Source organism: Lycium barbarum, chromosome 3, assembly GCF_019175385.1.
Source record: "Lycium barbarum isolate Lr01 chromosome 3, ASM1917538v2, whole genome shotgun sequence".
Classification (NCBI taxonomy): Eukaryota; Viridiplantae; Streptophyta; class Magnoliopsida; order Solanales; family Solanaceae; genus Lycium; species Lycium barbarum.
The window spans coordinates 49,571,020-49,643,108 of NC_083339.1; the positions used below are offsets into that span (position 1 = coordinate 49,571,020).

Genomic DNA, 72,089 nt, shown 5'->3' on the forward strand with positions numbered 1-72,089 from the left:
TTAATCTGGCTATACGTTGGAGGGGTTTTATTTTCCCTTCTACAAATTCTAGACCACTAAAAATGCAAATGGAAAGACAAAAGTATTCAAATATTTTTATTGACTTACAATACTAAATGCAGACCATTCTTGCGTATATTCTACGTAACTCAAACAAAATGATCAATTTATAATTCATCTAATAAAACAATACTTAGTTATCAAGTATGGATAACGAGACCGAGAGAGTCCATCATATCCGACGGCAATTTAATCTTGAACTCGAACATTTACAAATTTCAACTTCGGTATTAATATTACATTAAACTATTAAACATCATAAAATTTAAACCCCTCTAAAAGGATTCTTCAATAAAACATTGATTCATATAGAATATGGAATAGAAAAGTATTAACTAGAACGAACCTCCAGATTCAATTCGGTTAATAACGTAAAGTTACGCACAATCTACAGATTTCCAAAGCTACCAAAGCTAGTTTTCAGGTCCACGAACTCAAAACCACGAACAAGAAACCCGAACTCCAACTTAACTTTCAAACCAAACCTTTTCGAATCTGGTATTTTTTCTCTCAGTACTTTTGCTCACTGTTTTTTTTTTCTTCTGTTCATTTGTGTATATGTGTTTTCATGTTGTGTTATATGTAATATATGTGGGTGTGTTGCATGAAATATGGAGACGTGAGGGAGTGGGGAATTTAATGGATAATGGTGGCATAGTGTTTCAAGGGAGAAGGGGATTGATTTTGGGATTAGGATAAGGAGAGGGGACGTGAGTTTCATGGAGTTTTAAGGGTAGTTAGAAAAAAGTGGGGACTTTAGGTAGCTGGTTAGTATTTTAGGTTAGTATCTTCTTTCATCTTTTTAGTTGTTTTTTCCCTTAATAGATAAAAAGAGATTATGATGAAAAGAAAGTATTACTAGCTATGTTTAGATCAATAAAAATATAGAAAAGCTAAATGTTAGTCCAAAATAAAATGTAATTAATAAGAATACTAAAATCACTAGCTTATTTATTAAAAACCTAAAAGAAAACATAGTTTTAAAAAAGAAAATTATTTTGAAAAAAATGAAAACAAGACATCCTAAAATGTGACTCTATTTTTTGTAGTTTTTTAAAAAAGAAATACTAAAAATGACATAAAAAGTAAAATATTTAACTAAACCTAAAAGAATTATTTAAGTACTAAAAATGATTCGGTCAAAAATTAAGCGTTCACAGTCAAGGATTATATTAGGATGTCCCTATTGATATAATTTGAAAGTCCTAAATAGGTCTTAGAAAATAACTAGTTGCTATTAACTTTATAAGTGCCGAGCTGTCTGGGCAGCTGCATTTTTCTTCTATGAACTATTACAATAACTTTAATTTCACTGAAAGGGAAAGCTGAAAATAAGATTTGAGTTATTGTTAGTGGGGTTCATCTTGTCTTTATTATCTAATTTCTTTATTCCTCTCTTGAAGAGGCTTATTAACTTTCACTTTTCAGAAAGATTAACCTAGCTTTTCTCTTTATTGTTGGGGTAACTTGCATGTGAGGAGGCGATGTCTAACAATTCCATAATTTGTCCTTATTTTGCATTATTGTCTTAAGTCTTCTCTTTAACTCTTCTTTAGAAATTCGGGGTTCCTGTCTTAATGAAGACGTTGAGGATGGTGTTGCCTTATCTTCTTGGAGTTTTGGCATCCAACCTTTGATTCATATAGTCTTACTTGAGTAATTGATTCTTTTAAATTCATGAATGTTGAAAGACTAAATAATAATATACGAAATTCTTTCGGTATTAAGAATTTACACCATTTAATATTATCTAGTAGAGTAGAGATACTTTGTTCTAGCTGGAACCTTTTAAATTGAGTCCGAAAATGTTTGGACAATACATGTTTATTTCCACCGAACTGGATCCACCATTCGCAATACCTGCTTATTTCTCTAGAATTCCCTGAACAATTAGTGAAATTCACTTCATGAATCTGGAACAATGCTCAAAAGAATTACAGTACCATTAAAAAGAAATTTTTTTCTATAGTCCTATGTATTACCAAATTTCAAGATGATTTAATAAATAATTTATTTTATTAAGAATCGGCTGCAGAACGGCTAAAGATGTTTTACAAAAAGATGTTAAAAACTTTGTTTCTAAACAAATATTTGCGAGATGGCAAGTCTTGATGTTCAAATAGCTTCTTTTTTTTTAAAGGGAGAAATCAATTCCCTACCCGACTTTTTGACAAGAGAATTTCTGCAGGAAAATAATGACACCCAGAACACCGAAGATAAGAATCTTGAGACCTCCGATGGATGGACCCTTCAAAGATAAGGGAAAAACAAAAAAAGAATACAGATGCTCAGTTTCGGCAGAACTCTACCGAAAGCCACTATTCCCTCATCATTAAAAGCAACCATAACTAGTCAGACCAAGCTATAGTCTTTTAAACCAATTTTCAAGGTAGAGTCTTCCTTATCAAGTAATTGATTTGTTTATATCCAAAAAAAGGATACTTGTGAAATGAAGCCACCCTCTCATAAGTCATATTCGCAGGCGGTCCAGCCAATTATCCCGAAAAAGCCAGTAGAAAAATATTATCCAAATAAACAACAATTTGAGATGACACTGTTACAGGTATTGCCAATCATGGCACTTGATAAAAAGTATGAAGGTTTCAGAGTACAAGACTTGTGAAAACCTTGTTATACCAATTAGAACTAATGTGGAGGACAGATGATCCCTCGAGGGTATTACAAGTTGATAGTAACAGACACCAATTCAATGGAACTTGAGCCTATCTTAGAAAATAAAAATAATCTTAATAGTATTCATTTTTTAAAATTCACAATTAAAATGATTTTGAGCTCTTATCATTGGATTGCAGATCATCTACCTACTCTTATTCTTCTTGACCACAAACGTATAATCGATATGATTATAAGACTGTAGTACAACTTCATGTATCTAAGTCCCAATACTCATTCCTGGTTTGTAAAGTATCCAGAAGAAATGAAAAATGCGGTTAGTCCCAGATGGTTTTACGAATGGGGGGCCAGTTCGGCAGAAATATACAGGTATTGTCCAAACATTTCCAGATTTGAAAGAGGTTCCAGGTAGAACAAAGTATCTCTACTCTACCAAATAATTTTAAGTGGTGTAAATAATTTATAGCAAAAAAGAATTCTTATATTATTAGTTGGCTTTCGATGTTTATGAATTTGAAAGAATCAATTATCTAAGTAAAACTATCAGAATTGTTACAGAATGAACGTAGACTATTTCCTAGGAATGTACATAACACATTTATAAATAACATATTTGTTGGAATCCCTTAGCAGATTTGTAGGAATCCCTTTTATTTCTTTCCTTAGTTAGAACCTTATGTACCTGTATTTATATTACTTACCTCTTGGAATAATACAACAAGTTATTCTCTCAAATTGGTTCACATGGTATTAGAGCCTATTGGCTCGTCGATCTTGTTTTGGGTCTGCTCCGAAAAAAGGAAAAAAAAATCTCTATCTTGCTTTTGCCCTGAGTCTAAAAGAAACTTGGATTTTAGATCGATCAGTTTTAAGTTGTTAATCTTTGTCACCGCCACCTCAAAAGGAGTCGAAGCATCATTTTCAGCCAGACCAGTCTTTTCCGGAGACTGGGTATGATGCGAGTGACCTTCACGCTCTACTTGTACATTCTGCCTATCCGTCACGTGCCAGCGCGTGGAGGTGCATGCTCCGGCAGAATTGTTCAGGGATTTGATTGCCAGCATCATCTCGTCATTTCCAACGTGCCCCTTTTTTTCTGGTGTTAAAATACTGTTTGGAGAGCTTTTCGTCACATTCAAGTTTTATTTTTCCCTGTAGCTTCTGCGAAAATCAGATCTGGTATTTGTTTGGTGCTTCTGCAGCTGCTAACTTCTGCTTGATATCGAATTATTGTTGTTTTGTTGCTGGTTGTTCTTCATTGTTTGTTGCTTTGTTCTTTCTCATCCCTGCTCTGTTAGGAATCTGGTATTTGACTCCAGTTTACACAATTATTTTGTTGGGTGAGTTGTCTGCTAACTCTTGAAATCTGCCCTTTCGAATATTGTATATTGAGTTGTCTGGTTGGACTTATTCTCACAAGTAATTGTGTTGGAATCTGCAGGTTTTCTATATATTTGACTCGTTGGTTGCTTAACTAGTAATTTTGAAGTCTATTTTGGTTTGTGTTACGCCCTATTTTGAACGAGTCCAAGATAGTTTGTAACTTCCCGGTTATTCTAACTGGTTTAAAAAGGGTTAGAGTCGCCACCTTATTTTTAAGGAAAAACAGGAAACCTGTATGTATTTGTGTATCTACTCCATTTTTAGTCCACGAAACATATGAGATTCTAGATAAGGGTTTTATTTACCCCGAGGGGAAGGTATTAAGCATCCCTCAGAGCCTGTCCGAAGACAGTCCTTAAACTTAGTTCAACTAAACACTAGAGGGGAATTATCTATTTGTTTATCATTATTATTACTTGTTTTCAAAATGTTGTGATTTCATGAAAAAGCTACACTAGGTGATAATATGCTAAGTATAAAAATATATGTATATCAAGTATAAAGTATTTTATAAAGAATGTATATCGATAGAAATGTACAAACGAGTGTAAAGAGAATGTACCTCGTAAGTATAAAAGTGTATCTATTGGTATAAAGAGTGTATATATGTTAGTGTAAAGAATGTATATAACTATATAAAAGATGTATAAAAAATATGAGAATATGTAAAATAGGTATATCAAGTATATAAAGAATGTGTGTTTATGTATATAAAAGAATGTAAGTATATGAAACATATAAAGAATATATTTCAAATATAAAAAGAATGTATATCAAAATAAAAAAAATGTATAAAAAATTGTATAATTAGATATATCAATGCATAAATAATGTAGAAAGGTTTTTAAAAATATTCATTGGTGTAGAGATCTTATATAACAAAAGAATTAGAAAAAAAGTGCAATTGATTTGACTTGTTTCTATCGTTTCGTAAAAGAGTGTTTGTTTAATGAATATCCTATCAAAAGAGTAGGAACAAAAGAATTGTAAAAAAAAAATATTGGTAAAAAATAAGTATAAGGGATTGTGGATAAAAAAACATTAAAAAAAAGTGTGAAAATATGTAATGTCTTTAAAGAATAAAATATTTGCAAATGGATGACTAAATATTTACCTAGCATCAATTAACTTAACTAAAATATGTATTAGTGTACACGAAACAATATAAAATGTACACCGTATTAAAAGTGTGTAAAGAATATAAAATAAAGGATGGACTAGTATTTTTTGCCTAAATGTCAAAAGTGTTATTTTAATTAACGAAGTATTTTATACCAAGTCAATTTAATCTATTTATGAAAGTATTGACGGTCTAAGTCTTGCCTAAAGCGAATGACAAATTTATGTTAAACAAACAAGGCGACAAGTAAATAAATATATCAGTCCGTCATTCCAAAATAAAGTTTCCACTACTACGAGTTTATGTTTTGTACAGTTATAAAGAACACGGAAAGTAAATACAAACAGTGATTCGGTTTCCTTCCGAGTATCGTCTTCGAGATGTATTTGTAGACAATAAAATTCGCATCGAGAAAATAATAATCAAGACAAAAAAATATCGCAACAATTGTTGTATTTGATTTCAGAATATGAGTATTACAATCTCTATGATTCCTCTGATTTGTCTTTTCAATAATAAATTCAAGGGCTTTTAAGCTTATTCTTGAACTTGATGGATTTGATCTTGACTTGTACTTGAATTCAAGGGCTTTTGAGCTTGATCTTGAATCTTCGTCTAGATCTCTAGAACTTCTAGAGAAGTACTTGAGTGCTTGAATGCTTTCAGCTTGTAGAGAAATCTGCGGTGTTTGATCCACGAGCTCTCCCGAGCTTCTTGTTAGAATTTCTGTCCCCCTTTCTGAATTATGAGACCCCTATTTATAGTTGTAGGATGGAAGAGTTGTGATAAGGACAGGCTTCTTTTGACCAATCAGATTTAAGCTGACGTGTCGATATTTGATTGGCTGGAACATGTCACTTGTACACGTGGCGCATCTTCATTGGCCTTTGATTTGACTAGGCATGCTGCATCATTTTGACACGTGGCATGATCCTATTGGCTCCTTCGTTTGACTTGGCGTGTCACGTCATTTGACATGTGGCACCAATTTGGGCCTCTTGGATAAAATGATATCTTGGGCTTGACAAAGTGGGCTCATCATTTGTAGCCTAATTAAATGGGCTAGCCCAATGCATTTGAACTCCTCTAATTAAATCCATATTTATTGGACATAACTAATTAACCCAATTATATTAGCCCATAATATTTATTTGGACTAATATATTTTGAATTTACCATAATCTGAATTTCTTATGGATTTAAATTCAATAAAATTTCGTTATCTACAAATGCCCCTACTTCAAGGCTTATCGGGATAGAATTATCGAACCATGGAGATTAGACTTGAAGTATAACAAAACCAAAATTGTCCAATACATAACTTAACAGTGCACCATGGATATATTCATGTACTACTTCAACACGGTGTAGTATGGTTGTGCTAAATGAGCTTTGAATATGTATGAACTAAAGTCCCAAATATTGTGTCCGTCTTGAAAGATTCACGTTGTGACCGAAACTTCCGTTTAGTAGTGACCAATTAGATTTAAAGAAAGAGGTGGAAGAAGTCATATTATTCCACTAGAGTCATAGTAAGAAAAGAATTGCCATTCACCTAGGAGAAGGAATGCCCGCACGCCGCCTCTTAGCATCTATAAATAGCTACGTAATTTTCATTCCATTAGCATCAGTTTCTAAGCTCTTCCACACTGCATGGAGCCCGAATTGCCAGCATCACAATGCAAGGTTATTTTTTTCCTCCGTTTTGCGTTTTCTTTGTCACATTAATTCGTTCTTTGCTTGTTATTTTTTTTTTTTAGGTCCAACACATAAAGTTCACGAGAAATCAGCTCAAGGTGCGAGAGAATAATATTACCTCCGACATCTTAAGACTGACATGCGTACATTTATGAAGCAATCGGCTTAGGGTGTCAGAGAATAATATTGCCTCCAACACTCTGAGACTGACAAGTGAAGGTCCTTTTGACGATACATTCACAAAACAATCGGCTTAGGGTGCGAGAGTTTAACATTGCCTCCGACTCCTTGAGACTGACAAGTGAAGATCCTTTTGACGACGTATTCAAGAAGCAATCAGCTTAGAGTGCGAGAGATTAATATTACCTCCGATACTTTGAGACTTACAATTTGAGCTCTTTTTAACAATACATTCACAAAGCAATCGGCTTAGGGTGCGAGAGATTAACATTGCCTCCGACACCTTAAGACTGATAAGTTGGGCTCCTTTTAATGACGTATCATGAAACAATCAGCTCAGGGTGCGAGAGATTAATATTGCTTCCGACACCTTGTGACTGACAAGTTCTTGCTCAAAAAGATGGAATGCCCTTACCGATGGAATGCTCTTATCGACGAATACCTTTATCGGTGGAATGTCCATATCGACGGCTTGCCCTTATGATGGAATGTTCATATTGATGAAACTCTCATATTGACGAAATGCATTTATCGACGGAGTACCCTTATCAACGGAACATCAAAGGACAAATCCACGACGCCAAATATCCACATCGACATAACATCAAAGGATAAATCCCCGATGCCAAATATTCATATCGACGTAATATCAAGCAGCAAATCAATGGTGCCAAATATCCATATCAAGAGATTATCAAAGCACTAATCCATAACGCCAAACGTCCATATTGACAGAGTATCAAAAGACAAATCCACAAAATAATCAGCTTAGGGTGTGAGAGATTAGCATTGCCTCCGACACCTTGAGACTGATAAGTAGAGTTCATTTTAATGATACATCCATGAAGCAATCAGCTTAAGGTGCGAGAGATTAATATTCCATGAAGCAATCAGCTTAAGGTTCCTCTTCGGTGAGCCCTTCTTGAAAAGCAAGTCGTAAAGAAGGTATTTGGCGCTCGAGTGGTAGGACTGCTTCAACTCCATAAGCAAACGAGTATGGGGTTGCTTGCGTTGGTGTGCGGCAAGTCGTCCTATACGCCCACAAAGCTTCTTCCATTCGTTCATGCCAATCTCGTTTGGACTTGAAGACAACCTTCTTCAACAAGTTACACAAAGTCTTATTGAACGCTTCAGCTAGACCGTTGGTGGCAGCATGATACATAGAAGATTTACGCTGCTTAAAGTCGAAGAGATCACAAATCTTGTTCATCAATTTGTTATCAAATGGCTTGCCATTGTCCGTTATTATGTAACGAGGAATGCCGAAGCGGTAGATGATACTTACTCGGATGAAGTTGGCAACATTCTCTTTCTTCACTTCTTTAAGAGCAACAGCTTCGGCCCATTTTGAGAAGTAGTCGGTTGCAGCCAAGATGTATAAGTGTCCACTAGAAGATTTTGGCAACGGACCAACGACGTCCAACCCCCAAGCATCAAATGGCCAAGACGCAATGGTCGGGTGTAACGCTTCGGGCGGCTGATGTATGAAATTTGCATGAAACTGACAAGCCTTGCATCTTCGAGCATAGTCCAAGCATTCTTTCACCAACGTTGGCCAATAATCCATCCTTTTTATGTGAAAGTGGAGCTTTGGTCCAGATTGATGTGATCCACACACTCCTGAATGTGCTTCTTGCAAAGCTTGGACTGCTTCATCCTCCCCCAAATATCGCAAGAGTACTCCCTCAAAAGATCTTCGATATAAAGTATCCCTATAGTAAAGGAATCGAGGTGCACGACGACGAATTTCGGTTCTTCTTCTTGTGTCTTCTGGCAGTATCCCATAACTCAAGTAGTCAATGATGGGTTGTCATCAGTCTTTCTTCGCAACCTCAGAAACAGCTACGAGATGCTCAATCTCATTTTCCGCGCCTTCATCCTCATTTGACGGAGGTATTACCCATTTTTGACAGATAGTCACTTGTGTTTGATCTGGCAGAGTAAGCGCTGAAGCTAGAGCAGCTAAAGCATCGGCTTTCTTATTTTTCCCTCCTAGGAACATGCTGAAGAGTCACATCACCAAGCCATCCTATCAACTTCTGAGCATAACCATGATAGGGGAGTAATTCAGGCTTCTTGACTTCGTAGCTTCCCAAGAGTTGATTGATCACCAACTGAGAGTCACCAAAGACTTGCAACTGCAATTGCTTTATGTCGACGGCCATTTCAAGTCCAAGTATTAGTGCTTGATATTCAGCGACATTGTTGGAGCAACGTTGTGTCAAAGTAAAGGAGTATGGTAGAACTTCTCCCTGCGGAGTAACAAACACCACACCAGCACCAGCTCTGTCACGTTGTACAGCACCATCAAAGTACATTTTCCACCGAGTTTGAATTTCAACGACCATTGCATCTTCGTCGGGAAGTTCATCAGTTAGCTCCCGGTCATCAGGTATCGGGTTATCTGCTAAGAAGTCTGCCAATGCCTGTCCTTTTACAGCCTTTTGAGGGATATATGTAATCTCAAATTATTGAAACTGGAGGCACCACCTTGCTAGTCGATCACTAAGGACTAGTTTTGACATCACAAACTTGATGGGATTTGCTCTGGAAATGAGGTTAACACTATGAGCTTGAAAGTAGTGCTTCAGCTTTTGAATCGAGAAGACTAGCACCAAACACAACTTTTTAATTGGCGTGTAATTCAGCCCATTAGGTGTCATCATTCTGCTCAAGTAGTAAAGAGAATTTTCTTTCCCTTCGCTATTCTCTTGGGCCAAGAACGCTCCAACCGATCTTTCTTGTGCTGAAATATACAGTATCAGTGGTTTTTCAGGTACAGGGGCTACTAGAACTGGAGGCTTCATTAAATATGACTTGATATTCTCGAAGGCATTAGTACATGTGTCGTCCCACTTGACAAGGGAGCCCTTCTTTATGAGACGACTGAATGGTTGGCACCTTCCAGCTAAATTCGAAATGAATCTTCAAATGTAAGCTAGCTTCCCTTGCAAACTTTTTAACTCATGAATATTTCGAGGCTCGGGAATTTTTAAAATCGCATCAACTTTGGCTTGATCAATTTCGATTCATCGATGTCGAACAATGAAACCAAGGAATTTTCCAGAAGTAACTCCAAAGGCACATTTCAATGGATTCATTCGAAGTTGATATCTCCGAAGTCGCTCGAACACCATTCTCAGGTCTTGCAAGTGGTCGTTTCTCTTTCTTGATTTTACCACCTAGTCATCCACATAACATTCAACATTTTTGTGGAGAAAATCATCAAAGATATTCTGCATAACCCTTTGATATGTGGCGCCAGCATTTTTCAAACCGAAAGGCATCACTTTGTAACAATAAATACCCTTGGGTCTATGAAATGCAGTAAGCTCTTCATCTTTTGGTGCCATGCGAATTTGATTATAGTCGGATGAACCGTCTATGAAAAACATCGCCTCGTAACAAGTGGTAGCATCAATCATCAATTCTGGGATGGGAAGCGGGAAATCTATCTTTAGGGCATGCGTTGTTAAGATCCCTGAAGTCAACACAAACTCTAATTTTTCCAGTCTTCTTTTTCACGGGAACGATACTTGAAATCTATGTAGGATATTTAACTTCACGAATAAATCCAGCTTCAATGAGTTTGTTGACTTCATTTTCGATTGAAGGAACCAAATCTGGTCTGAAATGCCTTTGGGCCTGCTTAATAGGACGGGCACTATTCTTGACCGCCAGATGATGGACTACTACTTTGGGATCTAATCCAGGCATCTTTTTATAACTCCAAGCAAAAACATCTCTATACTCTTCGAGTATTTCAATGTTAGTGTCTTCTTCATCAGCTGTTAGAAAAGCACTTAGGTAGGTGGGCCTTGGGTCTTTATCAGTACCAAGATTAACTTCTTTCAAGGAGTCAACTGTAGTCTTCACCCTTTCTTCAAGTTATGGAGGAGCATCTCTAGCATCTTCATTCTCTTGAGGATCACCATCATTGAAAGATATGTGGTAACACGCGGAGGTGTCCTCCAACTTCTCAGCAACCTCCATCTGAAATGAAGTATCTTGATCACTTTGTGTAGTAATATGATATGAAGAACCTATATTTTCCTCATCTTCGTCACGCTCCTTGGTATACACCACAGTATGAGACTTTACTTTTAGCACCTCCCCACATAAAACCGCAAGGTCTGTTTGTCGACTCATTCTAGAAGGAATCAAACTTTGTATATCCTTCTGCGTTCTAGGCAAAGCGAGCGTTTTAACGCTTTGAGAATCTCTGTGGAACTTGTTCTTCCTCTTCTTCTTCAGCTTCAACGGCCCTAATATCTCAAACACAGAAGCTTTTGCGGTCGACTTTCCAAGACGATCAAACACTGAAGGCATTTTGTTTGAAGCAAAGGACTCATCTTCCACAGTAATGTAGTTGGTACCTGCCCTTCTTATGGAGATGCGAACTGGCGGAGGTTGTTTGTATTCGAAACCTTCACATGATTGCATCATGGTAGCTCCTGATGGATGTTTCCCTAACTTTAAAGACTCGTTGGGGTTGTATCCACCCTTGACAAATAACTTGTAAGCATTTGGATCAAAGCCTTCATTTGTACGTTTTGTAGGGAGTGTCATATTTTGCGGCGGATTCTGAGCCACGAAGTCTCTAAGTAGCTTTGAGGACAAGTTTATTGCGTCAATTCGTCTGATAGGGAGAGTTATCCCCCCTAGCATATTTCCTTGAGCTTCAGATGGTTGTCGTTCCTCTTTCTTCAACTTTGGAACATAGTAGAGCACGGGAGTCGTCTTCTTCTTCTTCTTCTTCAAAGACATAATATTCCCTTTATTCATACTGGGGTGCGGCACCTCAGCATCAACTTCAGCTATTTTAATAGTCTCATCAGCTCTTTTAGTTGCGACCTTATCACTCTTGGTAGTTGCGATGTCATCGACTTTTACTTCTTTTACAATGTAGTTCTTCAAGTAGAACTTCGCATCGATGAAGTGTGACTCTACTTCAGTAAATGGCTTATCATCCGCAACTATCTTCTTTTCGATGCTGCCTTCGAGATACTTCAAAATTGATAGTAGGAGGATGCGACAACTTTGTTCTCGTGTATCCATGGCCTGCCAAGCAACATATTGTACGAAGTCTTTGCGTTGATTACATGAATCCATGCACTTGATCGCATATCTTCGATGGTGATATCTAATTTGATAGCATCTATGGCTCGTTGCCCCCTTGATTGAATCATTGTATCATCAAGCGGCTTTCAGAAAGTTCTTCGGTTGTGATGCCAAGTTCCTTCACTGTGCGAATAGGAAGAATGTTAACTCCAAATCCATCATCTATCAATATTCTATTCCTCTTCTCGAGGGCATAACCCACCATGTACAAAGGATGATTGTGGAGTGTTTCACCAAGTAGAATATTGCCATCCATGAATGTGATTCTTGTATCACATGCGAGTACCTCTTGGGAAGAAGATTCAACATGCTTTTCAGAAGACGATAGAGACAGTGTTGACAGGCTTTCATCCTTTGCTTCTTCTTTATCAGTATTGAAGCATAATGCCTCAGTGTTATCTCGAGCAGTCATATTGCGGAACCAACTCGGTAGGAATTCCTCCATAGTCACGGGACGTCGTGGTTCCTAGTGGTAGTTCACCTCCACTTTTGCTTTCTTCGGATGCTCAACTGATTCTTGCTTCCTTGGTTTTCTAACCATCCTCTTCCTAGTTGGTTGTTTAGATGATTCTTTTTGCGGACTTGTTTTACGGCGTCTCCGCCTAGCCACCAGAATCCAACCTTTATCATCAGTTACATCAACTTAGGTTTTATCTTCCTCCAATGGTCCTTTCTCATGCTCTTCAAACCTGCGTATCTAGACCGAATCGAGAGAGCCAAAGGTGATAGAGACTTGATTCGAACTCTCCTTCTCGTCATCAAGCAGAATCTTATTTTCATTAGCCAACTGCATGACTTTGTCCTTGAAGATAAAGCACTTCTCAAGAGGGTGACCCACAAGTCGATGATACTTGCAATAGTTCGGGTCATTTGTTCTTCTAGCTTCATTGCGCCGCTTCATCTCTGGTAACTCAATGAGTTTCAACTCAAGTAGTTCATCAAAAATTTCAGGGACATCAGAATCCAGGAAGGGGTATTCTCTTTCTTGCATCTCCTTTAAGGTCGACTTTTGGCTTTTGTTGTCTTGGAAGGAAGTTGCTTTCATACTCTGCTTCTTGCTCACCTTCGTAGTAAACTTTACAGGCGAGACATTGATGTTCATGGATTCTTTGTTGTCACTCTTGGGAACGAACTTGCTTCATTTCTTGGGTTCCTGCTTGTCCTTTCCTTTGCGAGGGTCGTAGACAGGCATTACTTCATTCCCAGTAGAAGACATGCTCAACTCCATGTCATGAGCACGAGTAGCTAGTTCTTCAAAAGACCTTGGCTTAATTCCTTGCAAGATGTAGTGAAGCCCCTAATGCATTCCTTGGATACACATCTCTATCGCAGAAGCTTCGCTGAGTCTATCTTTGCAGTTGATGAAATCGATAACTGGTTCGCCCTTCCTCTGGAGAGTGCTTGTAAGTTCGACCATGCTCACGGTACGCCTTGTGCTATAAAAGAGATTGAGGAACTCCTGCTCTAGTTGCTCCCAACTATCGATAGAATTAGGCTCAAGATCAGTGTATTAGTCAAAGGCATTCCCCTTGAGGGAGCGGACGAACTGCTTGAAAAGATAGTCTCCATAGGTCCCAGCATTATTACATGTTTCAACAAAGTGTGCAACATGTTGCTTTGGATTTCCCTTGCCTTCAAATTGTTGAAATTTGGGAGGTTGATAACGGCGGGCATCTTGAAGCTATCAATTCTGGTAGTGTATGGCTTTCCGTAACTAAAAGAAGACTTCGTATCAACTTCGTACTTATCCTTGACAGTCTTTTGGATGAACTCCTTTAGTCGGTCGAGCGGAATCGTCCCTTCAGAAGAAACTGGAATTTCCTTAGTAGGCGGTACTTGTGTTGCACGAGGTTCAGTCTCCTGTGCTTCTAGACCCTTCCCAAGTGCGAGGCTGGATTCTCCTTCCATTAATCCATCCATCTTGTCCATCAACTTCTCAATCCGAGCGTCTTGATTTTCACATGCTTGGCTAAGCCATCAATCACCTTTGCCAAGTTTGCTAGTGTCTCCTCTATCGATGAAGCGTTAGTTACCATTGCTTGCATGATTGTTGGGGATGTTGGAGAATAGCATGGATTATCGCATAAGTTGATCTTTGACTAGCCCACTTCATGTGGTGTGAGTGGAGAGGATCTGTCACCTGAAGTATCATCATCTTTCTTCATAGTAGAGTTCTTGGATCCAGAGAGATCAAGTAGAGCTAGAGTCTTCTTAATCTTTTCAGCAATGCTGCTTCCTTCCTCCGATGCATCAGTAGAGGATCTCGCTCCTTTTGGAGATAAAGATCCAAAAACATGAGTTGTTACGGACAACACTTGGAGTGCTCGTTGTCCCAACATGCTTGCTTTGCTCCTTGTAACTGGTCCAATGCTACCAAAGGTAATGTCGAGGATGCCTTCCACATCAGCAGAGAACTTGGAGCTAGCAACCTTAGAGGAAATTGATTTGGAGTTGATCTTCTCTGAAGTCATCTCGATGTTGTTAAATTTTGATGATTGAAAAGTTGAGATAAGAGGTAGAGATTGTCCCACTGGGCGTGCCAATTTGTAGACAATAAAATTCGCGTCGAGAAAATAATAATCAAGACAGAAAAATATTGCAACAATCTTTGTATTTGATTTCAGAATATGAGTGTTACAATCTCTATGATTCCTCTGATTCATCTTTTCAACAATAAATTCAAGGGTTTTTGAGCTTAATCTTGAACTTGATGGATTTGATCTTGACTTGTACTTGAATTCAAGGCTTTTGAGCTTGATCTTGAACCTGGTGATCTTGATCTTGAACTTGTACTTGGATTCACAGGCTTGAAGCTTGATCCTGAATCTTCATCTGGATCTCTAGAACTTCTAGAGAAATACTTGAATGCTTTTAGCTTGTAGGAAAATCTGAGGTGTTTGATCCACGAGCTCTCCCTGGCTTCTTGTTAGAATTTCTGTCCTTTTCTTAATTATGAGACCCCTATTTGTAGTTGTAGGATGGAGGAGTTGTGATAAGGACATACTTCTTTCGACCAATCAGATTTAAGTTGACATGTTGATATTTGATTGGCTGAAACATGTCACTTGTACAACGGGCGCATCTTCATTAGCCTTTGATTTGACTAGCCATGCTGCATCATTTTGACACGTGGGATGATCATATTGGCTCTTTCGCTTGACTTGGCGTGCCAGGTCATTTGACACATGGTATCAATTTGGGCCTCTTGGATAAGATGATATCTTGGGCTTGACAAAGTGGGTTCATCATATGTGTAGCCCAATGAAATGGACTAGTCCAATGAAATTGGACTATTACTTAAATCCATATTTATTGACTTAAATAATTAACCTAACTATATTATCCCACAATTTATTGATTCGGACTAATATATTTTGAATGTAATCCAAATTTCTTACGGATTAAATTTAATAAAATTACGTTATCCACAAATGCCCCCACTTCAAGACTTGTCGAGAGGTAAATTTGTCGAACTTCAAGACTAGGCTTGAAGTAATTGAGAAAGCGTGCATTTCCTTCTTTTGGCAACCCAAAATATTTCATGGATTAATAAATGATTATAGTATCATTTATCCTCAAAACCATTCTAACAGAGTCGAACCCTTGATTATAGTAAGCAATTTATTTAATCACTTCTTATTTATGTAGCATGTAAGCCAAGTGGACTTCTCCAATATTTTCCTTAGTTTTTTTTTTTTGTTTTTTCTTTTTTTACCACAAATGGACATTCCATCCAATGGCAGTAACCAAACATTACATATCACATCTGCACGTGGTTTCCATGAAGTCACATTACTTTGTCTCCAACTCAACTCCTACATGATATAGGATTGATGGTCATGCACGTTTTGATTCCTTTATGAAAACAACAACTGAGTCTGTGTTGGTATCAAATATGTAGCCGTTTTTTGCACGTCATATACTTCTATATATATATATATATAGCCCAACGGATAACAATTTATCCCAATATATAACAATATATAGCATGGATTATCACATAAGTTGATCTTTGACTGGCCTACTTCATATGGTATGAGTGGAGACGATCCGTCACTTGAAGTATTATCGTCTTCCTTCATAGCAGAGTTCTTGGATCCAGAGAGATCAATTATAGCTAGAGTCTTCTTAATCTTTTCAGCAATGCTGCTTCCTTCCTCCAATGCATTAGTAGAGGATCTTGCTCCTTTTGGGGATGAAGATCCGTAAACAGGAGTTGTTGCAGATGATACTTGGAGTGCTTGTTGTCCCAACATGCTTGCTTTGCTCCTCGTAACTGGTCTGATGCTACCGAAGGTAATGTCGAGGATGTTTTCCACATCAACAGAGAACTTGGAGTTAGCAACCTTAGAGGAAATTGATTTGGAGTTGATCTTCTCTGAAGTCATTTCGATGTTCTTGAGCTTTGATGATTGAAAAGTTGAGATGAGAGGTAGAGATTGTCCCACTGGGCGTGCCAGAATTTGTAGATAATAAAATTCGCATCGAGAACATAATAATCAAGACAGAAAAATATCACAACAATTGTTGTATGTGATTTCAGAATATGAGTGTTACAATCTCTATGATTCCTCTGATTCGTCTTTGCAATAATAAATTCAAGGGCTTTTGAGCTTATTCTTGAACTTGATGGATTTGATCTTGACTTGTACTTGAATTCAAAGGCTTTTGAGTTTGATCTTAAATCTTCGTCTGGATCTCTAGAACTTCTAGAGAAATACTTGAGTGCTTGAATGCTTTCAGCTTGTAGAGAAATCTGCGACGTTTGATCCACGAGCTCTCCCGGGCTTCTTGTTAGAATTTCTGTCCCCCTTTCTGAATTATGCGACCCCTATTTATAGTTGTAGGATGGAAGAGTTGTGATAAGGACAGGCTTCTTTCGACCAATCAGATTTAAGCTGACGTGTCGATATTTGATTGGCTGGAACATGTCACTTGTACACGTGGCGCATCTTCATTGGCCTTTGATTTGACTAGGCATGCTGCATCATTTTGACACGTGGCATGATCCTATTGGCTCCTTCGTTTGGCTTGGCGTGCCACGTCATTTGACACGTGGCACCAATTTGGGCCTCTTGGATAAGATGATATCTTGGGCTTGACAAAGTGGGCTCATCATTTGTAGCCTAATTAAATGGGCTAGCCCAATGCATTTGAACTCCTCTAATTAAATCCATATTTAGTGGACCTAACTAATTAACCCAAATATCAGCCCATAATATTTATTTGGACTAATATATTTTGAATTTACCATAATCTGAATTTCTTATGGATTTAAAATTTTCGTTATCTACAGTATTTTCCTGTACCTGTATAAGCACTTGGTAAAAATGTTAGTAAGAGAATAAATAACTATCTAATGAATTAAAGAAATGATATAAATAAACTTAAAATAAAAACCCGTCTTTTGTACATGGGAGACCTAGGAAATCGACAAAAATTTCTTCATCGGCCAAAAGTATAGTAGTTGTAATAAATTGCAAGATGAAAGAAAAATGTATTGGTTAAAATAATTTGAAAAGTCAAGAAGTAAAATGTGACATAAAATTCTTAAAAAGGTGATTTGACATAAAGTCTTAAAAAGGATATTTGACAAAAGTGAGGGTGAAACTTGATTTGGCCTTAGGATGTAGTGTAAAAGTGTATGTGTAAATGATGTATATAAAGGAAATATATGAATATAAAAATAAAAATATATGTAAATGTAAATATGATGTAGAGAAAATGTAAAGAGAAAAATGAGTAGAATAAAATAAAATAGGCATGTAGTGTGATGGTACAAAAAAATGTAAAAGAAAATGCTTGAAAATGTATACATGTATAAAAAAAAATGTAGAGATAACATAACAAAAATATAAAGACAATGGATGAAAAATATAATAAGGATAATGTAGAGATAATAAAGTGCATTCTTTTTAATGAAAAGTTTCTCCCTTCTTCACTTAGCAGTTAGGTAAAGTATGTACATGTGTGTATATATATAATGTATGGTATAAAATATATAAAATAATATAGAGATGTAACATTATGTAAAGGAAAAAATGTGGGTTAAAGTGGAAAAAAGATGTATGAAAAATGTAGAGAAAATCTATGAAGAAAATGTAGAGACAATGTATGAATAAATATAAACAAAATGCATGAATAAATGTAAAGACAATACATGAATAAGTGTAGAGACAAATGCATGACTAAATATAAAGACAAATGCAAGAATAAATGTAGAGATAAATGTATGAATAAATGTAAAGACAAATGCATGGATAAATGTAAATGCAAATGCATGAATAAATATAAAGACAATGCATGTTATGTATATAAAAAATATAAAGACAATGTATGAAAAAAGAAGAGAGAAAAAAAATATAAAGAGAGAAAGAAGATGCTAGCCTTGCTAGTCTTCCTATGAAGAGAAAATATGAAGAGTGTAGAGAGAAGAAAAAAATATATGTGAGGTAGTGTGAAGTGGTGAAAAAATATGAAGACCCATCTCCTCTATTTATAATACAAAATGACCCCTTGTTTTGTCCAAAAAATAAAGAACTATACCACATTGTCCCCTTAATGCCACATTTGGTCTTCAGGTTATTGTCCAATGGGGATTTCACCCTTTTAACCAATGTATAAAAATCTATTAACCAATGGATTAAGAACCCAACCCATCACTTCAAATGTCACCTTTTTAAAAAGTGACAAGACCTTGACTTGATCGAATTTTTGCTCTGCGTTTAAGAATCAATTACTCCGATTTTCTCTACACTGACGGACTGTATTAAAATATAGTTAACTAATACTTGTATAAATAATAATGTAAGTATAAAATATAAATATTAATGTATAAGATACAAAAATGTACTGCTATAATATGAAGAAACAATTATTAATTGCACAAAAAATGGTAGTATTCATTGTACATGTGCAAAAATAATGATTCTTGAAAAATAACAATAAATTGATAAAACTCCTAAAATGAGGACAATTATCGATAAATCATCAAAAATGTAAAAAATGTGTAAAAAGTGTACTTTGTGCTCTTTTAACGATCAGGGCTCCCCGAAACGTTAATTTTAAGCACGGCGAGCCAAAATTAGGTGTCAACAGTTGGTATAGCTGCTGATTTTGGTAATTCTTGCTCGGGTTACCAGATTGGGTTCCACTTTGCCTCTTTGGTTCCTAAATCAATTTAGACTTTGTTAGTCTATTTCTGTAGTGTGCTTCTTTCTGGTTATTTGTGCTCGTGACAAGTTTGTGTGCCATCTAAATAGTTGGAAAATGACTATAAACGATAAGGAAGGAGGAAATAGAACAATTATTATTTCAGCAGATGAGTTTGCAAAATACATTCAGTATCAGAAAGCACTGAAAGCACCCAATCTGGTTAGTACACTTGTTGAGTCGGGTAAAGCATGTTTTATCTTCTCTTCAAACAAATGGGAAATTGATTCAGGTGCCACAGATCACATGACAGGTAATCCTAATATCTTTTCCAACTTTCAATCATATAAAGTACCCTCTTCTGTGATTGTAGCTTATGGGTTAACCTGTAGTATTGTTGGATCTGGGACTGTTAAACCAAACTCTTGTATTACCTTGTCATTTGTATTAAGTCTACCAAAATTGGCCTTTAATTTGATTTCTGTGAGTAAACTTACTAGAGATCTCAACTGTTATATATTATTTCCCGATCATTGTGTGTTTCTTGATCTTGCGACGAATGAGATTATTAGTAAAGGACATGTATCTGATGGTTTATACATCCTTTGAAGCACATTGTCGATTGGGACATCCCTCTCTACCTCTATTGAAGAAGCTCTGTCCTCAATTTCAGAATATTCCCTCATTGGAATGTGAGTCATGTCGATTTTCAAAACACCATCGTAGCTCAGTAGGTCCACGGGTTAATAAGCGAGCTGAGTCAGCTTTTGAGTTAGTTCATTCTGATGTTTTCAAAACTGGGCATAAGTATTTTGTCAATTTTGTGGATGATTTCTCTCGAATGACTTGGATTTATTTTATGAAGAGTTGGTCTGAAGTGTTTACTCACTTTTCTGCTTTCTGTGCTGAAATTAGAACTCAATTCAATACTTCAGTACGTATTCTAAGGAGTGATAACGCTAAAAAATACATGTCAGAATTGTTTGGGTCGTACATGAGACAACATGGTATTCTTTATCAGTCTTCATGTGTTAATACACCTTCTCAAAATGGAGTTGCTGAGAGGAAGAATAGACATCTACTTGAGACAGCTCAAGCACTTTTGTTCCAAATGAAGGTTCCAAAACAGTTTTAGGCAGATGCAGTCTCTACAGCTTGTTTTCTGATTAATCGCATGCCATCTTCTGTGCTTGTCGGTAATGTGCCTTATAGTGTTCTTTTTCCAAATAAGTCACTATTTCAGGTAGAACCTAAGGTGTTTGGAATCACATGTTATGTTCGAGATGTTCGACCATCTATTACAAAGTTGGATCCCAAGGCATTGAAGTGTGTTTTTCTGGGTTATTCTCGCCTTCAGAAGGGCTATCGATGTTATTCTACTGAACTTGGAAAATATATGGTGTCAACTGATGCGGTATTTTCAGAGACTACACCATTTTTCTATGCACCTCCCATTTCTACGAATCAGGGGGAGTAAGATGAGTGGTTAGTCTATTAGGTTACTCATGCTTTGACAGAACAATCAGATGATATTGTTCCTCTATCTCCTAGTTCTTCTATTGAGCACCAATCGACTATTGTACCTTCAACACCTGCTCCATCTACGCTAGCAAGGCCACCGATTGTTCAGGTTTACTCGAGGAGGAAAGAGGTTAATGATACATGTCACGCACCAGTTCTGTTGTCATCAGACCCTCCTCCACTTGATCCTCCAAAAATCTTGACCTTCCTATTGCTCTTCGCAAAGGTACACGTATTTTCAATTCCACATATCCCATTGCTAATTTTGATTCCTATGACCACCTGTCCTCTACGTCTAGATCTTTGATTTCTTCTCTAGACTCTATCTCTGTACCCAAAATAGTGAATGAGGCTCTGAATCATCCTGGATGGTCTGATGCAATGCTTGATGAAATACATGCCTTAGAGGAAAACCACACGTGGGATGTAGGTGGGTTTTCACAGTTAAAGTCAATCCAAATGGTTCGATAGCAAGACTTAAGGCCAGACTTGTGGCTAAAGGGTATGCTCAGATTTATGGGGTAGATTATTCAGACACCTTTTCTTTGGTTGCCAAACTTACCTTTGTTCGCTTGTTTATTTCTCTAGCTACTTCTGAGAATTGGCCTTTACATCAGTTAGATATCAAGAATGCGTTCCTTCATGGTGATCTTTAGGAGGAAGTATATATGGAGCAACCATCTGGTTTTGTTACTCAGGGGGAGTATAGGAAAGTCTGTCATTTGAAGAAGTCCTTGTAAGGCTTGAAGAAGAGTCCACGAGCTTGGTTTGGCAAGTTCAGTGAGGTAGTTCAAGATTTTGGACTGAAAATGAGCAAATGTGATCACTCAGTCTTCTATTGGCAATCAGCAGCAGGCAATATCCTCCTTGTTGTATATGTTGATGACATTGTTATTACAGGATGTGATTATTGATGTGCCGTGAAATTATGGCACATCTAATGCTTTTTAACTCTAAGTTTTACTTGTTTTAGAGTAAGTTTCTGTTAGTTTGATGTGTTTTGTTTATTGTGCAGGTATTTCTAAGTTAGAATGCAAGGCAAGTGAAAACGAGGAATTTCTAGTGTTCAGTACTAGTTTTGCACAAAGTACGGACTGTCTTCATGTCGACGGTCCGTCTTCTTGGTCGTCAAAATGCAAGGAGAAGTCCTGCAGCTAAGAAAGGTTGACTATATGCAGGCTTGCAGATTGATAGACCGTCGATTTGAACCGTCGATCCACATTCTGTAGACAAGAGAGAAGTATTAGACCGTCGATTTGCATCGTCAACATGATCGACGGTCGTCGAAGTGCAAAGACGATTGAGGTTCTGCAGCTTGAAATTGTCATCAGATCGTCGAAGTACACCGTTAACATGTCTATGAATGTCAAAGTGCAAAGATGACCCGTCGACTTGCAAGCCAACCTGGAACTGGATTGGGATTAATTATTCCGAGTTTAACTTGTATAAATACCTGATTAGGTTTTATTTTTCAGACATTTGGAGTTAAAGACTTGTATTAATTACTTTTGGGTTCTTAGTACTTTTGAAGGTTTTCCAGACAATCACATTCGTTTAACTTTCAGTTTTATTCGTAAGTTCAATAACAATTTCAATTATGCAATGTTCAATGTTTTATTGTTTATTCGTTGCCATGAGTAGCTAAACACCTCTACTAAGGTTGTGAACCCAAGGATGGGTGTTTTGTGATTAGGGATTGTGATTGATATACGCATAATGGATTGTTAGGGTTTATTTGTTCTTCGTTATAATCTTATAGTTAGTGGTTGCAAACATTAGCTAACGCCATAAACTTTAGTTTCTTTGGGAAAATAACCAGGGTTTGGCAAGAACAAATAACAAGAACTCAAGGCTTTAGCCCTTGTTTAATAAATTCACTTAGGAATAAGAGGAATTTACTTGGCATAATTAACTATTCTTCATGCATACTTTCTTATATTTGGGAAATGCATAGAAAGAAATAATCTTTTCTTATTGGGAAATAGTCTAGATTCACATAGAGGTTAAGTGCATTCATATAACGATCCATTAGAAGTATATCAAGATCAAGACCCGTGATTATATACTTTATCTGACGGGGACACAACCTTGATTCTTTTTACCCATATATTTACAACTCAACTACTAGTCACTCTAAATTAGTACACAAACTAAAACACTTATAAAACCCTTTTTCTGGAATACATCAGGACCGCAAGATTAGTATAATACTCGTTTAGTAATCTTTTCACACCATATTCCCTGTGGGATTCGACTCCAACCTTGTTGGGTTACTATATTTGACATCGCCCGCTTTACGCTAATAAAAGGTGTAACTTGAGCATATCAATTATGCGGGGATCTCTTCCCTTAAGTCTTTTCTGCATATTGGGTTTCATACGAAGGACTTGGGCCAGTTGAAATACTTTTTGGGAGTAGAAGTAAATAGAAGCAAGAAGGGTATTTTTCTGTCCCAGAGAAAGTATATACTTGACTTGCTTGCAGACATGGGAAAGTTGGCAACCAAACCTTGTAATACTCCAATGGATCCCGGTGTGCATCTTATGAAAAACGATGGATTTCCTTTTGATGATCCAGAGAGGTATAGAAGGTTAGTTGGGACGTTAAACTACCTTACTGTGACTCGTCCAGATATTTCTTTTGCGGTAAGTATTGTTAGCCAGTTCCTGTCCGCACCTACAGTCAAACATTGGGAAGCTTTGGGACAGATTCTATGTTACTTGAAAGGAGCTTTTGGACTTGGCATATTGTATTGCAATCACGGCCATTCTCGTGTGGAATGTTTTGCAGATGCTGACTATGCTGGATCCAAAATTGATAGAAGATCTATTACAGGCTATTGTGTCTTTGTTGGTAGGAATCTAGTATCATAGAGAACTAAGCAGCAAAGTGTTGTATCTCGATCCAGTGTAGAATCCAAGTACAGAGCTATGTCGCAGTCTACGTGTGAGATTATGTGGATACGTCATCTTTTAATTGAAATTGGCATGAAATATCCTAATCCGTCAAAACTCTGGTGTGATAATCAAGCTGCTCTCCATATTGCTTCAAATATGGTGTATCGTGAAAGAACCAAACATATTGAAGTTAACTGTTATTTTATTCGTGAGAAGATTCAGGAGAATTTGATTTCCACTGGCTACTTGAAGACAGGAGAGCAACTAGTTGATTTGTTCACGAAAGCATTAAATGGTACTCGAGTTACCTTTGTAGCAAGCTGGGCATGAGCAATATATATGCTTCAGCTTGAGGGGGAGTGTTACAGAATGAACGTAGACTATTTCCTAGGAATGTACATTACACATTTATAAATAGCAGATTTGTAGGAATCCCTTAGTAGATTTGTAGGAATCCCTTTTATTTCTTTCCTTAGTTAGAACCTTATGTACCTGTATTTATATCGCTTACCTCTTGGAATAATACAAAAAGTTATTCTCTCAAATCGGTTCACAAGAATCAAAGACTGGGCACCAAAATCCCAAGAAGATAGAAACACCATTCTCAACATCTTCATTAAGACAGGAACCTCGAGTTTCTAAAGAAGAGTTAAAGAGAAAAGCTTGAAGAAGCATTATCATTATTAGACAATAATGCCTCTTCAAGAAAGGAATAAAGTGGTCAGTTAAGAAAGACAAGATGGACCCCATAAAGAATAACTCAATCTTACCCTTTCAGTGAAGTTAAAGTTATTTTAATAGTTAATAGAAGAAAAAACCCAATTACTCAGACAGCTTGACACTTGTAAAGTTAATAGCAACTCATTTGTTTTCTGAGGTTTATTTAAGACTTTCAAATTGTATCAATAAGGGCATCCGAAAATCATCCTTGACTTTCATATTGCCTAAATCTCTCTCTTTCTCTCAAATGACAATAGACCCAGAAGGTAAGAAAGTGGGGGAATTTTGTTGTTGAGTGGTCACAGAATTCCAGCTATTGGTTTGGGCACTTGGAGAGCTAAACATGCACGGGACTCTGTTTTTACCGCTATTGCTGAGGTACTTTCTTTCTCTAAATCATTTATCCAAGTTTTGGTTGATTTATATACATTTTTAATAGCATGTTTGGGTTTTTTTCGTCATAGATTCCCCTCACCAACAACTTTCTCAGCCTCATGACGCTCGTTGCATGAGGTTTGCCTAGTGCGGTTTATATCTCCTATATGGTTTATGGTGGGGTTTACCAGAGCGCACCAAAGGGTAGCGGCTACGGTTTCCTAGTTTATACAAAAAAAAAATCACATGAGGCTTACTTAGTGCGGTTTATATCTCTTGTATGGTTTGTGGTAGGGTTTACCAGAGCACACCAAAGTGTAGCGGCTACGGTTTCCTAGTTTATTAAAAAAACAAAATTATTTTTTATGGTATTATAATATATTGTATTATGTATGGTGTTGTTGGAATATGTTGATTGGGTTTGTTTGTAGTCCTTTATTTTTAATAAGAATATTCTAGTTTGATATGACTGAGCTGAATCATAACTGAATTTTTTTACTGAAGTTCCCTTAAATACGGTAAATATTTGATTTATAATTTCTGAATAGTTCATAACTATTTATGAGACGGCAAACAATTCAAACTCTTAAAAAAGAAAAAGAAAACAAAAGGTGATTGTTAACAAAAATAAGTGGCGAAAAAGAGTACATGTGTGGTCCTGTATTGCACACTTATTTTATATGCCAGTTTTATAGAAATAAATATTGTGCTCCTTGAGTAAACTTACTGAGATCCAACAATAGAAGGAAATAAGGGGTAATGTGAGGAGTGTATGACTATTTCATCTAAAATCACTGTTTTCTATTTAATTATGTCTCTATCCTCACGTGCAAGTCTGTATTTGTGGGCCAAGTACGTGAAAATTCTTTTTGATAATAGGTGAAAGTGAAATTCCACTTGAAGATTTATGTCCGTGTAGTTCCATGTTGAGGTGTGTGACGATTGATTTCATCGAAAAGCTTAAGATGCTTACAATGTAAGAGATAGTAGACTTTTATTGTTAAGAGTTATCCCTTAGCTCTTTAAACTATATCTATTTTAGGACATCTACAACCACTGAAGATTTCATTTCACTGGATGCAGTTTGGGGTAATTGGACCCCTTGTTTAGGTGTTTCTGATCCATTGACATCTTTTTTAAGTGATTGATAATGTCTCAGTTCATGCTTTAGGGGTTTACATGTGGAGTCACCCTACAATTTCAATAACTGAATTCATTGCACGTTTTGTGTCACTTTGATATATGTCCACTATCTATTCCATTGATTATAATGGCTCTATTAGGAGCGAGCTGTCAGATAATTGGTTTAAGAGAAAATGAAGGCGTAAAGCTAGTTCCACAGGAACGATTATCTTACTGGATGGGACTTCTTTGCTCTAATCGAGAATTGTCAGTCGCCTTTGTTTGCTTATGTGTGTGTGTTTTAATATATTTCGCCGCATTCCTTGTGGTGTGTCATGTGTTAAGCCAACTGCGGCATGATAATGACAAGTATTGTATCATATGTTAAAAGGGATCTTGGTCAATTAAGCATCAAAAGGTAATCTACATATAACTTTAGCAAATTTGATGATTTAAAACTGTTTTTAATGATAATGCTCTGACTATGGCTGCAGGCTGGCTGCAGGCATGTTGACACAGCGGCAGAGTACGGAGTCCAAGAAGAGGTTCTTTTCATTTGTGATTTCTCTTTTAAATTGTTGATCTACATCCAAGTAATATTTTTGAGTACCGGTTGCTTAGCATGCACGCAGAAGCACATAGGGAAATAGGATTACAAATGCTTCTTTTGATTCATGATTGGCGGATGGTGTGTTGTGCTTCATGAAACATAAATTTATTTGTGAAAATGTGATGAAATTGCAACAAATAGTACGTATGAATCCATAATGTTAATAATAAATGGGTTCAACCTTAAAAACCTTGAACCAGCAGAGCTTAAATTTTGGATCCGCCTACAGCAAGGTTGCTCACTAGAAATTAGAATGCTGCAGATATAAAGTTTCCCAAAAGAATTGGTAAAGGATGCCACTTCAACGTGCAAGTATGAAATTTTATCTGCTAAAACAATCGTTCAACAAATCTTATTTTAGCTTACCAAGTCACATTTTTTAAACTCTTATATAGGTTGGTCATGGAATCAAGACAGCTATACATGCAGGAGTAGAGAGATCATCCTTGTTTGTCACATCTAAATTATGGTATTAGAGAAACAATGCTAAATTATTCAAGGAGTTCTTTACATTCAACGTGCAACTAAACAATTATATGGATATAAGGAGATTTTATTGGTCGTTCTAGGTGTACTGAATTGTCACCAGAGAGAGTTCGACCCGCATTGATGAAGACACTCAATGATCTGCAACTGGATTATCTTGATCTCTACCTGGTACTTCACAACCTTGTCGTTCTGCGGTATTTTAGCTGTAGTCTTGAAATCTAATTACGGAATCTGAACATTTTATGTTGAAAATTCATTGGCCGTTCCGTCCTTTGAGCGAGTAGAACTCCAAAAGCAGGGGAAGTGTCCAACATCAACTATGAAGGCGTTTGGAGAGTAATGGAGAAGTTAGTGACGGACAAAGTAGTACGAGATATTGGAGCATGTAATTTCACAGTCAAGAAACTTAATAAGTTGTTAGACATTGCCCAGATAATTCCTTCTGTATGCCAGGTTAGTTGAATATTCTTGTCATTCAATTAATGATATGAATGCCGTCTTTTCATTTACTTATTTACGGGTAATCTTGTGTACTTAGATGGAGATGCACCCTGGATGGAGAAATGAGAAAATGTTGGAAGCTTGCAAGAAGAATAACATCCACGTCACAGTAAGGAACTGAAGCTTTGTGCATGGCATATATTAACAATGCAAACAAGATTGACAATGGACCTAAGTTGAGTCTCTTTTGTTGTTTAAAGTTTGAATAAACGAAAGAAGGGATAATTACATTTTTTTGGCCAACCTAACAAATAATGGCCAGAAAATGTATATGATTTGTATATTAAATATTAAATATAAATATACATATACATCTTGTATACATAAATATAAACATGCAATAAACATAAATGCACATCCGCATTATATACATAATCAATGTATATGATCTGTATATTTTGGCTGGAGCGCAAAAAATGAATGATGTACTTTACCTTTATATTTTAAAGTACTTACGAAGTTGAGAAGATCTTCAAATCAATTCCTACTCGAAAGAGAAAAGAAATAAAAGGAAACTTTTTTTCTTTGTTGGTTTTCGTGTGTGACTGGGATTTAGATCCTTTCTAGGAAAGGATTAGACCTAGTAGTACATATACATGCTAGCTAAGATTTATTAAGTAGGACAGAACATAGAACCTCAGAGTTTTCGATCTTGTAACTTACTTTCTCCCTTGATATTAATAAAAGTGTCGGCCGTTCTCCGTGGACTAGGATCACAACGATCCAAACCACGTTAATTACTGTGTTTTTATCGTTTCCGCACTAATAATTGGTATCAGAAGTCGACAGGTCATGAGATCTAGGAGACGAGAAGACTATGGCATCTATAAAGTTTGAGGTAACGAATTTTGATGGGCGAAGTAATAACTTCAACATCTGGAAGATCAAGAACATGGCGTTATTACGGAGAGAAGGATCAGTATATGCTTTGGACGACTCGTATCCCGAAAATACGAAAGAGGCCGAGAAGTAGAAGATTGAGATAGATGTGTTTAGCGCAATTCAATTATCCTTATCAGACAGCGTGTTATGTGAAATCAGTACCGAGAAAACAGCTGCGAGTTTGTGGAAGAAACTTGAAGATCTCTACCAGAAGAAATCAGTAACAACTAGAACGTTGTTAAGGCAGCGTTTACACACCTTCAAGATGAAGACAGGTACAACTTTACAGGATCATCTTGATGCTTTTAATAAATTGGCTATGGATCTTACTCATGCTGATATTAAAGTGGGAGATGAAGAACTAGCGTGCACTCTACTGTTTTTATTATCACCGGTGTACAAAGACGTAGTTAATTCAATGATGTACAGTAAGGAGGTGGTCATGTTACAGATGGTAAGACATGCATTGAATTCGGATGAATTAAGGAACCATATCAATAATGGTGAGAAAGAGGACTATGGTGAGGGTTTGACGATTAGAGGTCGCTCGAGCCAAAGAGGGAGAGGCAAATCAGTAGCTAGGTCAAAGTCTGGGAAAAGGGTGAGTAGGAAGGATGCTGAATGTTGGGTTATCATCAAAAGGGTCACTTTGAGAGGGATTGCCCGAATAAGAAGATTGATAAAACAACAGCCAGTGCATCTACGGTTCAGGTAGCTCAGGCATCTGGAGAAGATTATGTGCTAACTGCTTCAACAGATGATATTCAGACACACAAGTGGATTTTAGATTTAGCTTGTACCTTTCACATGTGCTTCAGAAAAGATTGGTTTACTAGCCACGAGCAGATGAGTGGGACTGTACTTATGGGTAACGATGCAATATGTGAAATAGCAGGCATTAGTTCAGCCTGTATACGATGTCATAACGGCATCATAAGAACATTGTCTAATGTTGACATGTTCCTGATATGAAAAAGAATCTGATCTCTCTCGGTCCTCTTGATAAGCTCGGATACAAACATGCAGGTGAAGGTGGAATCTGCAAGGTGACCGAGGGTTCTCTGGTCATGTTAAAGGCCAAACTGGAGGGTGGTCTTTATGTACTAATGGGCAGCACCATTCTAGGTACTGCGAATGCTGCAACCTCATAGTTATCAGATGATGATAAGGCTAAGATGTGGCATATAAGATTATGTCACATGAGCGAGAGGGGGTTGGCAATTTTAAACAACCGAACCCTTTTGAAAGGTGAGAAGATTAGTACACTTGATTTTTGTGAGCATTGTGTCCTTAGAAAGCATAAACGGGTCAGCTTTAGCATGGGCAAGCACAAAACTGAAGGGGTACTTGACTACATTCATTCAGATTTATGGGCTCCATCTCAGGTTTCATCCAAGGGTGGAAAGAGGTATCTTCTTACTTTCATTGATGATTTTTCACGCAAGGTTTGGGTATACTTCTTAAAGGCTAAAAGTGATGTCTTTGAGAATTTCAAAAACTGGAAGACATTAATTGAAAATCAGTGTGGCAGAAAGATTAAGTGTCTTCGAACAAATAATGGCTTGGAGTTTTGCAATGAAGAGTTTGACAATTTCTGCAAAATTCATGGTGTATTGAGACATAGAAATGTTAGGCATACACCACAACATAATGGAGTAGCTGAAAGGATTAACCGCACTCTTCTTGAGAAAGCACGATCCATGTTCTCTAATGCCAAGGTGCCTAAGGAGTTCTGGGTGGAAGCAGTAAATACTGCTTGTTATGTTGTTAATCGTTCTCCAGTGTCGGCGATTGACTTTAAAACTCCAAATGAGGTATGGTCAGGTAAACCGTCTGATTACTCATACTTAAGAATCTTTGGATGTCCGCATATTATTATGTAAGTAATGGAAAACTAGAACCTAGAGCTCGAAAAGGTTTATGGGATATGTTGAAGGGGTAAAAGAATATAGAATATGGAGTTTAGATCCTCTTAAGTTTGTAATTAGTAGACATATTATGTTATATCCCGTATTTTATACGTTCGGATATCTCAAGGTAGTCGCGACAAAGTTAAGGGAATGAGCATTTTCAAAATTTATTCTAATGTATAAGCTGTTGTGAATATTATTTACGAACATTGGTAGTATGGAAATAGTGAGAAAGACTAAGGGCAAAAAGGAAAATTCACAAAATGGCTTATGGAAATATTGAGGAAAGTCGAAGGGCAAAATGGGAATTTCACAAAAATTTCATGAAAGTTCTTGAAAGGGGGCCATTTGGCCGTGTGTCACATATGGGTGGCATAAGTCCACATTTTTATTAATAGGGGCTAAAGTTGCAAAGAAGAAATTTAGTCTTCTTAATTTCAAGAAATCTCTAGAAATTTGGAGAAGAAGAAATGAGGCATGTGATCACCATGTGATTAAAGGACCAATTAAACATATATAGATAAGTGAGGGGGTAAGATAAGACACAAACCATCACTTGCACTCTAGAAAATTCAAGAAAGAGAGAGAGGGAGAAAACATGGAGGGGTTCGGCCAAGGAGGGGCTGGCCGAAACTTGCCCCTCAAATTTGATCAAGAAAAATATGTTTCTTCAAGTTTCTCTACTAATTAGAAGGCCCTCGTCAACATGGAGTAGTTGTTGGAGCAAGAGAGGCATCCGTTTTCACAATTACAAGTTAGCCATGGGGGAAGTTGGTTGGAAGAGGTAAGACTTAATCTTGATTTTCATATGTGATGTATGACTTGTGGATGTTGTGGAATGTGGAAATGAATGAAGTCGTGAAAATATGGTGTTATGTGTTTTTGACCGTGCATGTGTGTGTTTAGTAATGTGTATGTAAAGTTGTGTTGGAGTGACGAATCAATGGTATTCAACATGTTTGTGTGTTGTGGTAATGTGTAGAAAATGAATGGAATTCATAGAATGATGAATAATGAGGAATGGCCGTGCTTGGTATGCAAGAAATGAATCAATGTTTCTTATTATTTTAGTCGTCGTTGCTAAGAATTATGTGATGAAAATGGAAATTATGAAATCATCCATGTTGAAGTTGTAGTTGTATATACATGGTGTTGGCCGTGTGTGTGAGTTGTGTTATATGGAAAGTGGAGGAGTGAATTTCATGTGGCATGTTGTTGTTGTTGTAATGTGTAGAGATGGATGAAATTGTATGAAAAATGTGTAAGAAGTCATTGTGGTCGAGAATGGTGTTGTTTGGTAAGTTAAGGTAAATTGATGTAATTTGATATTCTAGTTGTCGCCGTTACGAATTATGTGATATTGAATGAAGGGTGTTGTTGAAGTAAATGTATACTAATGATAAGTAAATGTATGGTTGAGGTTGAAGTTGAAGGTCTCGGAAGAAATAGTATGTTGATTAAGTTGTTGGAACATTGTGTGAATTGAATTGAATTGAATGTTGGAATGTTGCTAGGATGAATTGTTAGCATTGTTGTTGGTTTGGTCGGGTTAAATTCCCGGATGGCTGTTGTTGATTTGGGCCGAGCCGTATTCTCGGGGTTGGTACATTTACAGGGGAGATGCTGCCAAAATTTCGGCAGAATATAAATGAATGTATTGAAAGGTTGAGGCAAGTATTTGACGAAGGATCTAACGAATGTGTGAACTTCCTTAAATGTAGATTAACAAGTTGGACGAATAAGCGTAACCAGTTGGTCGCGGCACAGGTATGTAAGGCTAAGCCCTTTCTTTCTATGGCATGAATCCTATGATGTAGTCTTATAAATGTTCCCCATAACGTCCTTGCTTTCAAAAGCTAGAAGTTATGAATTCAAAACATGATTTCCTTTCCAAAAGTTATAAATGTTTTCCAAAATATACATTTTTCTCCAAAATCCAAGTTTTACGATTTTGAAAGTTTTTATAACTAAAACAACGACTACGGAGTTATGATGGCAATAATGAAGCCAGACATGAGAAAGTGTCTATGACGAATATGCCAAGGATATGTTCTTACCATGAATACGACGATATGAAATGTTAAGCTACTTTTGGATAATGACTCTTTTAAAGGTTTTAAAGTATATGAAGTAATATGTTATGATCTTGTTTTATGTTTTCCCGAGATAATGTTCTTCATTGATAGTCTCGCCTTATAATTGTTCCTTCGAGGCGTGACATGACGACCATGATGATTCCATAATACAATCGGAGATTACCGACCTTACGTCACTCCGATAGACACATGACTTTCCTTGGGCTCTCATGCATGCTATATATGTATATGGGAGGGGGGAAGGGATACATGTATATGGGGATATGGGGAAGGGACACATGTTTCATCGCCACCTGGTCAGCTGGCATTATCATCCCGGACGCGGGATGCCGGGACGCGGGATATATGGGTGAGCCGACATATTTCGGCGCAATGTGAGCGAGCCGACTTGTTCGGTGCTATGATATGATATGACCAGATAAGCATGCATGGTTTGCGCCCTAAGTGGCATTCATATGTACAGGTATTTCAATCAGCCTATGATACGCTATACGACTCCCTATGATATGATATGATATGACATGATATGATATGATACGACAGGATATGATATGATATGATATGACATGATATGATATGATACGACAGGATACGGTATGACATGATATGACATGATATGGCATGACACGATATGATATGACATGATATGTTCCCTACGAGATGTCATATGATTCCCTTGTGATTATCTCCACTGGTACCTCTCCTTGTATTGTCGTTCATGCCTTACATACTCGGTACACTATTCGTACTGACGTCCCTTCTTGTGAACGCTGCGTTTCATGCCGCGCAGGTACACCCAGATGAGCCGAAGCCGTTATAGAAGATGTTCCAGCGAAGTTGGCGAGCTCCACTTGGCCCTGGAGTGTAGCCGAATCAGCGTGCTATACCATGATGTTTTGTTCTATGTTAGAGACTTTGCAGACAGAGTCGTAGGTATAGAGTGTCAGCTTTGTAGACGGCTTCGCCCGTCGATATGTTATTATGTTTCACGTCACAGGTCCTATATGATGATAGACTTTACTTATAAAAAGAAAAAAAAATATTGAGAGCTTACTATGTATTTTATTCTGAATTGATTCCAGAGTTTTTATATGTAATAAGAGTCAGCGGGTTCGCTCGGCTCCAAGTATGGGGTCGGGTGCCCATCACACCCTAGTAATGTCGGGGTGTGACATATTACTTTTGATGAGGCCTCTATGCTTGATCCTGGATAGACTTCTATTGAGTTTGCAGGACAGAAAGTTCTTACAAAGGTGGAGGAAAATGTGAAACTCACCGAGCAGGAGGATCAAGTGACTCAGGTGGAGTCAGATAATGAAAAAGCTCACACAGTAGTACTTGAAGGTGAACCATACAGTATAGCTACTGTAAGAGACAAACGAACTCCGAAGCCTAATCCAAAATATTATCCTCAGCCTTCGCAAGCTAATCTTGTGGCATGTGCATTAGCTACTGTCGAGGAAGAAATAAAGGATTTGGAACCCCCAAGCTATACAGAAGCTACTGTGTGTGGTGAAGCTGATCAATGGTGTTTAGCCATGACCCATGAGATGGAGTCTCTGCACAAGAACCAGACATGGGATTTTGTGAGTTTACCAAAGGGGAAGAGAACTGGTGGTTGCAAATGGGTCTTCAGAAAAAAAGATGGCATTCCGAGTGTAGAAGATGCTAGATACAATGAGATTGGTTACTAAGGGCTTTTGTCAGAAGGAGGGAATCGACTACAATGAGATTTTCTCACCAGTCGTGAAGCATAGCTCAATTCGTTTGTTACTAGCTTTGGTTGCCCATTATGACTTGAAGCTTCATCAGCTTGATGTCAAGACTGCATTCTTACATGGTGAACTTGAAGAGGTGATCTTCATGAATCAACCCGAGGGCTTTCTTATTGAAGGAAAAGAAGACCAGGTTTGTCAATTGAAGAAATCTTTGTATGGCTTGAAACAGTCACCACGACAGTTGTACAAGAGATTTGATGCGTTCATGATTACTAAAGGTTTCTCGAGAAGCGCATTTGATAGTTGTGTGTATAACATGACAGTATTTGGTAATTTAAATATTTATCTATTGTTATATGTTGATGATATGCTTATTGCTGCTAATAGTATGACAGAGATAAATGATTAGAAGAAACTGCTAAGTAAGGAGTTTGACATGAAAGATTTAGGTGAAGCTAAGAAAATCCTTGGAATGGAAATTCACATGAAGAATGGTGAGGTACATCTTTCACAGAAGAAGTATATTGAGAAGGTACTTCAGAGGTTTGACATGGATAAATGTAAACCCGTTACTTTACCGTTAGCACAACATTTCAGACTTTCTTCTTTGATGGCACCGCAATCAAAGGAAGAGGTGGAGTACATGTCAAAAGTTCCTTATTCTAGTGTAGTTGGTAGCATTATGTATGCTATGGTTTTCACTAAGCCTGATATTGCTCAAGCAGTGAGTGTGGTAAGTCGATTTATGTCTAATCCAGGTAAGACACATTGGGAAGCAATTAAGTGGATATTGAGATATCTTAAAGGTTCTTCGAATGTTGGTCTATTTTTTTATAGGATGAGAAATGAAGGCTTCTCGGTCCTTGGTTATGTGGATTTTGATTTTGCGGGTGATCTTGATAGAAGGAGATCAACAACAAGCTATATCTTTACTCTTGCAGGTAGTGCCATGAGTTGGAAGGCAACTCTCCAATCTATAGTTACTTTGTCCACAACAGAAGCGGAATATATGGCAACAACAGAAGCAGTAAAGAAGGCTATATGGTTGAAGGTTTGGTGTCAGAATTGAGTAGAGTTCAAAATGAACCAACTCTAAAATGTGATAGCCTGAGTGCTATTCACTTGATAAAAAATCAGAGATTTCATGATCGCACCAAACACATTGATGTTAGATTCCATTTTATTCGTGATATTGTTGAACAAGACACAGTTAAGGTCTTGAAGGTTGACACAAAGGACAACGCAGCGAATATGTTGGCCAAGGTGGTTCATCTTGTCAAGTTCATTCATTGTATGAATTTGGCAGGAGTTCGCATCAACTGATGCTTCAGGATGGAGAATGGCAGGGCAAGGTAGAGCTACCGGTATGTACAAGGTTTCAGTTAGTGTCTCTTGTTTCCTACACGGAGTTAGCTCACGTAGGCTTAGAGACATTGAACTGAATGACGTTCATATGGAAGCTCGAAATTCATCTCAAGGTGGAGATTGTGAAGTTGAGAAGATATTCACGCCAATTCCTACTCAAAAGAGGAAAGAATAAAAGGAAACTTTTTTTCTTTGTTGGTTGTAGAGTGTGATTGGATTTAGATTCTTTCTAGGAAAGGATTAGACCTAGTAGTATAAATACATGTTAGCTAGGATTTATTAAGTAGGACAGAACATAGAACCTCAGAGTATTCAATCTTGTAACTTACTTTCTCTCTTGATATTAATAAAAGTGTCGGCCGTTCTCCATGGACTAGGATCACATCGATCCGAACTACGTTAATTACTGTGTTTTTATCGTTTCCACGCTAACAGTAATAGCTACCTCGCAGACTCAAGACTTGCATATCTAATTTTGATGTCCTAAACCCCTAATAACTGTTATCTACAATTTCATTTGGCCCATAACGGGCCAATTGTATATAAAGGTGGTGCACTGAACCATTCTACATGTACCTTTTGTCACCTGTTATGTTCCATGGCATATTCAGCCAAATCCAAAATTTGTGATGGGAATAAAATAGACCCGCAAAAATAATATTCACGGTATTAGTGATAAACGCGGAACACTAACTTATGGTTAAATCAGCAAGAATAAAATGCAGCAATAATGACACCAAGATTTTATGTGGAAACCCTTCTGAATAAGGGAAAAACCACGGCCAAGAGGAGCAGCTGATATCACTATAGAGGAATTTTACACTGTGTAGTAACGAGTACAAATACTCCTAAGACCACTACACCCTCAAAAGAAATAACACTCTTTTGATTTTCCCACCTCACTACAATATCACTCACACTCTATTTTTCTTCACAGACTATTTTCTTACAGTCTATGGAATACCTCACTTTTGCTCTCACTCAGATGTATTGTCTGAGATTTTGGTGTGTTACAAATGAACCATAAGCTGCCTATTTATAGGAATGAATTTCCTATGGTGAGGTAAGCGCTTACATCACGATTATGATGAGGTAAGCGCTTACATCATGAAAATGTGAACAAAGAAATTGGCTTGTTAGCCAAGTCCACAATTGTTGCCAATGTATAATTTGTCAAAGGAAGAAAAATCTTCCTTTCTTAAAATATGGGATAGGGGACTGGACCCCACAAATCTCCCCCTCCAGTCCCATTCACCTGAAGGAGGGTACACTGGCTTCTAATTTGAGTGCATGCCGACAAGTTCTTTGCACGATTCGAACTTGTCTCTCGGTACCGCCTTGGTCAGCATATCTGCAGGATTTTCATTCGTGTGAATCTTCTTGACTTGGAACAATTCGCTTTCCAATTGCTCACGAATCCAATGATATCTGACATCGATGTGTTTTGTTCTCGCATGGTACATGGAGTTCTTGCTCAAGTCTATTGCACTCTGACTGTCACAATAGACAACATACTCCATTTGCTGCAATCCAAGTTCTTGAAGGAATCTCTTGAGCCATATCATCTCTTTGCCAGCTTCAGTAGCCGCAATATACTCCGCTTCCGTTGTAGATAGTGCAACACACTTCTGCAACTTTGACTGCCATGATATAGCTCCCCCTGAAAAAGTAAACAAATATCCAGTAGTGGATTTTCTGTTATCAAGGTCACCTGCCATATCAGAATCTGCATAGCCCTTCAAAATTGAATTTGATCCTCCAAAACATAAGCATTCATCTGATCTTCCTCTTAGATACCTGAGTATCCACTTCACAGCTTCCCAATGCTCTTTCCCTGGATTTTCGAGAAATCTGCTAACAACACCGACTGCATGAGCAATATCTGGTCGAGTGCATACCATTGCATACATTAAACTTCCGACGGCAGAGGAATAAGGAATCTTGGCCATTCTCTGTTTTTCCTCTGTTGTTGTAGGACACATCTTTTTGCTCAATTTCAGATGACCAGGAAGAGGTGTGCTAACCCACTTAGCACTCTTCATATTGAAGCGCTCTAGTACACGTTCTATGTACTTTTTCTGCGACAAATAAAGCTTCTTTTCATCTCTCGAACGAGTAATTCTCATGCCCAAAATCTGCTTAGCATGACCCAAGTCTTTCATTGCAAAAGACTTACTCAACTGTTTCTTCAACTCGTCAATCCTGGAAGCATTTTTGCCTACAATCAACATATCATCCACATATAGCAGAAGGATGATAAAGTCACCATCAGAAAATCTTTGTACAAACACACAGTGATCTGAAGAAGTCTTCTTGTAGCCTTGCTTCCCCATAACAGACTCAAACTTCTTGTACCACTGTCTGGGAGCTTGCTTCAATCCATAGAGACTCTTCTTGAGTTTGCATACAAGATTTTCTTTACCTTTTGCCTTGAAGCCTTCAGGTTGTTCCATATAAATCTCCTCTTCTAAGTCACCATGAAGAAAAGCAGTCTTCACATCCATCTGCTCAATCTCCAAATCAAGACTAGCAGTCAAACCAAGAACTGTCCGAATGGAGGACATTTTCACGACAGGAGAAAATATTTCGTCAAAGTCAATACCTTTCCTTTGACCAAATCCCTTAACAACCAATCTAGCTTTGTATCTGGGCTTCAAGCTGTGTTCTTCGGCTTTAACTTTGAACACCCACTTGTTCTTCAAAGCTCTCATGCCCTTAGGCAAGTTCACCAACTCATAAGTATGGTTCTCACGCAGAGATTTCATCTCATCTTGCATGGCTTCAATCCATTGATCCTTGTGCTCATCTTCCATGGCCTCCTCATAACATTCAGGTTCTCCCCCATCAGTGAGTAATACATACTCATTAGGTGAATAACGGGAAGAAGGAACATGCTGTCTAGTAGACCTTCTAAGTGGAATATCTGACTCATCCACGACTTCATAAGTAGGAGCATCTACTTCATCAATAGCAGCATCATTATCATCATCAACATGCTGATCTGGAACATGATTCTGGGCATCACCATCGTCATCGAGCCCACCAACTTCATCAGCATTTGTATGAGGAACTTGATCAAGATTAACTAAACCTTCAGAACTTGAAGATTTTATCTTCTCCGCTTTGTTAATATCTTCAATGGTTTGATCCTCCATGAAGATAACATCACGGCTTCTCACAACCTTCTTCTCAATTGGATCATATAGCCTGTAACCAAACTCATCAAGGCCATAACCAATGAAGATGCACTGCCTTGTCTTGGCAGTTAATTTCGACCTTTCATCTTTAGGCACATGTACAAAAGCTTTACAACCAAACACTTTCAAGTGGTCATAGGAAACATCCTTTCCATACCAAACTCTGTTTGGAACATCACTTTGCAAAGCAACCGCAGGGGATAGATTAATAACATGTGCAGCGGTCAATAAAGCCTCACCCCAAAAGGAATTCGGCAACTTTGCTTCAGAAAGCAAACATCTGACTCTTTCCATCAAGGTCCTGTTCATCCTCTCTGCTAAACCATTAAGCTGAGGAGTCTTAGGAGGAGTCTTCTGGTGTCTGATACCCTGTTGCTTGCAGTATTCGTCAAACGGTCCACAATATTCACCACCGTTATCAGTACGAATACACTTCAGCTTCTTTCCAGTTTCTCTTTCAACTGAGGCCTGAAACTGCTTAAAGACACCCAACACTTGATCTTTAGTCTTTAAGACGTAGACCCAAAGTTTCCTTGAGCAATCATCAATAAAGGTAGCAAAATAAAGTGCACCACCCAAAGTCCTTGTCTTCATTGGACCACATAAATCTGAATGCACCAACTCAAGCAACTCTGTCTTTCTTGAAGGAGGATGAGACTTGAAAGAAACTCTATTTTGTTTTCCAGTCAAGCAGTGCTCACACTTTTCTAATTTAGCACTTTCGAAATTTGACAATAATTTCTTTTTGGCCAGAACATTTAGTCCTTTCTCGCTAATGTGGCTAAGCCTCTTATGCCATAACGTTGAAGAGCTATTGCTCTCAACTGCATTCACCATATCAACACAGGTAGAGGCCGTAGTCCAGTATAGACCACGACGCTTTTCGCCACGAGCCACAATCATGGAACCTTTAGTAAGCTTCCACTTTCCAGCACCATTGGTACTGACATATCCCTCATCATCCAAAACACCAACAGAGATCAAGTGCAAACGAACATCAGGTGCATGCTTTACATTGTTTAAAACTAGTTTAGTTCCAATACTAGTTTTCAAACAAATCGTTCCAACACCAGCCACCCTGGATACAGTCTCATTACCCATACTCAAAGTTCCAAAGTCACCCGGAGTATAGGATGAGAAAAATTCCTTCCTTGATGTCACATGAGATGCGGCACCACTGTCCACAACCCAGCTTGACTCATCACAAGCAATATTTATCAGATCCGCATCAAGGACAGTAACAAGATCTTCTGTAGTGACAGCGGCAACACGATTGCCATCTTCTTTCTTTTCCTCCTTTTCTCTATTCTCTTTTTTCAAAATCCGGCAGAACTTCTTTGTGTGCCCTTTTTTCCCGCAATGATAGCAGTCAATATCTTTAAGTCTGCTTCTGGATTTGCTTCTATGATGTTCTCTATTTTGAGAACCACGATTCTTGCCTCTCCCCCTAGTGTCAGTCACCAAGACATCTGATGAGGAGGAACCTTGAGATTTTCTTCTCATCTCTTCATTTAAAAGACTGCTCTTGGCAAGATCCAAAGAGATCACACCATCCGGAGCAGAATTTGATAATGAAGTTCTAATAATTTCCCAAGAATCTGGTAGGGAACCAAGTAGAAATAAGCCTTGAATTTCTTCATCAAAATTAATACCCATAGCAGATAACTGGTTCATGATCCCCTGAAAAATATTCAGATGATCTGTCATTGCGGAACCATCGTGGTATTTTAAACCCAGCATTTGCTTTATCAGAAACATCTTGTTATTACCAGTTTTTCGAGCATACAAACTTTCAAGATGCTCCCATAGGGTCCGAGCATGTGTCTCTCCAGAAATATGGTTCAACACATTATCGTCAACCCACTGTCTAATAAAGCCGCAAACCTGCCGATGCAACAAATTCCACTCTTCATCTGATTTATTATCAGGCTTTTTATTTCCAAAGACAGGTTGATGAAAATTCTTGACATAGAGCAAATCTTCCATTTTGCCCTTCCAAATGGCATAATTTACGCCACTCAAAGTAACCATTCTACTAGTGTTGGCTTCCATCGTTTATCACAAATACAAATATTATTTTATTCGAAGACCAAAGTAATTCTTTTCTGATGTGGAAGTTCAGACTGTGCTGCAACCACAGAGCATACTCAGACAGAACCTTGGCTCTAATACCACTTGATGGGAATAAAATAGACCCGCAAAAATAATATTCACGGTATTAGTGATAAACGCGGAACACTAACTTATGGTTAAATCAGCAAGAATAAAATGCAGCAATAATGACACCAAGATTTTATGTGGAAACCCTTCTGAATAAGGGAAAAACCACGGCCAAGAGGAGCAGCTGATATCACTATAGAGGAATTTTACACTGTGTAGTAACGAGTACAAATACTCCTAAGACCACTACACCCTCAAAAGAAATAACACTCTTTTGATTTTCCCACCTCACTACAATATCACTCACACTCTATTTTTCTTCACAGACTATTTTCTTACAGTCTATGGAATACCTCACTTTTGCTCTCACTCAGATGTATTGTCTGAGATTTTGGTGTGTTACAAATGAACCATAAGCTGCCTATTTATAGGAATGAATTTCCTATGGTGAGGTAAGCGCTTACATCACGATTATGATGAGGTAAGCGCTTACATCATGAAAATGTGAACAAAGAAATTGGCTTGTTAGCCAAGTCCACAATTGTTGCCAATGTATAATTTGTCAAAGGAAGAAAAATCTTCCTTTCTTAAAATATGGGATAGGGGACTGGACCCCACAATTTGTACCCGACGAGTTCAGCTTTCAAGATCGCACTTCTGAAATTATAGGTTCATAATATGTTAGTTTTTCATATATATGTATATTTATGTTCTGTATGATTTTGTAGTATTAACTATCAAAGTTTTCAGCCATATTCACCTTTGGGTTCGCGAGAAGTTGATCTTATCCATCATCCGGTACTGGAGAGGGTGGCAGGAAAGCTTAATAAAACCCCGGGGCAGGTGCTTGTGAGGTGGGCTATACAAAGAGGAACCAGTACAATTCCCAAATCGGATCACACTGATAGAATTAAAGAGAACATTAAAGTGTTCTCATGGGAAATTCCAGAGCTAGACTTCAAAGCTATCTCTGATATCCCAGATCAGGTAATTTTCTCTTGGCATTTAGACTCGAAGCGTCATATACTACAATACTGTTGCCTGTTGGTTTCACTTGTATCAAGTTCTGAATTGGTAATGTTGGATGTATGTCAATATACACAGTTCGTTTCCGTATAGTTATTGAATTTTCCCTACTATAAGAGTAAAGCTACCAAAATTTTACACACTGTTAAGAGAACTTATTCGTCAAGGTGAATTCTCTATTGTTGTGGGTGAAACTTTTTACTTTTCTAGTATACTGTACTGTTAGAATGGTTAAAGAGCCCGTTTGGATTGGCTTATAAGTTGCTAAAAACAGCTTATAAGCTGTTTTTAGTGTTTGACGGGCCAGCTTAAAGTCATTTTGTGCTTAAAATAAGCTCAAAAAAATAATTGGGTCCATTTAGCTTAGCTTATTTAAAGCAGCTTATAAGCTGGAAATAGCTTATTAGTCAAAAAAAAATAAGTTGGGCTATCCTAACTTATTTTTTTTTAGCTTATAAATTATTTCCAGCTTATAAGTTGTTTTTTTAAGCTTATCCAAACAGGCTCTTTAAATCGTGACATTGTGACTAAAAATAGTGCGTTGACCTTTTTATGGCGGGTACATTTGATTGTAATGTTAAAAAAAAAAAAAAAAAAAAAAAAAGTTATAAAAAAAAAAAAAATTGTGAATGTAATGTTGTAGCGTGTAGTGTGTAGTGTGTAAAGTTCCATGACAGAAATGTGGCAAAAAATAGTTCGTTTTGTATTTAATGCTATAGTGGATAAAGCTTGGTGACCATACACAACGCTGGATTTTATCAAGTTTATATTCTTTGTTTGTGCAGATGCGAGTACTAGATGGCGAAGAGTTGTTCGTGAACAAGACCAACGGGCCTTACAAAAGCGTAGCAGATATTTGGGACCACGAAGTCTAAGTTTTAGTTCAGTTGTGCAATAGCGTTCTTGTAATATATATTCCCCTTTGTTAACATGTGAGTGAGTGCTGTTTAGTTGAATAATAACAGTGGTGATATCCACATAATAAAGTCCTTATCTAGGGAAGGATGTATTGTGTCTTTCTGTTTTTTCCGAAGTTCTGGAATTTAATTTCATGCTTATAGTATGCAAAAATTGGCTTTGAAATGTTGGCTTTTCTCAGCCATTTAGTGCTTGTTACTTGTTAGGCTTTGGATATAATGTAACTGAAGTATAGGCTTCACGGCACTGTATCAGATTGTTGCCTTGTGGCAAATAAGTTGCTTGGATTCTCCAAAAATGAAATTCACACGCACTTGACGGTACATGGATCAGGATTAGATGGCGATACACTTACTTCTGACTTCTCAATAACTAATGATTATTAACCACATGGATCAGGCATTTTATATTTCAAACTTCTTAGTAATTAATGATCACTAGCCACATGGATGAGGATCAAATACAATATACTTCTAATTTCTTAGTAGCTAATGATCACTAAGCACATGGATCAGGATCAAAAGATGATATACTTCTAACTTTTCCATGATCATGCGATGCAGGAAAAATTTTGTTTGGATTTTTCTGGTAACCGGGTTCTTGATTATTCAGACTTTATCACATGTACCGGTCCGCATAATTAAGTCAGAATTATATGTACTGGTCAGTATAATTTTGTCTAAGTAAGATCTTGTTCATTCAAGTGATACCTGATGTTGCAGGTATTAGACAAACAATTGAATCTGGTACCGGTACAGGCATTCCTAGTGGTAAAGCTAATTTGACTGCAGATTGAAAAAAGATAAGACTTATAAAGATGTCTTACATTTTGTAATTTGAGTTTTGCATGTTCGAGATTTGGATTTGGAACCTTTAACATGAAATTCATATAATTCACGATACATCTTTTTTTTTGGAATATTGGACCACTCAGGTATTCACTCGGAGTGACCTTTTTATTTATAATAAAATAACTCAAAAAAAAAAAAGTATGAATAAGGGGGGCTAGACCTTAATTACCTTACAAACCTTAATAAGGCCAAGCACTTCTATTGTTACTGGCAATCACATAGGAGATAAGAATTTGAAAGAACCTGATACTCTATGATCACACGATACATCTTTGTATAGTATACCCAGGGGTAACTAGAATATTTCGAACCGTGAACCTTATCAAGTACCAGTTGCCTGAAGTCATGAACATTAAACACACAAATCCGATCCTGAAACCACAAACGATATGCTCCTAGTTCTAATGCAGTTGCCTGCGATGCAACTAGGAGCAAGAGCGTATGTAGCATTACAGGTGAGGGTTCATTTGAATCAAATTGAAAAAAGAATTATTTTCAAATTATTCAATCAATTATTATCTAATTGAATAATTTCACGATTTTCCTTTCATATTTGATATTGATTAGCTCACAATACGTAACGGAACTCTCCTCGCTTTTCTGATTGATATATAAAATAATTGAATTAGAAAATTCTCTATTTACTATTATTGAATAATAATTTTTTTGTTGACAAAAGAATAAAGATCATTTCTATTTCAAGGTGGGAGACGCGGAGCACAAATTTATGTATAAATATTTATTAAAATTGTTGAACCCATAACTTTTAAAATACAATAATTTTAACTAAAAATCCTGAAAATTGCCCATAAAGCTTAAATCTTGGATCCGCCTCTGACCGAGACCGTCTGGAAATTAGATATTGTACCTTAGGAGCAGGGGTGGATCCACCCTTTAGGGTGGGGGTGGCATGGCACCCCTAGATTAATAAAAATTTTATATACTTATGTTGTAATTTGCTTAAATTAGATTAAATATTTGATCCTGTCACCCCCATTCGTAAATTAGACAAAGGTGTCACGGCTGATAGACACAAGTTTGAATCTATCTCGAACATTTTCCGACTCCCATTTTTCTTTGTGCTTTTTACTTCCTTTGTACTAGTAATTCTCTTTTCGGCTCTTTCAATTTTCTATTTATCTTTTTATTATTTATATTGCCTTTTCTCTTTTCTATTATTTTATCTGTGATCTCTAGTGAGAACACACAATTAGAAACTTCAAAATCCCTTAAATTAAGCATTTCTCTTAATTTCAAATCTGTGAGTATTTAAATCGAAAAATTTGGGTCTCAATGGGAATTTTGGATTGAGATCAAAATTCAACTTTTTTGTTTATAATTTCTTTTGTTTATTACTCCCTCTGTCCATGTTTACTTGTCTATATTTGACTTGGGACACTCTTAATAAGCAATAAATAAAATGAGAAATGAATTGGAGTACTTAATAATAAGGGTAAAATAGGTATAAAATGGTAAATTATGTCTTGGTTTTTCAAACTATATAACTTACAAGTAAAAGTGGACACATATTTTTAAAAGTGGACATTTTTTTAGTATAATGGACAAATAAAAATGGACGAAGGGCGTGTATTATAAAAATTTATGCTATTCTATAATTGTTAAATTCAATTTAAATCAGTTTACTACTTTTGTGATGGAAATTTCATAAGCACTGCTTAGAAAAAAACATGACATTTATGACTTATTTTTGAGAACTTGTAGTTTATCTAATTCTACATTTACTTATGGGGTGTGTTTACCTATATATTGAAGAGCTTTTTTTTTATTTTTCTTATTTTGGTTGGTGTAATTCCCTTATTGAAGATGTTAATTTACTTTGCAAATTTATTTTTTAATATACATAAGAGATGCAAGTCCATTGGTGAAAATGTTAATTTTACTTCTGTTGTTAATGGGTGTTAATGAGTATGATTCCTTGCTTAGGATGCTAATTATGTTCGTTTCTTAATTTTTGAGATGTAATTTTCATTTTTGCAAATAAAAAAAAGCCTATTAAGTTGACCCGAATAAATTAAAAAGAGACTCAAATACACGTTCCTAGCAAGATGCATATTGAAGAAAATTGTGACACCCGCCACCTCTAAATCCTATATCCGCCTCTGCTCGGGAGTTGAAAGTCATCATTCCAAGGAATCAAGATTCCACTTATATCATTTCCAAGGAGATTCCAGTTATGAAGGGGTTTGACTGATTCCCTATAAGCAAATCAGAACAGATTTACAAAAGTTATATCTTTGTTTATCATCAAACTTGCAGGCCATGCAAAATCAGTCAGACAAAGAGCTCTCATCATTATGCATTATCGCAGTCAATTGGCCTTAATCAAATGAGCAGGCTGGACTACAATTGAGTAGGTTAAAATGGATGGGTTTATTTAGGCTAAATAATACTCCCTCCATTCCATAATAAATGTCACTTTAGCCAAAAACACGCATATTAAGAACCAATAATGCAATGTGAATTTTATCAAATTACCCCTATATAATAAAAACAATTTACTTTATCTCTTGATTAGAGCATGCACAAGAAGTAAACCTTTTGACATTGGGAATCTAACAATACCAAGTTATTATGTGATTTTTTCAATCATCAATTAGATGTTACTTTATTGTCCAAGGGTAGAATTGGAAAAACCTAGTCAATTTATGTTTTGGTTTCCTAAGGCGACACTTATTATGAGACAAAAAACTTTGGCTAATGTGACACTTATTATGGGACAGAGTGAGTACATCACATTTTACCAAGCGGTACAAAATTAGGATCCTAATTACCTTATGTAATGCTAGAATCATATTTTGAAAAACTAGCAATAGTTTTATAAAAAACATATATAACCTCCAACAAATCTCACAAAATTAGGGACAATCAATTTGCTTCACTCCAAAAGATTCAAATTGGTAATGAAATTAAATGGTCGCTTCCAAACTGTATGCAGCGGCGTTGTATGTATTTCGTATATCGTTTGCATGTATTTGTATGTCGTGTGTATATCACAGTATATCCAGTGAGACATAAGATATACAAAACAAACATACACTAATCATAGACTACATATCATTCCACACACACCACTCATTCAGGATGCAGCTACAGCTTCTTTCTCCTCCCCTTATTCGTCTTCATTGGCTTCCTCTTCCCTCTTCGGCTCCCCTTATTTCTCCTCTTCTTTTTATGACTGTCGAGTCTGAATTTAGGTTCTGCCATAATTAAAATTCAAACCTCCAAGGTTTAAATTTGAGTTGTATCCAAATTTCAAAGGTCTGAAGTTAGGCCTTGCATTTAAAACTCTAAAAAATTTGTGATTTCAACTTCAGACCCAACAATTCTGATGTTGACTTTGAGTTGGCTAACTTTACAAAATTCGTATATTTTCGAAAATAGTGTCCTGAAAACAGCAATTTGTGCACTTCCCATCCCCAGCCTCACCCCTCCAAGTCCGATTGATTTGGACGGATCATATTCTCATGGGATAAATATAACTCCCCATAGTCACCATGCAGCCCTCAATTGGTATCCTTTAATTGTTTTACTTTCTCCCCGTGCTTTATCCCTGTTTCCCTTCATCTCTATATATAGATGTAGTTGATGTAGGTTGCTAAATTCATAGTAATGAAAATTGGGTTTGACTTTATACAAGTTAAGGAACTTTAACCCTTGTGACAAATGATATATTTACGTGACGGTGGGGGGTTTGTTGCATCTGCTTCAGTCCATTGAACTACGTCTATCGTTAAAATTCTTTTAAGAATAATGAGCCCGTTTGGATTGGCTTACAGCTTAAAGCTGTTTGCAGCTTATAAGCTGAAAAAAATAAGTTGGGGTAGTCCAACTTATTTTTTTTGGCTTATAAGCTGTTTTCAGCTTATAAGCTGCTTTAGATAAACTAAGTCAAATGGGTCCAATTATTTTTTTGAGCTTATTTTAAGCATAAAATGACTTTAAGCTGACCAGCCAAACACTCAAAAAAGCTGAAAACAGCTTATAAGCCAACTTATAAGCCAATCCAAACGGGCTCAATATATACTTCCCGTTAATTAACTTAAAACTCTGGATCCATTTTTGTGTTTAACCTTGCTTCCTCGCTTTGATTATCAAGATTATTCTTAGAAAGCTTATTTTTCTAGTATGACAATCAAAATACAGATTTAACAACAATATTAATTGAATTATCCAAAATAATAACAACCAAACAAGTCAGGAACAGCATGGAAGGAGAATCGAGGCATTTCTAACTTTTTCAGTTAGCGTCTTTCACTTAATAAATCACGAATTTTTTAAAACATTACTTTTTTTAGTGCATATTCGATGATTCATGCTACGTCGGATGAGCAAGATATGAGGAAGACGATGGCCTTGCCTCCTCATCCGCTCTTTGCCTATAGCATGATGCTGATTGACAATTTATTTCTAATTAAATTTCTATATGAATTTTATTCGGATCTCGCTTACATTGACTATACAATTAGCTGACGGGTCCTTTTCCCTTTTCCTTTGTCTATTGTAAATTAACTAATCTGGAAGCAGAAGACCATCAGTTTACGTAATTGAGGTAAGCAAGCAAAGTTTCTTTTCTTCAAACAAGTGTCCAAGCCTCGGACTACGTGCCCTGTTTCTCAAAGTTTATTTCTACAGCTCAGATTAATTAGTATCGTATACTTCAAGTTATAATAGTAATAATTGAGGTCCTAGATACTTCCTTCATACACGAGTATCATAGAATCGAAAAAGACAACGCAGAAGACCATCGAGTAGAGAAGAGAAAGTCTTACACACAAGTACTAACTCCACATCCATTAGAATTTATCGCAATCCCAACTAGTTTGAACTAAATAGAGGAATGCAATATCATCATGCGCTTCCCATCAAGTATAACTGATTAGTGCTTTTTTTCTTTGGTTACCAAGATCATCTCAACTCTTTAATATTTTTACAAAACAAAGAGATCACTGGAAGAAATTTTGTTATGTTCCTTTGAAATATCTAAATTTAAGCATACCATTTTCTCGAGAAAGCTACATATACAACTTGATTAGATATATGGTTCCTTCTGTTCTTAAAAAGTAATTGAGTTGTAGTACTATGTTGGAATATGATCAATCTAACATGAACATCCATTAGAATTTAACTCCACATCCGTTAGAATATATCCCAATCCCAACTTGTTTGAATTGAAAGAGGAAAGAAATATCATCAATGAACACTTCAAGTATAACTGATTAGTGTTTTATTATAGTTACCATGATTCTAAACCATAGTTTTTAACTCAAAATGACCTTGTAGAAGCAAATGATTAACCAAATTGAACGTGAGTCTTTAATATGAGACAAACAGTAAATACAGATGAAAAATTGGAAGTAAAAGAGAGAATTTTTCCCCTGTTGAGTGAGAGAACTACAAAGAGAAGAATGAAGTAAAACACTAAAGCTAGTGAAAAAACTACACTGGATTATTGATTTGATGATCACATCACCACCATTGATGAACAAGAACTCCACTTTCTCTTAGAGAAGTAAAGAGATCCAAACACTGTCCATATGTATTCTGATACTTGGATGATCTCTCACCAGGGCAACATTTCTGCCACCTATTATAATGGCATTCAAGAAACACTTCATCAATCAAACAAATTGCCCCAGTTTCAATCAATCTTGGAATCAGCTCAAATTCAGTTCCTTCAACATCCATCTTCATTACCACATAATCCTTCTCCGATACCGCACTTTTCAACCATTCTGCAAAGTCAAAACCTTGTATCAAATCCACCTCACTCGCAGCCTCACCAGACGATTCAACAGGTTGAATTCTTCCCATTCCTCGCCCTTTCGGAACGTCCTTATGACCAGGATCTTGATTAATCTCAAACGACAATGTCTCGTTCCTCACCCAAGCTGCATACGGCAACAAAGTAACCCCTTTCTTCTCCTTATACTGCCCTTGGAACGTCTTGTCAGCCTCAACCGCGTATATCTCAAACGTCTTGTTTTGCTTCGGATACTGTTTCTTAAACCAACTCACAATGCTCGAACCATAACTCCTCGATCCAACATCAACATACACATACCTCTGCTTAAAACTGATATCCGCCATCGATGGCAAATACTTTATACTCTGTGCGTTCTTCTTTAGTGTAATCCATGGTTTTTTCGGTTCCTCTTTAATCAAAGGCTCAGCATTTCTTATCAGCTTCATTTTATAATCCGGAACATTACATTTGTTCTTCGAATCACCCCTCACTTCATCAACATTATATACGTCTCCAGCGACCTTTTTCATAACAATCTCACGTATGCTACTCACACTTGAATCACTCATACTTGGATCATCAATATTCCTAGTCTTAACCAATGTACAACAATTAAACAAATGAAGGAATGAATTGAAACTATACGTATCTTTAGAACCTGTATGAACCACCAAAAACCCTTCGGGTTTCAATGTCCTACATATCTCCGAAGCAAAATCCCCCGGTTTCAATGACTTATCCATCATTCCATTACCCGAAAACACGAAATCAAAAGTCTCATCATCAAACGGATATTTACCACCTTTACTTGTAATAACCAAAGGCTTTAAACCTTTCTTATAAATCCCAACAGAATCTTCAATCCCAATTTCCCGTAAAGCAAAAACATCAGCACCATTTGGAGTTTCAACACAAAGGGTCTTCGAATTCGGGTTTAAAAAACCTTCAGAAACAAGATCTTGAAACACTGATGAATAAAATTGGGCCAATTTTTGGAAATCTTCGTGGGCCCATAATTCCGGTATGGGCCCACTTTTTTTGGGCTTTGCCGGAGCGTTATTTCCGGCATCCTCCGTTATGCTGGCTGATATAGACTCAGCCAGCTGGCCGACGCCGGAAATAACGTCTAAATTTTCCGGCAAAGCGAAGAAACAAAAATCGCCGAGGTCACACGTTTCACCTTTGAGAGTAACAACATAAGCAAACCGGCAACAAACAATCACAACACAAAAAATGCACAAACGTACCAAAACATTTCTAAAAAATCCCGGTTTTCCCGTACTATGATCCATTAAAATCACACCTTTTACTTTTTCAACTATCAATATCAACAATGTATTTTATTTTATTTTGGTTGGGATAAAGAAAAAGGAGGCACCCAAAATGAGAAATAAAGAATTAATGAGGGGAAAGCTAAAATTGGAAAACAAAAAAGAAAGGATTATATTACCGGGAACAAAAACGAGCAGAGGTATGATTACCACCGATGAGAACACGATGAGACATGGTGTTTGAAAAGGGTAAAAGGGTAAATTGAGCAAAATCAAGAAAAGGACCCAACATTTTTTTTTTTGACAGGCGAAATTTCAATTCACTCTTTTGTATATATCTTCATGCAATCCCAAACCAAAATTGAGTTTTTCTTTTACCTGGGATTATAGAGATTTGAAAGGAAATATGAAACCCAGTTGTTGAAAAATTTGGTTATTTGGAATTTGCAGAGAGAGCAAAGGGAAGAAAACTATAATTAAAAGAGAGAAAAGAATGAAGAAAAAGAGAGATAAGAAAAAGCGTGTAAAGACGACGGGTCGGGTGGGACCCGCGGATTAGCGTGGCAGACTGGTTTTGGGTAAATTAAACGGCGAAATGCAATTGGTTTCTTTTTTTCTTTTTAATTTCAAGGGGTTTGACTAGAAGAAATTGCACGGTTTGCCTTTCCTCAAAATTGAATTTTATGCCTAGTAAGTTTTTTAACAGCAAGTTACCAAAAAAAAGGTTTTTTATGAGCCTGTTTGGATTGACAATTTTTAAGTCAAAATAGTGTTTAAGTAGTCTTGTAGTATTTGGGTAAAATAAAAAAATTACTCTTAAGACTTGTTATTAAGATGAATAGTAAAAATAAGTCAAAAGTTAGGATTTACTTTTAGCTTATAAGCCATAAGTCCATCCAAACAGGTTGTAAGTGTGTGAGACATAACTTGTGGAATATTATGATTCAAAAATATAAATTTATGTCTCATGAAAAAATCATTTGTCTTGAGAGGCAAATATTAAATACCAGCACAAGAAAGGGACAAAAGTGCAAATGATCCAGAAGAAATTGCATAGTTTTCCCTTCAAATTGGCTGGTCCTTAATCTTGTCCTTCAAAATTGAATTTCTACCTAGCAGGATAGAAGTTGTTTAAGAACGCGAGAGCATAATTTATGGAATATTATGATATAAAAATATAAACGTATGATTCCACAAAAAAGTTATTTGTATTGAAGGATAAAAATTAAAGATCAGCACAAAATAGAGCCAAAAGTGCAAATAACCCCAAATTAACGGTGAAGGGGTTTGGCTTTGACTACACCGGTACACCGTTTAGAAGTGGGCTCCGGTAAATTACAGTTTTGTGCATATGCTATGCCAAATTGCCAACTCATATTCAAGCTGCATACGTCTTTATTTTGTTTTTCCTTTTTGTTTCTGTTTCCTTTAGGTTAAGCATTAATTATTGGACGCGGAAAGGAAACGGATTATTTAATGATTGGGTTCTTTTCCTTTTTTTTATCCCTTTATTTCCTTTGATCCTTTTTTTTTTTTAATTTCTTATGATATGGATGGCAACTATACATAATGTAACTATTATATTAACTAATTATTACTTTCTTGTTTTGATTAAGTTAAGAATCTGCATTTATTAGAGATAAATAATTATTTGCACTGGCTTTAAGTAATCTTGTTATGTGGAGTAAAACAATTTGCACCCATCAATATGCATATTAAATCCACCCTAGAAGAGAAGAATATTATTACTAGTGATTTGCTATAGTTCAATATAAGTAACCGTCTGTAGTAAAATTGATTGAATGGCAGAAAGTATCTTTTCGAGACATCACATGGTAAACAGTAGAAAAATAATAAGAGCCCGTTTGGATTGGCTTATAAGTTGGCTTATAAGCTGTTTTCAGCTTTTTTGAGTGTTTGGCTGGCCAGCTTAAAGTCATTTTATGCTTAAAATTGTATACGGTGAAAACCGGATGAGGGCCAATCCGGGGTAACCGTGGCTCGGAGGAGGAAAAGGAAGGAAAGTTCGTGTATAAGCATCGGGTTTCCGGATAAGCATTCGGATCAAAGCCGAGCGGAAGCATCATCGGTCCCGGTTTTTAAGCCACCGAAGGTTCGGATCTCTTTCCGGGGGGTTACCGCCGGAAGTCCGGTACCCGTGAGTCCGTTGGTCCGTTATGACCGTTACTGGGGCGCAGCAGTGGTGTCACATCACGGTCGGCTACCAACTATGCGTGTGTCAGACGGCGCCGTCAGTCAGATCCCATCACATCCATACAGGGGCTGTCCTTTTATTATTATTTTATTACTTCACCCATGGGTTCATCACTATAAATAGGGCATTCCCTCCTCACTTTGGGGGTTGGTTGATCTTTTATTCAAAAGAACACTTGTAACACAATACATATATATATACAGTTCTAGCAATCTCAATATTGATATTTTCCATTGTAAGTTTGTCATCTATATCATATTTTTTCAATCAAATTGGCCATACGCGGAGTCATCTGTCACTTGCGCTCCTTGCACGTTTATCAATAAGCATTCTCATCCACGGTTTGTAATAAACATTGGGACTCAAGCACATATCCTATACTCACACACAAATTCAATTGATTACCGAATCCGGGGTAAACAGTTTATTGGTAAGAGAAGGTTTGGCAACGAAGTTGTGAACGGAAAGGATGGTTGTTGACGCACAGAAGGAAGAAGAAAAGGGAGAGCAAACGAGAAAAGTGAAAAATGAGGAAAGGAGGGGCTTTTTATAGGCGTAAGGGAGGAACGGTTATCGAGGGCGGCCAATCGAGGATCGCCACGTGTTGCGACATTAATGCGAAACGACGTGTAAAAGGCGGTTGACAGGAACGAACAAACCAGAATTGGACACGTGGGGCGGCAAAAAGGAAGACGAAACGGAGCCGTTCCCGCCAAAATAAAGTGATAAGAATTGGCCGACCGGGTGGCCGGATGTACGATGCATTCACTTCCCATCACTCCGATAGATCGTTGGTCCGGGAAGCGCGGGGCTATCTGTATACGGTGAAAACCGGATGAGGGCCAATCCGGGGTAACCGTGGCTCGGAGGAGGAAAAGGAAGGAAAGTTCGTGTATAAGCATCGGGTTTCCGGATAAGCATTCGGATCAAAGCCGAGCGGAAGCATCATCGGTCCCGGTTTTTAAGCCACCGAAGGTTCGGATCTCTTTCCGGGGGGTTACCGCCGGAAGTCCGGTACCCGTGAGTCCGTTGGTCCGTTATGACCGTTACTGGGGCGCAGCAGTGGTGTCACATCACGGTCGGCTACCAACTATGCGTGTGTCAGACGGCGCCGTCAGTCAGATCCCATCACATCCATACAGGGGCTGTCCTTTTATTATTATTTTATTACTTCACCCATGGGTTCATCACTATAAATAGGGCATTCCCTCCTCACTTTGGGGGTTGGTTGATCTTTTATTCAAAAGAACACTTGTAACACAATACATATATATATACAGTTCTAGCAATCTCAATATTGATATTTTCCATTGTAAGTTTGTCATCTATATCATATTTTTTCAATCAAATTGGCCATACGCGGAGTCATCTGTCACTTGCGCTCCTTGCACGTTTATCAATAAGCATTCTCATCCACGGTTTGTAATAAACATTGGGACTCAAGCACATATCCTATACTCACACACAAATTCAATTGATTACCGAATCCGGGGTAAACAAAAATAAGCTCAAAAAAATAATTAGACCCATTTAACTTAGTTTATCTAAAGCAGCTTATAAGCTGTTTTATTACCCCAACTTATTTTTTTCAGCTTATAAGCTGCAAACAGCTTTAAGCTATAAGCCAATCCAAACGGGCTCTAAGTAACTAACTACAACACGTCAATATCACTATATGATAAAATAGTACTCCCCCTATCCTTCGTATGAAACATTTTAGAGTATGAGGGTCAAATATATTTTACCTTAACTACGAATTCGAGTATAAATTTTTAAAACTTTTTAAAATAAAAGTCACATATTTGAAAATTATAAAACAAAATGTTATAAGTCAACATAGTTAATGATTTAAAATAATTTTTTTTAAAAAAAGAATGATTGTCAAAAAAAAAAAACTATTTAACTCCCCAAACAGTAATCCTATTTTCATAGAAAATGGATAAAAGGAGTAATATCGAGGATTAGGGTAGAAGAATAATAGGCAGTCAAGTAGTGTTGTGATCTTAGTAGTACTCTTGTACTATCATAGTATATCTCCTCTACTCATTTACTCTTTATTTAGTAGTATATCTTTAATATTCACGATACTCTATCTTTAATTAGTATTCACATAGTATCGTACGTATTCTCCATTTCTTACTAGCTACCATTGTTGTTTTATTTGCTTTGTGTAGCTTGACTTTGTTATTGTTATTTTCCTTTCATTACCGCTTGGATTTACTTTCTTTGAGCAGAGAGGCTATAGGAAACAACCTCTTTTCCCCACAAAGGTAGAATAAGATCTGCGTACATCTTACCCTCCCCAGACCCACTTATGAGATATATCTACCGGCTATGTTGATGCTTTTGTTTGTGTTATCTGCTTAAGAAGGTCGTCTAAACCAAGTTGTCCTAGTTTCTTACCGTCATTCATGAGCACCAAACAATTGTATTTTTCTTGTGCGTAAATTTTGCGATTGCAATTTATATACATTGCTGACAGCGGTTAATATGTAATCACTGATCATAGCTAATTATTGTTCTTAGATGTTTTATTTAGCTCTAATATATGAAACTTACCCTAGTTATATTTATCGAGGAGTACCAGTGAGGGATTACTTCTTGATGTGCACAAAGCCTTGTGATCATCAGGTGTAGATTAGTCATAGGACATTATTAAGTGATTTGTTTTCATCTGTTTAGTCTTGATAAATAATATTACCCGATACTTACTTTTATGGTAGGTTGAAAATAGCGATAAAATAATCGCTACGCCCCCAAATTAACCAGCAAGCACCATCATTTTAAGAAAAACTAATACTTAAAATATTCGACATGTATTTTCTTGCTTCATTTCATATAGAATGAACTATATACTATTCGATGTTGTTACATGCTCCCTTTTGCTTTTGAAGTACCTTTTTAAGAAAATTCATTATATATTGAAGAAACAGGAAGGGGATATCAGGAGGACATTACGAGGTGAGGAATCTAACCCTCGCCGATAAGACGAAAATCTAGCTAGGTAATCAGCCGACTGGATAAGCCATGTCTTAATACTAATACGATTAACTATATAATTCATTATAATTAATCAACATTATACTTAATGCAGTTCATTATTAACGCATTAATCAATTTCCAATTATTAGCTAAGGTCAATCAATAGGAAAAGAGAAAGAAGCTGAATGACTGCAGCTATTTGTGGTTGCTTCATGTGAGGCCGCCATATGAAAGAAGGACCGTCTATAATATATGTTACGCTTTAGATAATAATCTGACAATCTTACATAAGAATATTCTTGGATAAATTTTACTCAATATTCAATTGCCACACAAATAATTTATTCAATAGTTTGAGAAGCGGGGAACATGAATGAACATGAATTTAAAGTCACAATTTACCATAAACATGTATAGGAGTTTGCAACAATGAATGATCTCAGACTCCTTCTTGGGTCAATCAAGAGATCTTTGTGCAATTATTATTTTTATTTAAATTGTAATTAATCGTAAAAGATATTTGTTTTTTTAAGCTTCGTTTTCTCTTTTTCTTTATTTTTGTAATTTACAAGAGATAAAAGGTGTCCAAGAGTTTATCACTTACAATGTCAAGCAAGTTCAACTGCTTTTGTTCTAAAATTTACATGAATGTATTTTCCGTTCACTTGTACTTGTCTAGCTTGTATTTTATAATTGTTATAAACATATATTAATTAAGTGTTTATTTTACTAAATTTGTCTTATTAATTGTATTTTAAAACTCTGAAATTAACTACTAGTACTCTAATTATTTTGAAGATTAATTATTTAATAAAAAATAAAATTAAAGAAAATAAATAATCCTATCTTAATTTGCTAATTACATGATAAAATAAAAAAAAATTAGTATATTATTGACCAATGTAAAAAGGAACCGAGGGAGTACATTTAGGGCTATTAATTATTATCAAAATAATGTCAATGGGAAGATTGTGGGTGCACATGTGGTGTGTCCAGGTTCATCCATGATGTTATTAATTGGAACTAGTTGTTCTGTCAGTACACCGAAATTTTATCTCTCCAATCTTGCGTTATAGTGCTAATTCCTTTGCGGTTAGTTGTCCTCTATTTGTCATCAAGTGTCAATCTGGTTAATTTTTACTAGTATTAGTACTCGGTAAATATTAACTACTTATTTTTTTTACTAAAATTTCTTATGTATATACACTTAACTCTTATTTCTCTATAATTCTAAATTTAAAGTTTTTCGCCTTTTTTCCTGTTTATACCTTGTTTATCGGTATAAGTATTAAATTTTCTTCCTTGGTATCATTACATTATGAAGTAATATTTTATTAGCTTGCTATTTGACTTATATTTTCATAGATTATTTGGTTTTTCATAATATATAGAAGATATATTGATATAACTTATACTTTAATAATTGTATTTGGTTGCTTGAAATTCTTGTATTATTCAATATTTTTATTTGTAACTTTATTTGTAATGACTCCAATTGCGTGATTTTATCCATAATATAACTTTGCTAATAACAATCCAAATGATGTTTTCATCTCATATTCGAATAAATCTTAATCCAAATATATCTACACTATAAACAAAAATTAATTTTAGAAAATTAATCATTTCTATGATTTTGTCCATTTTTATTGCATTATCCATTATTTAATATTTTCAGTGACATGCGACTTTGTATTAAATTGTTGCTTGTCCACTTCCCTCTGTTTTAATATAATGTATATAAACAAAGATTTACTTATTTTTGAATTTTTCTATTTATTTCTAATCTTTTATTATATTACTCAAATATTTTATTATTTAAAATTGCATTAATTTTATAATAATATTGTTGGAATTTATCAATGATACTATCTAAGTTAATTCAAAGATAGTTGAAATATTGATAGGCTCAAAAAGTGAGCCAAGAATGAAAATTGCATTGTAGTTCATGAATTCTGACTTGCTATATATTTGTGCACAATATTTAGTTTCCGAAAAATATTTATTATTCAAAAGCATTTATTTTTTCCCTAAAATCTTAGCCAAACACCTCAATTTCTAAAATAAACACGTTTTTTTCCAAAAAAAAAAAAAGAACTTTTGATTTCTCATAACCTTGGATTAACATGCTAAATTACCAATTTCTCAATCTTCGTTTTTATGGGTAATCCATTCAATATCTCTCTCTCAACATTGGATTAATTGATAAATTGTCAAGGCCATTTAACAACAATAAAAGCACATAATAACAACCAAAAGATCAAATAATATGAGCTTGAAATTACGAAAGAACTAAATACGATGGGTATTAAGAAAATACACGTAACATGAAACAAATTACATTCATATAATAATTGTGACCATACCATTCTGATTTAAATATTATAGTACTCAGGTTCCATAGATGGTAACAAAATTTCAATACGCTTATTATTATTTTCTTTTATCACAGCTCTCCAATAATTATACAGAGTATGTGGAATTGAAAAATCAACCGCTTTTTCCAACATCTTTATATGTTTTCTAATAAAAATGAGATATACTGCTTTATCCCAAGAATCATCCGGGCATGTTTATCCCCTTCTTTCTCCAACTCTTTAAAAAACTTTAAACCATTTTCACTTACCACGGGAACCTTATCATAGATCCTAACCAAAGTAAGATGCAACAACATCTTTTCGACAATAATATCTTGCGGATAGCTTTACACCTAATCACCAACAAAAAGTATAAAATCTTAGTACATAAATATTTAAAAGCCACAAATAAGAAATAAACTGCAGAGTACTTTTTTGTTTAAAAATAAAGATTAGAACAAATTTAATAACTTAACTGCACGCATTGCTATAGAAATACAAATTTTTAGTACGTAAATAAATTGTAGAATACTTTTTTTTCTAGAAAAACATGAAGATTAGAACATATTTCATACCTTATCTGCACACATTATTATAAATATTTGTTGGTTAGAAAAATACTTGAGCAATTAAAAAGGGGGAAAAACTTACTGTATAGACAAACCATATACTGTATTGTCAACTCATCTATATGACTCTTCAAAACTTTATCAATAAGTATTTCAATAATTTTTGGAGGAAGTTTTTGTAGTTGAAAGATCTTCACATCTGTCAAAGCAAAAGTTTTCACTTAAAGAAATTATGAGTTACTTTGAATGCAGTTATAACCTTATAAATACGTAGTTGTGTGTGCCTTCGAAGCACTAACTTTATTAATTAAGGTGATTCAACATTATATGGACATTCGTTTTCCAAAATTATTTTTTACAGGGACACTTCATATTATTTGGATTCTAAATTGTTATAAGAATCAATTAGATATGTTATGATTGGACTTTTTGTTCCGTTTGCATAATTTTCTTTTATCAAGATATACTAAATATTTATTTTAAATATTGTTCTCATAATAATGAGCAGTACAAATTAAATGAACAGTGAACAAAATAAAAAAATTACCACTATAAAAAAAGAGGTAATTTGCGGAGTTAAAAGTTGCAATTCCTCGCTAGTTGCTAAAAAAGGCTATAACCTCAACAAATTGCAACTTTCAACCTTCACAAATTACCCATTTTTTTGTAGTGTACAAAAAAAAATAATACTTACCTGAGTACAAACCTGAACATCGTAAACAAAGGAAATTTTAGTAAATGAAGTCATAATTTCCTGTAATACAATCATCACCATCTACATATAGAAAGTGAATACATTAAAATTGATGAATTTTTTGAAAAATGAAGAATATAAGTAATGCAGTAAATCACCAAAGGAGAGAACAATATTGATGCAAATAGATGTCATGTGAGAATAGAGAAGAGAAAGAGAGACGGTAAAAAATGAATAAGGAGAGAAGAGAAAATTGTTTTTAAATGGGAGGAAGAAACCTTAAATTTGAGACCCACGTCCCATAATAAAAGGCATGCAAACTCAATGTGGAGACCCACACTCGATTTAAGCTCATTTGAAAAAGTTAATCCCAAAACCAACTTCTCTTTTTCAACCAAAAAAATAAAGCCAAAAGTCAGCGGAGAAAAATATTTACATGATGTTTCAAAAATTTTACCTCAATTAAGATACTTTATATCTTTCCATTTGAATTTTTTATGTAATTTAAATATACATTAACGATAGCATGGTGAAACTGTTTAACTTTTAATTCTCAAAAATCATTCAAAACATCATTTCATATTTTTTCCTCCCACTTTCTTCCATAATTATTATGAGTCATGTACCTTTTTAAAAAAATTTAAATTCAATTTTTTTTATTATACCAGTTTTTTTTTTTTTAATTTCCTGAAAAATTAAACTTAGAGTTAATCTATTCCTTGCAGTTTTTTTTTACCATTTCAGTTTTAATTTTTTAAAAGGTGTTTTAATTGATTTTAAAGTTTAAATCCTGCATGTGTGTGTTTGAGTTAGTTGCCGGAGAAATGGGAGTATGGGTAGTGGTAAGTTATTTTTTTTCTTTTTTTGTCTTTTCTTTTCATCCCTTTTTTGTCTTTTTTATTTTATTTTTAAATAGGAATTATCTGGTGCTGACACTTGTCAGCTTATTATGCTTTTGCCTCTCCTATTATATATAAACTAGTATTCGTACCCGTGCGATGCGCGGTCAATAATAAAAGAATTGATCATAGCAAATCTTATATATAAAAAGCATCAACTATCAACTATGTAAAATTATCCTTGAGTCTTCAAACTTAACTATTCACCCGTATGCAGGTCTTTAATCGATATTTCTATTGATTTTTTTTTTATCAAAGTTATTGCAAAAATATTTTCACTTATATTTGAGAAATGAGATGTAATGCTATAAATTATTTTTTTATTCATTTGAAGTTTTTAGACCATTTTTGTCAATCGAATATAATTTTGATATTGTTTGATAAGCTTAATAGATTCTTTGCTCAATAATAATTTCTTATGGTTCGTGAATGATTATCGCAAGAAGGAATGTGTGACCACTGTTTAAGTTATCCAGTTACTTCTTGGCATCTCGTGGCATCTTGTCTTAATTATCTAGTTAGCATGTCAACTGTCTATTACTTTCTTAAGAATTGAAACACAGATTAATTTTTAAACTCAAGTTCAAATTACAGATAATGATAAATTCATCAAATATTACTTTTTCCAACTCTAATTCAAACAAAAGATAAGTTTCAGTAATTAGAGAAAATTGATACCATATGTTAATCAATTAAATAGTAAAGAAGCCTACGTTATCATTAACTTAATTTTTGGAGAATATATAAAAATAGATATTTATTGACATCACAAACTGGAAATGTTGGTGAAGGTAGAGACCACTAATAGGGATATTTTGTTGAAATATAGACTATTTTAAGATAAAATTCTATACATTTCTCAATGTTGTAAAATCAGTTCTATTCGGAGGATTTAATTTATTTATTTTAAAAAAGATCCAAAAATTAAGTAAAAATAATATACGATTATGAACATTAATTTCTCAAAGTTTAAAAGTCAATTATTGTCAATACTGAAATGAGCAATAAAGGGTGCATTGACTTGACAGTAGGGGTGGGCGTTCGGTTTTTCGGTTCGGTTTTATCAAATTTTGGGTTGTCTATTTCGGGTTCGGTTTTTTGAAGGTGGACACCGAACCAAACTAGTTCGGTTCGGTTCTTTCGGTTTTTTAAAGTTTGGTTCGGTTCGGTTTCGGTTTTTTTAATATAATATTAGAAGCGATTCCATGGACATTAATTCATATTCTCAAAAGCAATAAAACATAAAACTGATAAATTGAAATCAAAATCAAACAAACAGGATACACAAGAACAGAAAACTATAATCATGACATAGGATTACTAGGTGTTATATACATACCGTAAGAATAATTAAGAAAACACATAAAGGACATACATTAATCCTAAAGAGACATCCTAGTTACCTTTCTTTGTTAAGAATATTTAATTTTTTCAATTGAAGTGGAAAATTAGGGATACAAATGCAAAAGAGGACTTATTACAATTGGGTTTTTTTTGCTTTAAACTTAATAGTTCTGGACTATTTTAAATTTTTTGGGTAATGTATTAAATTTCGGTGCGCGTTCGGTTTTTCGGTTCGGTTTTATCAAACTTCGGTTCGGCTATTTCGGTTTTGGTTTTTTGATGATGGACACCAAACACCGAACCAAACTAGTTCGGTTCGTTCGGTTTGTTGAAGTTTCGGTTCGATTCGGTTCGATTTTTCAGTTTTCGATATTCATGCCTAGCCCTACTTGACAACTATGAAGACTAAGATATTATCTCAAAGACCCACGTTCCAACCTAAGATAAAACTTTGCATTTATTGTGAAAAATTACTGCATAACACAGTAGAAAAATCTATCAACGAACAATATACATGAGAAACTTGATTAAAAAAAATGTACCTCGCGTGTTCCTTTAGTCATTTCCAAATGAATATTTCTACTTCCGTTGGTCTACGTGGCATTATATATTCCGTCCTGAATCCGAAATAATATAGTATTTTACAAATTAAAAAATAGATACTCCATAAAAGTGAGAGAAAACTAACCTGAAAAATCCGATGCTCCATAAAAGCAAAAGAAACCTTCTTACACCCATGTGTAAAGAAAAAAATTTGATCAAATTTACATCGACGGAAAAAAATTACATAAAAAATCAGCAGATTATTTTACTATAGTCCCAGAAAAAAAAACCTTGCAAGATGAAGCACAGAAGCAGAAGGCTTGAAATGCCAAGTTCAACTTTCATAGAATAAAGATGTTTGGTCTTACGTTGGATTTTTAAGCGTATCATAGTTGTTCCTTATTCAGAAAAGAAGAGAAAAAGGACGTGACTTTTGGTTTTTGAAGAAGCAAAAAAAAACATGATTTACTGGTTACGTATAATTATCTGGTGGAAAAACTTCTATATAAGGAGCCAAAATACCATTTAAATATTTAAGAAATAAAATAAAAATCAGGAGACAAAAACTGCCCCTGCATTTAGTTGCTAGAAAGAAGGAGTAGTTGCTACAAAGGAGTTAAAAGAACTGACTACTTGCTGTTTTTTATTTTTTATTTATAGATTTGAAATTCAAAATTCTCAATTAGATATGAATTTATTTAATTCAAATTCAAAAATATGTATTTAGAAGGAAGTTGTAACCACACGTAATTTATATTTTAAAAAATCTGTATTTTTAACTTTTTTTTTCCCCTTGTAGTTACTATAAAGAAGGAGTTAACTCTAATTTGAATTGGCAGTTATTTTTTCGTTTTTTGTGAATGTGCACTATTTTTTTATTTAAAACTGTTTAAATATAACAGTTTTGTTTGTCATCTCACGTTCAATGCAGATAAGAAATTGTTAGTATTTAAAATTAAAGTTTTAACCTTTTATCGTATATATTTATTTATTTAAAAGGCTAAGTTGATTTGGTTTAAAGTATGAAACATAATATTTAAAAAATTACTATGGATCAAATTAAATTTAAGAAGAAGGTCAAAAAAGAGAAAGGAAAATAAAGTATATTTAAAGATAAGGTTGTCTTTTCAAAATTAAGAAATAACATAGGTTTATTTTCCAATTAAAAATTTTGTCAGTTTTCAATTCAAAAAACGTAGGTGTATTTAAAGTTAGTTTTTCTGGTTTTCTTTTTGTCTTTCTTTTCATTCTTTTTATTTTAGTTTTATTTTATTTTTAAAATAGAAATTTTCTGATGATGACACTTGTCATCCTATCATGCTTTTGCCTCTCCTATTATATATAAATAGATGATTAAAGTCGAAACTAAGAGAACTTACTTTTTGATATGTGTTAACGAATTATAAGAATATACATATAGATCAGTGTCTTAAAAGGTGTTTTTGGGGGTGAGACATAATATAAATGTACTAGTGCGATTTGTAGGGCGAAAGTTTTGTGAGGCGTAAGCATCATTGGTGTGAGCATACGCTTAAATATTGGGCGAGCTTTTTCTTGGAGGTGTACGCCTCGAGAAAGGTCTTTTAATTAAAATTAAAATTGCTATTCTTAAGTAAAACTCAAAAAATAAAATTCAGCTTGTTATTCAATTTTAAGGAGTTAAAAAACATCAAAAGATTTTTCTATTCGTAGGCCTAATTTTTATTCTTTCTCTTCGTCTTTCACTGGGTAAAGGAGAATGATCAATGTGCAAACTACAAAGCAAAAATGCATTATCCTTCATCACTCTCGCTCTGTTTTGATGCTTCTACTTGTAGATTTCTTTTTTTCTTTTCAAGTTAGTTAATAAATTTCTACTCATTTTTTCACAAAGTTCTGATTAGTTTTTTTTTTTAGATGAAGTAGCCCAGATTAGGCTTTTAGTTAATTATGATTTTGATTACCTTTTTAAGATAAAGCAATTTATATACATTTTCACTTATTTTAATTTTTTTAAAATTCTATGTAGTTTTATATTATTATTATTATTATTATTATTATTATTATTATTTATTTTTATTATCTTAATTTATAGAATATTAAAAACTAAAAATTCACAGGATGTACGCCCAGTTCTTCGCCTCGCCTCGCATTAGGTAAAACGTCTCGCCTCACATCCATGCTTTTTAAGCACCGCTATAGTTAGCGACCTTAAATTTTATTAAATGTTACTTTGTTACTTGGGCAAAACTTTTGGTGATTGTGAAGTAAAATAATGAATGTTACTGACAAAGAGGCATGTATATATGACAAGACAATCGATTTTCTAATGATCATCTATTAGGGCACAGGTAAAATAACCTTAAGAATATAAATTAAAAAATATTTCTTCCATAAAACTCCATATCCATATAGAATTCATGTCGTTAATATATACGAATAATTAACATTAAAATGGAAAATAAAAAAGAAAAGAAAATAATGGTAGTCATCCATATCCCTATGGTATGAGTAAACTACCTGAGACCAACTGAAATATATGATTATGTATTTATACAATGTTTTTATCGTTAATAAATACATAGTCACTGCATAAATTTCTCTCTAATAATAAAATGTATGAAGAACTGAAGATGGATAAAATATCATTTGCTTGTTCTTTTCCATAGTACGTAATTCGTGGGTATGTAAGTTTTACTTTCAATAGAATACCGTAATTATCCTTTCCTTTGTCCTCTTAGAGAAAATTAATGGACAAAAACACCCCCACAACTAATAGACCATAATTGAACCATACTATGATGATAGAATCTAGTAACTCTTTAACCATGCTTGTTCATTTGATTCTTAAATAATTCAATTGTCCTTGTCACTCTTACTTACAGACAAAGAAAGAGGAAATCCAGTTGATTATATTTTTCACTTTCCTGTTATTTATGTGAGTTTCTTTTTCCTATCACCCTAATAGATAAAACAAAGTTAAGAAAGGAGGAATAAAGAAAGTTATCAAAGGAGGCATTTATTTGTGTATGGAAATAAAACACGAACCGGGAAATTTCAGACGCAAACATGAAGGGGTCTTTTGGTTCAAAGACAAAATATGCAGAGATCAATAAGTAGGAATTTCAATGAAAGAATTAATTAGTAATTAGTAGGAGTAATATAAATTAAGATTGATAATGTGAGGAATGGTAATACATGCATTAGTGTAATGTAAACATTATTTCTTGTTAGATATTTGATTGTTGTGAATATATCGTGTTAATTTCCAAGTAGGGATTTCCATTGCCTGCAATAATCCTTCTGGCTTTTGATGTTCGATTTTCACTTGTTGGCAATTGAGACATTAGGCTACAAATTCTGCTATGTCTCTCTTCATGCCATCCCACCAATATATCAATTTAAGATCATGATACTTCTTCGTTGCACCTGGGTGAATAGAATACCGAGAATAATGAGCTTCTTCTAAGATTCGACGGCGCAATTCTGCAACATTCGGGACACATAGCCTGCCTCGGTATCTAAGAATTCCATCTGTGGAAATTTCAAATAGAGACTTCTCTTTTCCATGAAGTGTGTCTCTATAATGGTCCAATTGAGGATCTTCATATTGACGCTCTTTTACTTTCATATTCAGGGACGAAACTGTGGGATCATTAATATCGATTCCTGCACCACCTGAATCAATTAAACGTACTCCAAGATTAGTTAGTTGGTGGAGCTCATGAATTAATTCTTTCTTTTCCGGGGGAACTTCACATAAGCTGCCCATCGATCGGCGACTAAGCGCATCAACTACTACATTTGCCTTTCCGGGGTGGTATAAAATGCTCACATCATAATCTTTCAATAATTCTAACCACCGCCTCTGCCGCAGATTCAACTCCTTTTGTTTGAAAATGTACTGAAGACTCTTGTGATCTGTATAGATATCAACATGCATACCATACAAGTAATGTCTCCACATTTTTAATGCATGAATGACTGCAGCCAATTCGAGATCATGAGTTGGGTAGTTCTTTTCATGTTTCAGCAGCTGTCTCGAAGCATAAGCAACGACTCTACCGTGCTGCATTAACACACATCCTAACCCAACACCGGAAGCATCACAGTACATAACATAACCATCTGGCCCTTCTGGAAGTGTTAAGACTGGAGCCGAGGTTAACCTGTCCTTCAACTCTTGGAAGCTGCGTTCACAAGCATCATTCCACTGAAATTTAACTGACTTCTGGGTTAGCTTCGTCAATGGGGCTGAAATAGAGGAAAATCCCTCTACGAACCTTCTATAGTAACCTGCCAATCCCAGAAAACTACAAACTTCTGTAGGCGTCGTAGGCCTTGGCCAAGTCTTCACAGCTTCAATTTTCTGAGTATCAACTCGAATATCATCATCTGAAATAACATGGCCTAGAAATGTCACAGAATTCAACCAAAACTCGCACTTTGAAAATTTTGCATACAATTCTCGAGCTCGGAGAATGCCAAGAACAATACGTAAATGATATGCATGCTCTGATTCTGTGCGAGATTATACCAGAATATCATCAATGAACTATTACGAATAAATCCAAGAAAGGCCTGAATACGTTATTCGTCAAATTCATGAATACTGCCGGAGCGTTAGTCAACCCAAACGACATCACTCAGAACTCATAATGGCCATATCTCGTTCTGAAAGCTGTTTTGGGAATATCTTCTTCTCTAACTCTCACTTGGTGATAACCTGACCGCAAGTCTATTTTGGAGAACCACTTGGCACCCTGTAGTTGATCAAATAAACCATCAATCCTTGGGAGAGGATATTTGTTCTTTATTGTCACCTTATTCAACTGCCTATAATCGATGCACATTCGTAGGGAACTATCTTTCTTTCTCACGAACAAGACTGGTGCTCCCCACGACGATGAACTGGGTCTAATAAACCCCTTCTCAAGCAAATCTTTCAACTGTGCCTTTAGCTCTTTCAATTCTGCCGGAGTCATTCGATAAGGAGGAATGGAAATAGGCTTGGTGTCCGGCAACATATCGATAGCGAAATCAATCTCTCTTTCCGGAGGAAGGTCTGGAAGTTCATCTGGAAATACATCCGGAAATTCATTCACTACCGGAACGGATTGAAAAGTTGGCGACTTTGCTTCGGTATCATGAACTCAGACTAAGTGATAAATATATCCTTTAGCTATCATATTTCTTGCCTTAAGGTAGGAAATAAACCTACCTTTTAGAGATGTTGTATTACCTTTCCATTCAAGCACGGGCTCTCCCGGAAATTGAAATCGAACTACTTTCATTCGGCAATCAACACTAGCATAACATGAGTCCAACCAATCCATACCCATAATCACATCGAAATCTAACATTTCCAGCTCAATTAAATCAGCTTTGGTCTGGCGATTGAATATCACAAGTACACAATTTTTATACACTTGTCTAGCTATCACGGGATCACCAACCGGAGTAGATACCTCAAAAGGTTTAATTGGCTCAGGTTTCACCCCAATACAACCAGCAACATACGGAGTAATATAAGACAAGGTAGAACCCGGATCTATCAATGCATAAACATCATGGGAAAATACAGATAATGTACCTGTAACCACATCCGGGGAGGACTCGAGCTCCTGTCGTCCGGCTAAAGCATACACACGGGGTTGAGTGGCACCTGAAGTAGATGCTCCCCCTCGGCCTCTACCTCGGCCTGCTGGAATCTGGGAAGTCTGCCCTATCGGGCGCACTGAAGAGTAACCAGCCGCTGATCCTGTGGGCTGAACCCCAACTCTACCACTCATCGACGGGCAATCTCGCATCATGTGCCCAACCTGGCCGCAGGCATAGCAAGCATTCGAACCTTGGTGACACTGTCCGGAATGCAATCTACCGCACTGGCTGCATCGCGGTACTGGGGGTCTCCTCTGGCTATAATCTCCCCCAAACTAAGAATTTGAGGCCCTCGAACTCTGACCTTGTCCTGAACGAAAGGATCGATCAAATCTCCTACCCGTAAATCGTGGAGGTGCACTAGTCACCGACTGGCCTGAGTGTCTAGAATGTGTCTGCCTTGATCCCCCTCTATAGTCACTTCCTTCCCCCATAGATCTGGCCCTCTTGCTTTGCCTACTATCGATATCACGATCACCCCTTTGCGGAGGTTGTTGTCCTTCTAAATTCTGGGCATGGGCATGTATTCGGGAAATATCCATCCCATCTTGCAACGAAGCCGTCAAGCAATCCTTAAATAAATGTGGCCCTAAGCCACTCACAAACCTATGTACCCTATCTCCCATATTGGCCACCATAGCCGGGGCATATCTAGCCAATGAATTTAACTGAAGGCTGTATTCCTGGGCACTCATATTTCCTTGCTTTAGATTTAAGAACCTATCCGCTCTAGCTCAGTGGACCTCGGGTGGAAAATAGTGGCGGATGAAAGCATTTACAAATTCTTGCCACACGGGAGGAGGCGCATTTTCTTTTCTTGATGCTAGCCAATTATTGTACCACAATACCGCCACATCTCGGAGTCTATAAGATGTCAACTCCACAGATTCAGTTTCGGTGGCATGAATAATCCTCAATGTTCTCAGCATCTCATAAATAAAACCTTGCGGGTCTTCATCCGGCTTTGACCCGAAAAACTCCAGAGGATTCAAACTCATAAAATCACGGGCTCTGGTACTAGCTGCCCGATCACTTGAACCCGCAGTCTGCCGCTGTGCCTGGGCGGCAACTAACTGCGTCAATAAATGGATAACCTCGGTCATTTGTTGACCCGAAGTAGCCGGCGGGGGAACTAGAGGTGTAGGAGCCAGAGCTGAAGCCCCTTCTTGTTCTTCTGTAATAGGTAGGGGTGGAAGAAGCATTAGATGGGGCCTCATTATGTGATTCACCCTCTTCTACATTCATTGGCGGCTCTCTTTCTACCCGCCCTTTTCATCGTAGTCTTGCCCTTCTGGGCAGGAGCTTTTCCCTTTGGCGGCATGTCTGAAATCATAGCACACTATTAGGGAGGAGAAAAATCATATAATACAGTTCTATCGCACGATCTCTTAAGATGAAAGATGGTCATTTTTCCTAAATGCCCTGTAGCCTTCTTGTTTATTAGTGTGGCGCGCAACACACCATAAACAAGACTCTACTAGACACGGCTTATAGACACTTCGTAGGGCTGAACTGCTCTGATACCACTTTTGTCACGACCCAACTAGGGGCCATGACGGGTACCCAGGGCTAACCATCGAGCACCACTCATTCTATTACTCGTCATACTCAAATCATAAGAAAATCATTTCTCATTTGGAAACATAATCACTTTATATATACATAAGCCCTTCGGCTATCAAAATAATATAAACATATACAATAGTAATATTGTGAGACAATACTACCCACACATATGTATCTACGAGCCTCTACTAGAGTACTAGACATATGGACGGGACAAGACCCCGTCGTGCCCAAAATACATACATATGTATATACACAAAAGAATCAACCAAATAGCACCTCCAGAATAATAGAGTGCTCCTGTAGATCTGCTGGTGACTTCTACGAGTCGGGATCACCTCCCTGTCTACCTGTGGGCATGAACACAGCGTCCAAAGAAAACGGACGTCAGTACGAACATTGTACTGAGTATGAGAGGCATAAGTAATAATAATACGCCAATGAGATAAAGGAAGCATCAAAGAAGGAGCAACCTGTCACTGACTGTCAATTATAAAAGAAATAATGCATGCTGGCTTACTTCATAATCATCATCATATCATGTATGCATATGTGTATAAACTGCCAGACCATATAGGTACGGTGTGATAATCATTAGCCTGTGTCCAGGCCTCCCGTGTCCGGGGTACTATCTCATGCCGCCCACTAGTGGTGTCTGCCCATGCCATCTAGGCATGGTGTATACGCTGCCCGCCTTAGCGGTGTCTGCCCGGCCATATAGGCGCGGTGTAATATCATCAACATGTACTCATTATAATGCATGCATAGAAACTTAAAGACAGCTATACTTTATCGAGGTGACGTAAGATCGTGAACCCCCGATTCCATTATGGAGCATTTATAAGCATTCTGCCTCACCTTGAAGGAAATAATATATAAGGTGAGTGTATACAATAAACAACATCATTAACTTTATAGGAACATCATGTCATGAATTCAAGAATCTTTAGACTTAAGCTCATCATCGTCATTATTGGGCTCATAATGTATCTCTTATCTCATATGGCTATTCATGAACATAGACTCTTAGTTTTCCGGGATGTAAGAGATTCATGGAGAAGAAGGAAAAATCATGCCATAGGATTCATGCCTTAGAAAGACAGGACTAGCCTCACATACCTTTTTCGTTTAACTAATCTATCGCTTGCTTGTTCTCCTTCAATGCCCACGTTTCTACCTTCAAGAGAATTCGCATTAACATTAGCTAATCGATTACTTAAACGTGCTTACTAAAGCTAAAGAAAATTGGGTAGCATTTCCTTTGTTTCTAATACTTTCTCCATATCATATATCAACTCCTTAATATCCCTAACAACATTCACAATATCACAAGTAACAATCATCATTCGTCTACATTACCGACATTTCGCAATTTCACTCCAATTTCTCCATAATCATGGTCATAGTTCATTATTGCATTTTCTCACATATAATACTTATTCCATGTTCTAAATGTTGTTCATAACATACTTACAATCACAACATATCGATAATCATGACTCAATCCAAGCCTTTACCTAACAATGACACTATTCCCACATTTATGACCCATTTTTTATATTCTTTCTACAATCCAAGTGTTTTAACTTTCAACACCTTAAACAACAAGGAATGATCATAAAACTCACCTTAGATAATGGAAGAATAAACCTTGAGTGGGAATTCTCTTCTTGCACAAAAACCCTAGTTCACTTCCCTTGGAATTTCTTGGCTTAGATGAACTTTAATATGTTTTATACACTTGATTTTGTGGGTTTGATAAAGTTGATCATCAATTTATCTTAGGTTCTTGTGGATGGAGAGTGGAGAGGATTCTTGAAGTGTAGAGAAGTGAAATGAAATGAAATAAATGAGAGAGGGTCCTTATATCAACATTTAAAATCTGTCCCGACCGGAACATACGGACCAACATACGGTCCGTATATTTTATAATGACCGTATGTCTGGACCGTATGTTTGGTCTAGTGAAGACCCTCATTCTGGGCAGGACATACGGTCCGTATGTTTTATACGGCCAGTATGTTTGGCCGTATAATGCCCAGCTCTCCGAAACTCGTTCTCGTCGACTCGTTTGATCTCCAATCCTTATGGAACCTTCTTGACACTTGTTTAATACTTCATTAACAATCTAAACATCTAGATAACTCGTCCTTAAGGCCTTACCAAACAACCATTAACGCAATAATTTACGAAACCTTTCCTAACCCCCACCTATACTTCACGTGTCCTTACCAATCCTCATTTCATCAATTCATATAACTTCAAAATCTTAACGTATGCATTCTAAGACCACTAAACATCCGTCTTATAGTCTTAAGAACTTCCTGTTACCCTTAAGCCCGCATTGGTTCATTCACTACACGACGACATGAAATTTCCAAGGTGTAACATTGTGTGACTACTGTAGGCTATTCAATTTTCTTAAGGGCCTATTTGGAAAGCCACCAGGTAATTGGAATTGGGTGTAATTGGATGTAATTACATAGTTTGGCATGTTTGTTTGACTAAGTAAATACAAAGTTAGGTGGAATTGAGTGTA

At 36.2% G+C, this 72,089-nt stretch overlaps 1 protein-coding gene and 1 pseudogene across 1 annotated transcript; one reads left to right on the forward strand and one right to left on the reverse strand.

Moving 5' to 3' along the window:
• Positions 1–24,459: 24,459 nt before the first annotated feature.
• On the forward strand, positions 24,460–43,120 carry LOC132630799 (aldose reductase-like; annotated as a pseudogene).
• Positions 43,121–49,017: 5,897 nt separating this feature from the next.
• LOC132631152 (uncharacterized) lies at positions 49,018–51,227 on the reverse strand. The gene has a single exon (XM_060346751.1). It carries the CDS (start codon positions 50,760–50,762, stop codon positions 49,194–49,196), a length of 1,569 nt encoding a protein of 522 aa, XP_060202734.1. The 5' UTR covers positions 50,763–51,227; the 3' UTR covers positions 49,018–49,193.
• Positions 51,228–72,089: the final 20,862 nt, after the last annotated feature.

What these genes read in the sequence shown, in the direction of transcription:
- LOC132631152 (XM_060346751.1), bottom strand. Translation starts at nt 50,762, where the DNA reads ATGGATCATAGTACGGGAAAACCGGGATTTTTTAGAAATGTTTTGGTA.